Source organism: Ctenopharyngodon idella, chromosome 7 (genome assembly GCF_019924925.1).
Source record: "Ctenopharyngodon idella isolate HZGC_01 chromosome 7, HZGC01, whole genome shotgun sequence".
In the NCBI taxonomy this organism is placed as follows: Eukaryota; Metazoa; Chordata; class Actinopteri; order Cypriniformes; family Xenocyprididae; genus Ctenopharyngodon; species Ctenopharyngodon idella.
Window position 1 is genome coordinate 48,983,810 of NC_067226.1, and position 72,089 is coordinate 49,055,898.

Genomic DNA, 72,089 nt, shown 5'->3' on the forward strand with positions numbered 1-72,089 from the left:
ATGGACAGATTTCATACGTGCTTCACAACGACATCACGCAGAGGCGTTCCCATAGCGATTACGCAGCGCGAGTTCCCTTGAAAGGGAAATAGTATTCCCCTACAGTACATTTTTAAAAATCTAAATCCAGTCTTAAACTACCTGCGAAATTCAACATTTAAGTATTTGTGCAATTATTATTATTATTCTCATATTTTTATTAAACATAAAGCACTCGTATTTCTTTACAGAAAATTTTAAAAATCAAAATCCAGTCTTAACCTGCCTAAAAATCCACCAGATTACTGATGCTACTACTACTAGTACTACTACTACCACTACAACTTATACTTCTTGTATACATACAGTATACTTACTTTTAAATGATAAACCGTGTTAAATACCAGCACTGTGTAAAAATGTTATAAAAACTCACAGTATCAATATGACAATGAGGTGTGTCTGTGTGTGTCTGTGTCTGTGTGTGTGTGTGTCTGTGTGTGTGTGTGTTGCATTACGCAAGTAGTTTAAAAGTTTGTTTTAAAAGCTATTACAGTTATTAAAATATGACATGTTTTTGGTAAGTTCATAAAGTAATACATTTCTCATAACGTAAAAAATATTATTACATTATGAGCTCAAGATTTTATTACGTTTTGAGAAAATTATTACATTATAGACATTGTATTACATGTAACGGTCTGAGTTGTTTTGTTCTGTTTAGTTCATGTTTTGAGTTTGTTTTTCATTAGTCACATGTTCTCTTTGTTCTCAGTTTCCCGCCACTTGTTTGTTACTATGGTTTCTGATTTGATTAGTGTTTAAGTTCAGCTGTGTCTTGTTAATTAGTCTCGTTAGATCTTCAGTTCGCTGTGTATTTAAGACCTGTGTTTCAGTATGTTCTCTGTTGCGTATACTTGGTTGTTCTTTTCTTTGTTTTGGTATTCTGAGTTCTGTTAAAATAAACTTCATACTGCTTGCGCTTAGATCCTGCATCTCATCCTTTGCTGCAACCAACTGTGACATTACAATAATAATGTAAAACTTATTACATTATATGCTGTTTTTACATTATGTGCAGTTATTACATTGAGTTGCTACATACCTCATCTCACCTAAGTCAAGTCACCTTTATTTATATAGCGCTTTTTACAATGCAGATTGTGTCAAAGCAGCTTTAGAGTGATAACTGGTATATAATTTTGGCTGCACAGCAGCTCTTAAAGAAAATGGTGTCATTATCCATCTTAAGTAAATTCAGTAGTGATTCATTCCGATGTAAGAATCAATAGTTATTAATTTAGTTAATTTATCTACACTAACGGTCAAAAGTTTGGAAACATTACTATTTTTAATGTTTTTGAACGAAGTCTCTTATGCTCATTAAGAGCGCATTTGTTTCATAATAAATACAGAAAAAACAATAATATTGTGAAATATTATTACAATTTAAAATTATGGTTTTCTATTTTAATATACTTTAAAATATAATTTATTTCTGTGATGCAAAGCTGAATTTTCAGCATCATTACTCCAGTCTTCAGTGTCACATGATCCTTCAGAAATCATTGTAATATGATGATTGATACTATCAATGTTAAAATTATTATCAATGTTAAAAACAGTCTCCTCCCCGGTCTGCCAAGCCCATGCCTTCGCCTCAGTTGCGTCCACCTGCGGCTCAGCCTTTGCCCTCCGGAACTTCAGCATCACCCTGGCTCTTTGGCTGGTTGGCTCTGCCCTGGTTCCCTTTTTTACCATCTCCACCTCAGTCAGTCTGGTTCTGTCTCTGCACCCCAGGTCTACTACACCATGGCTCCTCCCGCCTTCGGCTCCACCCTGGACTGTTATTTCGTTTTGTTTTTCTCTCAAGCTTCATGTCCTCCAGGAGCCCCTCCCATCCTCCCTCCTAGTACTTGTTTGTGGTGCGAAGACACGCCTTCCAGGAGGGGGAGCTACTGTCAGGGTTATGCACTGTCTAGTTTACTTTTGAGTTTTGATTCAGTCCTCATTGTTTTTCCCTTTGTCAGTTCCTCCTTGCCTTATCGGTTACCATAGTCACTAATTGAGCTATCCAGGTGTTGTCTGTTATGTTAACGATCTCAGCGTGTTCTTAAGCCCTCAGTTTGCTCAGTTCTGTGTTCCGTGTCGTCTATGTAATGTGGTTGTGATTCTCCTGTTGTCATCTGTGGATTAGTCTATTAAAACCAGTTTCCTTTTGAACTATTTGTCTTTGCACTATTTAACTACAGCCATTTGTGACACACTGGTTATAAAATAAAATTAAGCAGCACAACTGTTTCCAACATTGATAATAAATCAGCATATTAATGATTTCTGAAGGATCATGTGACACTGAAGACTGGAGTAATGATGCTGACAATTCAGCTTTGATCACAGGAATAAATTATATTTTAAAAGTATATTCAAATATAAAACCATAATTTTAAATTGTAATAATATTTCACATGATTATTTTTTTCTGTATTTATTATGAAATAAATGCAGCCTTAATGAGCATAAGAGACTTCGTTCAAAAACATTAAAAATAGTAATGTTTCCAAACTTTTGAATGGTAGTGTATATCAGCACTGGAGTAAACAGTAATGTCATCATCCAGCTCAGTTCAGTTTGCATAACCTACCTCTTGCATTATCAATCTTCTACCTGAGGACAGGGCTGGTGTCACCGCTGGTTGCACACGAAGGATGAGATGCAGGATCTAAGCGCAAGCAGTATAAGGTTTATTTACAATAACTTTAAACAAAACACTCTTCATAATGAAACAGAACAACCAGGTATACACAACAGACAACTGACAACTGAACTAAACTAAACACAGGGCTTAAATACCCTGAATAAACAAAGTAACTAATTAACTAGACACACCTGAACATAACTAACTCAATCAGTAACCATAGAGACCAACAGGGGGAGAAGGGAGGAATACAGGACTAATTAACAAAACAAGAAAGCTTAGAATTCAAACGAGCAGAAACACAGATCCAAAACAAACTCTAAACACGAACAACTAAAAAGAAATAAAACACAACTCAAAACATGACAGCTGGGGCTTTCTGACTTTTTTTTAAAGAATGCTAAGAATTTCCTCTCCATCTTGACCCGGAGATAGCAAGAGGAATTTAGTGTTGCTAACTACAACCTGTGATAGTGGTAAAAACTCACTGCTCTCTGATTCACAGAGTTTTCATTTACCAATATTAAATGTGAGCCAGAGGGCTAAACAACTAGACTGATGGATTGCTACGGACTACAGCTGGTACTAGCCAACTTTCTTGCAAAACATTGGATTAACATTTCTATGCATCTATGTTTATGTCACTACTTTTACTGATAACTGTACAGGCTGTTTTAGGCAGTTGGAAAAAAAAAGGAAGTCTATTTTACCTATTATTAACAGAAAGAAGAGAGAGGAGAAGAAGAAAGCTAAGTTAATTAAACATAAGTTTGTTACAAAGTACAGGTACATATTCATAACGAAGCATCCAGTACACATGGTACAGATTTTCTATTGTAAGATTCATTAAACACTTAGTAAAGCTCTTCAGTTATCAAAAGAAGTCTTCATTCAGTCTTCAGTCTACATTACCTTACGCAAAGAAAATATATTTCCCTATATATGAATGATCAATATATTAAATGATTTAATGGTATATTTGAAAATATACAGAATAATATATTGTGTTAATATATTACAATATATTGAATAATACACTATATTGCTATATAGTTTTGGGACACCTGCCTTTACATGCACATGAACTTTAATGACATCCCATTCTTAATCCGTAGGGTTTAATATGGAGTTGGCCCACCCTTTGCAGCTATAACAGCTTCAACTCCTCTGGGAAGTCTTTCCACAAGGTTTAGGACTGTGTTTATGGGAATTTTTGACCACTCTTCTAGAAGTGCATTTGTGAGGTCAGGCAGTGATGTTGGACGAGAAGAACTGGCTCACAGTCTCCACTCTAATTCATCCCAAAGGTGTTCTATCGGGTTGAGGTCAGGACTCTGTGCAGGCCAGCCAAGATGGCTGCCACGCCTGAGCCCTCAGCCAAGATGGCTGCCACGCTTGAGCCCTCAACAAAGATAGCTGTCACGCCTGAGCCTTCAGCCAAGATGACTACCACACCAGAGTCTACAGAGAATATGGCCACGGCCATTTTATGTGTGTGAGCTGCACACTCATTGGCTCCAGCCCCTGACCATGTTCTGAGGGGACTCCAGCCCCTGATATAAAGTGACAATCGTTATAGATTTTGCTATAATTTTGTAAAAACATACATAAATGAGGACTAAAGAGTGGGACATTCATGATGTTAAAATGAGTTAAGCGCAATAGACACAGAAAGGTGGCTTATAGTGATTGAATGGTAAAATACACACAATTATCTCAAAATCCTTATCATGATGTATTCACTTGACTTAAACACACACAGTTATGTCTGAAGTGAAGGTAAACAGTTAGGTGAAACCCAGATACGTGTCAGGATATTGGATCTGTGTTTTCGTTCTTAAAGTGACCAGTCTGCTTTATCTGCTGCAGTCATATGTTTAATAAAACAACAAAAGACTAAGAAAATCACCCAATGATTTTGACTGAATAACTTTTGTATCTTTAAGAATCAATTGATATTAATTAATATAATTTCATACAACAAAGACTAAGCAGTTTTTCTTTATTCTTTCTCAATTCATGTTAAATAAAACTACTGTATCTGAAAAATGTATTTAATTTGTATCTTTGTTCTATTGTATTAGTCCTATTGTTTGTGATTTGCTTCTTTGATCTTATTTTTAATAACAAAGTAAAATAGCAAAAACAACTATATTGTGACATATCGTTAGGAAATAATTTCTCATATTGTGAATAATATGGTCATTTTGCCCACCCCTACTGTGAGCTAGTTGTAAGATCAAACTCATAGAAAGTAAAGGAACTCTGGAATGAGTAATCTGAGAACACTGTCATGTACAGTTGCAAGAAAAAGTATGTGAACCACTTGCAGAATCTGTGAAAATGTTAATAATTTTAACAAAATAAGGGAGATAATACAAAATGCATGTTATTTTTTATTTAGTACTGTCCTGAGTAAGATATTTTACATAAAAGATGTTTACATATAATCTACAAGACAAAAAAAAAAAAATAGCTGAATTTATTAAAATAACCCCATTCATAAGTATGTGAACCATTGGTTCTTAATACTGTGTGTGGTTACCTGGATGATCCACGACTGTTTTTTTGTTTTGTGATGGTTGTTCATGAGTCTCTTGTTTGCCCTAAGCAGTTAAACTGAGCTCTGTTCTTCAGAAAAAATTTCCAGGTCCTGCAGATTCTTCAGTTTTCAAGGATTTTTTGCATATTTGAACCCTTTCCAGCAGTGACTGAATGATTTTGAGATCCGTCTTTTCACACTGAGGACAACTGAGGGACTCAAACACAACTATTAAAAAAGGTTCAAACATTCACTGATGCTTCAAAAAAAAAAACATGATGCATTAATAGATGGGGGGTGAACACATTTGGAATTTGAAGATCAGGGTAAATTGTATTTAATTTGTCTTCTGGGAAACATGCAAGTATCTTCGGTTGCTTCCGAAGGGCAGTACTAAATGAAAAAAAATAATATTCAAGCAAAATAAGAAAAATTTGGACCTCTTCATCCTGTTCAAAAGTTTTCACCCCCTGACTCTTAATGCGTCGTGTTTCCTTCTGGAGCATCAGTGAATGTTTGAACCTTTTTTAATAGTTGTGTTTGAGTCCCTCAGTTGTCCTCCATGTGAAAAGATGGATCTCAAAATCATTCAGTCACTGTTGTAAAGGGTTCAAATATGCAAAAGATGGTGGAAAACTGAAGAATTTTTGGGACCTGGAGATTTTTTCTGAAGAACAGAGCTCAGTTTAACTGCTCAGGACAAACAAAGGACTCATGAACAACCATCACACAACAAAAAAACAGTCGTAGATCATCCAGGTAACCACACACAGTATTAAGAATCAATGGTTCACAAACTTTTGAACTGGGTCATTTTAATAAATACAGCTATATTTTTGTCTTATGGATTATATGTAAACATCTTTTATGTAAAATATCTTACTCAGGACAGTACTAAATAAAAAATAACATGCATTTTGTGTGATCTCTCTTATTTTGTTAAAATTTTCACAGATTCTGCAAGTGGTTCACATGCTTTTTCTTGCAACTGTACACTCACTTGACAGAGAGGACATGAAACCATCATTCTTGGACTCCAAAGAACAACTTTATTTGGATAATTATCGATTTAGAGTGTCCAGAGAACTTTACTGCATTGGTTTTATTCAGCTTGAGAGAAAAACCTATGACTATATTTGCAAAAGTAGTTTTTTTTTTTTTTTTTTTACATAATCATGAATGTTTAATGAACGCTTTGATTGACAGCAGTGGCTCTTGAGGAAAAGTTGTTCAGTATGAGAAGGTTAGGATATGAGAAGGCATATTGTGTGGATCAGTTTTTTTTATTTTTTATTTATTTTTTTTTCCCAGCAAATTTTGATTTAGTTTTAGTCATAGTCTTTTGAATTAAATGCCATTTAGTTTTAGTCATCTGAATTGTTTTAGTTTTAGTCGACTAAATATCATGAGTTTAGTTAAATTGTAATGTATTAATAAGCATTTCTCTAAAATTTCCAAACCCATTACATATAATACTCCGAAAACATCTCTTAACCTAGAAATTCAGTACTCGTCAGGGCTTGATGCATACTTTTTTTCCCAAGGAAAACATGTGCTCCTATAAGTTGAAAAATTTAGTAGCACATTTAGAAGATTTCTGCTTTCATTGTAAATTTAGTCAAAAGTTTTAGTTTTTTTTGTGTTTATATCTTATAGTTTTTAAATGTTTGTATAGTTTTTATTATTTTATTTTTTTATTTCTGTTTTAGTTAGTACATCAGGTTAAGATAAAATAAAAAAAGTTTTAGTTTTTTATATATTTACTTTTTTAATTTTAGTTAACATTTATTTTATTTCAAGTAATGAATATTTTTTCATGGTTTTAGGTAACTATAATAACCCTGATACTAGTAAAATCTATTGAATAATGTGTCAAATAATGTTCTTAGTCTTTCCTTTCTGTGACGGGGAATCCCAGACAGAAACTACAATAGATTACTATGAATTAAATGGAAATTAAAATTACAAACCCAACTGCAGTTTGATTGATATTACTTGGAATGCACAATAATTTAAAAAAAAAAACATAATTTGTGAGAAATAATGAAAATGGAGTTCCCTTTCGAAGGGAACTCAACTCTGCGTTGACCGCATATGGGAAACATCACACATGAACCGATGTCTGAAAGCCAAGGAATCAAACCACTCCAATCCTATTGGCCGGCGACAGCCTATGACATCATCATAGCGCGACCCGGAAGTATAAAAGGAGCGCCTAGAGAATCAGTCAGTATCTTTTCGTCTTTTGGGACTGTTGTGTCTTTGCCGTTGTTTTCAAGTCCGGTAAGGAATTTTTCTAATATGTCTGACAAAAGGTTTAGGATGTGTGCTTACCAGTGTCCGAGGTTTCTGACACTGGAAGATACACACAACCTATGCGTTTTCTGTCTGGGCGAGGAGCACGCATGGACAGTGCTTGAGGGCGCTGTCTGTGTTAATTGTGAGCGTTTTCCCATGAAAACGCTCCGTTCTCATCTGGCCCTCTTCTCGAGGGGAGAGGCGTCAACATCTGTACCCAGTGGTTCTGGAGTTTGAGAGAGGTGTAAATCTTTCTCAGCCCTCAGCGACTGACGAGGATGAGCTTCTGGATGACGATGACGTCCTGTCTTTGACGTAATTGGATCCAGGAGCGAGTGCTCTTCTGGCAGCCAGCCCCAGAGAGCAGGAGATGGCGGTGGAGGAAGAAGCAGGCGAGCCTGCGGCTTCCTCTAGGCCTCCCTGCCCAGCGTATGCTGAGTTACTGGAGGTTATGGAACACGCTTCTGGCAGGCTGCAGCTGCCCTGGGAACATGTTAGGAAAGAAACCGCACGCGGACGACTTGACGAGCGGTTCCTTTCCGGCCATAACCCGGTAACTCCAGTGAGCCTTCCATTCCTTCCTGATCTACACGTTGAGATCGAGAAGGCATGGAAGAACCCATACTCGGCTCACATTCATCTTCATCAGCGGGCGAACTTCGCAGATGTTGAAGGGTTGAGCCAGCATGGGTATGTGTCGATGCCCCCTATTGACGAGACGTTCGCGAACTATCTCGTCACGGGGAGCGCACCAACACTAAAAGCTCCGGTCCTGCCGTCTAAGCCCCTTAAAGTTACATCACGCTTGAACGGCAGGGCATACGCGGCGGCAGGGCATACGCGGCAGCAGGCCAGCGGTGGATGAGCTGCGCCGCACCACAGATCTCGCTCTCCGGGCCACTAAACAAACTGCCGGTAGATCAATGGCGGCAATGGTGGCCACGGAGAGACATCTGTGGCTGAACCTGGTGGACATCGGGGAGAGAAGGGGTTTCTCCTCGATGCCCCGGTTTCGCCCGCTGAACTTTTTGGTACCTCCGTCGAGGCAGTGGTTGGAAAGTTCAGGGTGGCGAAGGCGTGCTCAGCAGCGTTTAGAACCTGCATCCCGCTCAGAATCGAATCTGGGCCCAGACAGCTGGGAGGTCCTGGCCCGTCTCGAGCCGTGGCTCAGAGGCAGGGCCAGAGGTCCAGTGTCGCAGCTCGAGTGCTTCCCCCTCCTAGGAGCAAGTCGCGGAAGCGGCGGGACACGAGGAGGAAGAAGTGGGATCTGAGGGAGGTGATCGAGCACAGGCGCCAGCAGCGCTGGTGATCGATCCCCTCTCTTGTGAGGGCAACTGTACACCTACCCTCGCCCCTTCTTCCTCCGCCTCCCGGGGACTTTGTTTTTGGATACTGTTAACATGCTCAGGCGCTTCTAACAGTTAGGCTGATGGTTGGGCCCATGATGAATCTTTCTGAAGGCCCGCCTTCTGGCTTGATAGTGAAGAAGTTCTTTTAGGCTTTAAGGAACCTTAGATTCCATCCTTCTTTATGGAAAGAGTGAGGAGGAGGAGTCTTCAGTCTTCGAGCCGCAGGAAGGTAAGCTGGGTCTACATTTATGTTCTAAATATGTTGACCTTGTTTTTCTTGTATAGTTTTTCCTGAGCATGTAGCCGTAAAAATTTAGGGTTTTTTTGGGCAGACTGAAGTTGTTAGGCTGGCTAGAATGATTTCTGTGCAGGCCACAAAATGGCCGCCGTTTAGCCACCTGTGTATAGAGTAGCTTCTCAGCTAGTGTCTGATAGAATAGTTTGAGTTAGCACTCGTCACTTCAGTTATTTATGTCCAGGACGGCCCTAATTGGCCACTTGGCATTATTGGCTTGTTGAGCTTCACTTTATTTCCTCTTTTCTGTGAAGATTTAGAGTGAAGCCCAGGCTTTGCTAAGTGTGTGGCTCTGTAGGCCCACAGCTTAGCGGCCCAGGCTAGAGCTAGGTTAGGTGTTTATTGTTATAATTCACACTCTGTAATTACTATCCCTTGTTAAGTTGTATAGTTCCTAGTTCTGGCCTCCTCCTGAGGGAGTTGTTAGGCCGTATGCCCATTTTCCCTTACTTTATGTAGGTGCAATTACTGAGGTTAACAGCTAAGGTAGCAGGCTGTTACTAGCCTCCCTGGTGCTGTTTCTCAGGTGGTAGGCCCTTATCTTTGCGTAGATAAGTTTATGCAGTGTATGCTAGGCCCCACTCTCTAGAACTTATGGTACATTGCCTGTTGGAATGTGTAGACTTAACTTTAACCACTGGCTGGCGCCACGTGTGGCTGGAGTTGTAGGCCCTGTTTAGGCCTCCTTTCAGATTACATGTTGGCACAGTTCTGTTTGGGTTTTGGATGACCCATCACCATTGATGTGGTCATGATTGCCACTAGCTGATGCCACGTGTTTACAAGTTGTAGGCCTTCTAGGCCTCCTGTGTAGCATGTTGGAGTTCGGTTGTGTACTCCTCTCACTCTGAGAGTAAAAAGTGTTTTTACTGAGTACGTTTCTGAGTGGCTGACCTCTCAGGGTGCGTTTTTGTAATTAACCTTACTGTGGTTCGTTTTTCTACATTTAATTCCTTGAGCATGGTTTAAGTTTATCCTTTAGCTCTAGTTGAGCTAAGTAGCTACCTCATAAATACGTTGGTTCTATTTTGCTCCTAGAACTTTAGTGGCCACTAGACTAACGGCGCGTGTTTACAAGTAGTAGGCCCTCGGGGCCTCCTTTTTAGAACATGCTGGTGTATGTTATAGTGTACGCCTCTCGCTGAGAGAGTTAGAGGTGTTTTGCTGAGTATGCTGCTGGTTGGCCAGGGCCCCAGGTGACTTATTAACCTCCTTGTAGTTCGGTTGTTTGTCCTTCCTAGAGCTTGAAACACTGCCACGAGCTGACGCCACGTGTCTGACTGAAGTTGTAGGCCTGGTTTTTGGGCCTCCTTTAGTTCATGATGGCATATGTTGTAATCCTCTTGCTTTAAAGAGTAAAAAGATTCTTTTACCGAGTACACTGCTTGTTGGATTGTGTTAGGTGGACTGTTATGTGGGCACTTTACAGTCTTATCTGCTAATTGTGTAGTTTCTACTTCACATAGAACTTTGTCATGTTGTAGGCCCCTCTTTGGCCTCCATGATTATGTGCCTACAGTACGGTCTATCTGTTAGGTTGAGCTTTGTACTCCCTTGTTAGGGTTGTTTTTAATAGTGCTTAGCTCCCTAAGCTGATCATTGGTAAGGCTTCCATGAGGCCTCCTGTTGAGGATCAGCCCCAGGCTGGTTTGTGCTCCCCTTGTCAGGGTCTCTTAGCGCACAGCCTCCTCAGTGCAATTTTAGGCGCTGAGTAGATCCTAGGATTGAGCGGATTGTACTCCCCTCGATATGAGGGTTCATAGCATTCAGCTGAGCTCTGCTCTCCAGGATGCCCGTCTCTACACGCGGGTTTGAGTTGCTTACTGCCTTTCTCGCAGTCGCTCTTACTTGCTGTCTTCTCTGAAGAATGCATTGTTGAGACTCAGACAGGGTTGGCCAAGACTGAGTTTGTCCTATGTCAGATTAGGTCAGCCTCCCTGGTGGCATTGGGGTGACTATGTCCCCCTTCTAGTGACTGGCCAGGGTTCCCTTCGGTTCCTTGGCCACATTCCCTTAAAGTGACCTGCTTTCTGCGGAAGTTTTGGTCCCAGAAGCCTTTGAGCAGCCTTGGTAGGCTTTCTACGGAAGGCCTCTTTGAGGTTCAGCTTGGGCTGTTGGCCGTAGGGAATGCTGTCACTGACACAATATTAAATAAGTCAAAGCGTTTCTATCTTCTTTTTATTCAGCTACAATAGCTGCGTTTCCATGACAGATTTGCACGAAACTTTTTACGATATGTTCTAAATGTCGATAAAAAACTATTGCGAAATTACGGTGTTTCCAATAACCGATGTTACGCAACTAAAACTATTAGTTTCTATTATGTTAATTAATAATTGTTAATAGATTAATACTATTAGTATTAGATGTCAAACTTTAATAACATAAGATTCCTTTGAGGCTGGAGTGCAGCTGATGATGCTTTAAACTGACGCTTACGAGATCAAGAAAATTAACATCAAGATGGCGCCGCGGATGGCAGCCACTGTGCTGAGCTCCTCAGTTGTTTTAGTGTTTTTGTTAGTTTTTCCTGCTTTTTGTTTCGGAAACACGATTAGTTTTACCAGGGATGAACTGCTGAACATTCGGCAGAGCGCACCTCAAAATCACCTACCGGTTTTCAACGTTTTGCTGAACGTTGTAGTCGGTGGAGCAGCAGCGCTGTTCAAATGCTTCAGGACGCGCAGACAGGGAAAGCGAGCCGGCGCACTTGTGAAGATTCGACAGCGTGGATTTCGGGCGGCGATGCCTCGTACAACAAAAACACCCGGACTCTGTTTTAATCATTCTTGGGGATTTTAACAAAGCAAATCTCTCCAGTGAACTGCCAAAATACAGACAGCATGTTACATGTCCCACCAGAGACAGTAATATACTGGACCATTGTTACACAGCAACAAGGAATGCATATCACTCTCTCCCACGGGCAGCTTTGGGGCTCTCTGATCACTGCCTGGTTCATCTTATACCAACCTACAGACAAAAACTTAAATTTGGTAAACCTGTAGCAAAGACTGTAAAGTGATGGACCACCGAAACAGAGCGGGCTTTACAAGCCTGTTTCGAATGGACTGATTGGAGTGTTTGTGAAGCTGCTGCCACCAATCTGGATGAACTCACAGAGACTGTAACTTCATATATCAGTTTCTGTGAAGATATGTGCATTCCTACTAGGACTCATCTAACTTACAACAATGACAAAACTGAGACAGTTCCGTCAGGCCAAAGAAGATTCTTACAGGAATGGGGACAGAGTCTTGTATAAACAGGCCAAATACATACAATGCCCAGATAGCAAAATTGCTGTGGCCCAGATCTGGCACAAACTTGACACTTTCCTTTGGCCCACTTTTGGCAGGAATGATGGCACTTGGGCGGTCTGCTCCTGTTTTCCAGATTTGGGCCACAAGCAAGCCACAGTAATGCCGCATGTCAGCCATGAACAAAACAAATGAAGCAGAACTGGCCCACATCTGGGCAACAGTTTATTTTAATTCTGGCCCAGATCCAGTACCTTGTTCTGGCCCACCAACCACATGGAATGATGGCACTTGGGCGGTCCGCTCCTGTATTTCAGATTTGGGCCACAAGCAAGCCATACCAATGCCGCATGTCAGCCATAAACAATACGAATAAAGCAGAACTAGCCCTAATCTGGGCAACAGTTCATTTTAATTCTGGCCCAGATCCAACACCTTGCTCTTGTCCACATACCACGTTAAATGATGGCACTTGAGCAGTCCACTCCTGTTTGCAAGATCTGGGCCACAAGCAAGCCTTAGAAATGCCACACGAAAGCAACTAACAAACCAAATAATAAACCAGAACTGACCCTAATGTGGGCCACAGTTGATTTTTTATTCTAACCCTGGTCTTTCCTACATTCCTCATGTGGTCCACATGCTGCCTAGAATGGTGACATTTTGGCAACGCATTACTGTTTACCAGATCTGGTCCACAAGCAGGCTATTTCACAAGGCAAGTCACCTTTATTTTTTTAACGCTTTATAGACTGTTTCAAAGCAGCTTTACAGGTATAAACAGGAGAATGATTCAATTATTCCAAGTTCAATTCTGCTGTAAAGCAGCTCTAAAAAGAAAATAGTGTCATTGTTCTGCTGAAGTCAGTTTAGTGTTAATTCAGTTCTGTTCAATAGCTGTGTAGAGTTAATCAATTATGAAATCAGTTCAATTCATTATAAAGCAGCTCTGCAGAAAACAGTGATGTCATCGTCCAACTCAGTTCAGTTCTCATCTGATAGTGTCAGTGCAATCAAATCAATGTTATTGCTGAATATTAAGTGTACCCAACTTAGCAAGCCAAAGGCAACAGTGCTAAGGAACCCAAAATCCATCAGGTGACAGAAATGGAGAAGAAAAAACCCCTTGGGAAAAACCAGGCACAGTCAGGGACCAATTCTCCTCTGGCCAAAGAACGAACATGGCGTGATATGATTCAGGCTGCATCACAAGTCAGATTGTGGATTGGTATAATTTAGAATATTTCATCTGGTTCCATCAGTTTGAAGATCAAGATACAACACGCCGACATAGAGTTGAAGCTTGCTGTAGGGGTCTGTGCAGAGGAATTGTCTGGTTCTTGTGGTCTTTGCTGAGGATCTGTGCCGATGGCTGTCAACAAAGTACTCACAAGGGATCTGTCTCTAGGGCTTGTCTAGTTGACATGGTCTTCGCTGACATTTAGGCTTGCGTTGTAGTCATGCCAAGATGCAGGTCCACCACCTAAACTGGATTTGGAAGGGATCCAGCTGACTATGGTAACCTCGGGATAAGGAAGAAACAGACAAAATGTTGACTGAGTTCTGAACTCACACCAAAACTCCCATTATAATGCCCAGATGTGGGCCAGTTCTGCTTCATTTGTTTTGTTCATGGCTGACATGCAGCATTACTGTGGCTTTCTTGTGGCCCAAATCTGGCAAACAGGAACAGACCACCCAAGTGCCATCATTCCTGCCAAATGTGGGCCACATGAAAGTGCCAAGTGTGCGCCAGATCCAAACCCTTTGCTCTGGCCCACATACCGCATGGAATGATGGCACTTAAGCGGTCCACTCCTGTTTGCCAGATTTGAGCCACAAGCAAGCCATACCAATGCCGCATGTCAGCCATAAACAAAAACGAATAAAGCAGAACTGGCCCACATCTGGGCAACAGTTTATTTTAATTCTGGCCCAGATCCAATACCTTGTTCTGGCCCACCAACCGCATGGAATGATGGCACATGGGCGGTCCGCTCCTGTTTTTCAGATTTGAGCCACAAGCAAGCCATACCAATGCCGCATGTCAGCCATAAACAATACGAATAAAGCAGAACTGGCCCTAATCTGGGCAACAGTTCATTTTAATTCTGACAATTCTGCATTGTGTTTGCACTGTAAGTTATGATGAACGCATTTGTTAGTGAGCAGAATTCGAGTTTCAATGATGAGATCACTGGAGAGGAGGAGCGCTAAAGTAAAACCCTGCCCTCTATTCAATATTCCGTTTTGCTTGGAAATATGTCACAACACTGGAGAAAAGTCGTTTGCAACTTCCAGTTCACAGGGACTTTAACTCATTCAAGGCTGCTCCAATGGTGATATTCAACAAAACGGACATTTTTGACATTATTGTGTGCGTTATTGTTCGTTCAAACGTGACAGAGAACTCGATACTGGTGTGCCGTCTATGCACACTATACTGGCGCGCGTCTTTCTGTGCGTCATGTGTGTGACAGGACATTCACAGACAGTGCGTTCTCTTTTTCTCTTTTGGCACGCTTAAATGGTTTAAAAGCATTCGCAGGAATAAGAGCGTAATCATATATTGTAATGCTAGCCAAAGGATGACAAAAAAAAAAAAAGGATGCTGCATTAACTGTGTTAAATATTTTTAACGCATTAAACTGGAAAAAATGAATTGCATGCGTTAACGTTGACAGCACTAAGTATTTTAGTTGATTTACTCTTTCCAAGCTCTAATTTCTGACACATGGAGAGGCATCAGCAATACGACCATTTGATTTGCACTCATTTCATTTATACAGTTTACACTCATTCACTTCACACACTCATTATTGCATAGTGATTTTGGAGGTTTATGTATAATATCATGCTTTCCTCTGGCTCACCTGTTATCCAGCAAACACGAGGAGTAACTGTGTCAGCCTCAGCAAAATATTATTTGGCAGAATTATTAGTTATATATTTTGAAGCCATTATCTGTGTCTTTCCGAATCAGGTATTTGGCTTCGGGCACACCCCTAATGGAAAGCCATGGAAACCCAACATGAGTGTGTGTTTTAATGAAGGCAAGCGCATTAATGTAGAATGGTAATTAAACTGACTGAAACTACCTGTGCATTAATAGCAAAACTGTAAGTTTATCTGCTTTAAGAACAGTGGCGTTACCTCACTAGTGAGAAATGTCATTTAGCTTTTAAGTTGCTAGTTCAGTTTTTACTGATAAAATAGAGCAGTGCTGACAGCAGGTTTATGTGCAAGTGTGTGTCCTAGGGGTGGCACAGTTCACAAAACCCACAGTTCAGTTCGTATCACGGTTTTAGGGTCACAGTTTTCGGTTCTGTATGGTTCTTGTCGTTATTTTTTCTTTTAATCTTTAACACTCCAGAAATTTCCTTCAGCATATGATATAGCTTATTGGCTAAATTATCCACAATTTAGGATACAGTATTAACATTTTTGTAATGTAGTCATGCACTAACTGAATTTGACTTGACTTTAAGCACATTATTGGGACCATCTCTGAGTAAAAGCTAGGTGAGATTTTGATACAGCAAGAGAGAAGACATTGATGATGACATGCTTTTCGTTTATTTGGCAAAAAAAAAGGAGAATGTGTATTGTTATCTCTACAGGAACTTGTGCCTTTTTAGCACAAAAAGATTGAAATTAACTTGCATTTATCAAACTGCCAACTTCAGTGTAGCTCTTACAAAAAAAATATTTTAAAAGAAAAAGAGAGGAACTCTTAAAGCTCTGTCTTTTAAACAAGTCAAAATACTTTAAACATAAATATATAATATAATGTAATAACATAATATAATGAGGCTATAACAATAGCAAAGGCCATAATCATAAAGCCAAGCATAAGTTTAACCATCTTAACACAAAAACAGTATAAACAATGCTTCTATTCCCTGAGAGTGAGGATACATTTCTTTCACTTGAAATTAAAGTGCAGTATTTGGAAACTAGTAATTAAAGTGCCACTGTATATATTTAAATATTAAAAACAAAAATGCTGGCTATCAAAATTGCTATAAAATGTTGCATAAAAAAAACACTCCTCTGTTCACTTAATTTTCATATTCTTCTGCAAGAATATCAGTTTGTCCACATTTTCTGCCAAGAGGCGAGACTTACTTGCAGTGACTATGTCCCCAGCCGTTGAGAAAACACGTTTACTTGGCACAGATGTACCTTGGACAGCGAGGTTACGTTGGGCTAACTTAGCAATGTGAGGATACTTATGCTCATTGCTCTTCCACCATGCGAGTGGGTCTTCTTCCACAGAGATACAGCCTGTGGCCTTGTATGAGGTGACCTCTTCATGAATGATGTCTGACAAAGGCTTTGTTCTTCTTTCCTCTGTTTTAAAAAAATCTGCAAATACCATTGTCATGGCAGATTTTTTCTGGGGAGGAGAGGTCTCTGATGGCCCTGGCTCCGCTCCTGAGGATGAACTGGCCGCTTGGGCTTCACTGCTTTGACCCTGATGAGTATATGACAAAATAGACATTTTGGAAATGTTAATAACAACAAATAGCTCTCATGGCAACAAAAAGTTATTCTCTACTGGGCAGTGGGGAATAGAAAAATATTACAAAGGCACAAATAGATTAAATATGCTTGGCTTAGTCAAAAAATAAAAAAAATAAAAAAATAAAACAGCAATTATCATTAGGATAAAAAACTAAAAAATTATAATATATTAAATAAATCAAATTTAAGTTAGATACAAAAAACAAACACAATACCTGCTTTTCAATGTCCACAATGTCCGTGGTTAGATCATCGTAGATTTTCTGAACACAGGCTTCTTCCAGGTAAGGCAGGGACTTGAATCTTGGATCAAGTGCTGTGGCTCTGTGCAGATAATCCTGAACACCAGGGTCATTGTATCTGCCTTTAAGGTCTTTAGTGATGGCTGCCTTAGCTTCTTTGATGGTGGTACTGTCCTCTGCACTTGATGTCATGGATTTCAGTATCATCTTCTGCAGTGGGATAATCATTGAAACTGAGGGGGATGTTTCTGTGCTCATGAGGGTGATTACATTCTTCAGAGGTTTGAGAATATTAATGAGACCCTCTGCCAGTTTTGTCTCACTTTCAGTTAACAATGCAATGTCCTTGACTTTCTTCTTCATATCCTTGTCCATCACGGCAGAGTAGATGGCAGCCTGTTGCTCCACATAACGTTCTAACATGTCATATGTGGAGTTCCAACGAGTTGTTACGTCGTGAATTAGTTTGTGAACAGGCAATTCCAGCATATCCTGCTTGGTTTTCAGGGCATGGGCAGCTGTTGTGCTTCGGTGAAAGAAGCTAACCACCTTCCTAACCTTCCCCAAGAGTCGGGATACTTGGTTTAGTGAGATTGCACTCTTGGCTGCAAGGTTAACTGTGTGTGTGAAGCACCCGATCTGTGGCCCAAGTCCCGCTACTAAATCGATAGCATTCACTATATTTTTAGCATTATCTGTAGTAACAGGAATTATGCTATTTACCCTCTCCAGTTTCCATTCCGCCACCGCGTCTGTCAGCATTTCAGAGAGATGCTCACTGGTATGACTTTCATAAATGGGGCGTGTTTGCACAACGCAGCTTCTCATTTCCCACTCCGAAGTAATATAGTCACCGTGAGGAAACTTTCAGTGGCCCTGGAGGTCCATCCATCTGTAGTGAGAGCTACGTGGGCTGTGTTGGACAATTCTTTTTCAATTTCTCCTCGTGTCTCGTCATACAGTTTTGGAATTACAGTGGTGCCGAAGTGTCGGCGAGAGGGAATATTATACCGCGGCTCGAGTACATTCATCAGCTGACGAAATCCTTCACACTCAATCACGCTGCACGGTTGCATATCTTTTGCTATAAACATCCCCAATGCTTTAGTTATGGCTATTGCCCTGTCCGACTTATCACTGAGAGGTTGCTTAAATGCTGCGGACAGTAGAAGTTGTTTCCTAACCGGCTCTCTCCTGTTTGTGCTTATCAACACATTGGCGTGATGTCTTCTCAAATGAACTGTCATATTAGAAGTGTTGCCATTAGCATATTGAATGCATTTTGCACAATGCTTGCACACAGTCACAGTCTACTGTTTTATTTCCGTTGTCATCGTAAGTAACATGAAATCCAAAATGTTCCCACACACCGGATTTGATGTACCGTGCCAACCCTAATGTGTCTGTTAGGGGTGGGGGAAAAATTTGACTCTTAGATGCATTTTAAAAAACAACCTGTTTAACACGAAATACTATTCTTCTCATTTTTTTTACTATATTTATGGGCCACAAGAGAAATAATAGAATAAATTAAGACAGTTAGGATAACCTACCGTTATCAGCATATTATGCTGAAATTCGTCTCTTGCGAAAAGTTTGCACGTTGCTTTTTGTGTGATATACATTGGCTCGCCTTCGTGGTTTAAAATGGAAAGATTTCCCAATATTGCGATGTAACCATTTTGGCTCGCCGGGGGCCCCGCGGATTTGTGCTACACCACTGTGTGTGAGTGAGTGAGTGAGTGAGTGAGTGAAGAACAACGCACACGGTCTGTGCTTACATCTATTGTATTTACGTGAACACTCACCAGTGCAGGCATTTTGACACTGTGTATTTGACCAATTAGGCACGCAACCAAAAACAGAGGCTTCAATGTTTGTCCGTGTTCCACTCGGAGCATGCGCACAGAAACATCCTGCCAGTATTGAGTTTTATTTTTAATATCAAGCACATCCTGCTCTTTACTTTCTCATTCATTCATGTTTCTTTATTAATAATGCCAACAGTCCCGCCCACTGAAAGCTGCGTGGACTGTCATACAAATACAAATATGACACATTTATAGGACATAAAGGTCTATGCGGCAAAACGAAAGTAACCGGTAAAGTGTTTCGAAATGTAGAGCACCAGTTTTAATAAAAGCATATGTTTAAGTTCAGTCACTATTTTACATACTTTAACATTTCTCGGCAAATTCTTTTCGCCATTACCACAAACAAGCTGCAGCCGCATGAATCTGAATCTGCAGGAGCTCTTGGTTACCATAGAAACGGTGCGGTGATGACGGCCTCAAAATCGCGGTAGGCATCTCATTACTGCGATATTGCGGTTATCGTCACAGCCCTAATTCAAGCATTCAACAGCCTCGTAGTATAATACAAATTATTACACACATATGGCAAAATAGACAGTGTAACTGACTTACAGGTTTCTTAGACAGTCCATCTTCATTCCTCTTTTTCTCTTCTCGCTCTGTCTCACATGCAAGTTGAAGCCATCTTTTGATGCAGGATTCTTCTTAATCTGTTGCTGTGAGCCTGATGTTTCTGACAAGTAAAGTAATAAAACTAGTTAGTGCAGTATACTGTACAATGAATACATAGATGAATTTCCAATTGAATTATAGTCATAATTTTTATTTTACTGTTATGCCATAATAAGACACAAGTAAAAATACTTGTCTACCCTACCGTGCTGAACCGACTGCAGGTTGGTAGACAGTAAGTGAAAGGGAATTCATGCTGGTCAATGCTGGTTTTTCACAGCAGGAGGATCTACATTGAGGAGACAGACAATGTATCAAGTCAAGTCAAGTCCCCTTTATTTATATAGCTCTTTTTACAATGCAGACTGTGTCAAAGCAGCTTTACAGTGATAACTGGTATATAATTTTGGCTACACAGCAGCTCTTAAAGAATGGTGTCAATGCAGGCAGATCAAAGCACTGTTGAATATCAAATGTCAAGTCAAATGCCAAGTGCCCCCAACTAAGCAAGCCAAAGGCGACAGCGGCAAGGAACCCAAACTCCAACAGGTGACATCAGGTGGCAAACAGGTGGCAAATAGGTGTTAAAATGGAGAAAAAAACCTTGGGAGAAACCAGGCTCAGTCGGGGGGCCAGTTCTCCTCTGGCGAACAGTGCTTTGTTACGATTCAGGTAGCTATCATAAGTCCGATAGGATCGCAACATTCAAAGTATTTATTCCAGTTCCATCCAGTTGAGGATCGTACTTATCACGCCGGTATGGACGGTTTGTTGAGGAGCTGTGCCACTGGCTGTCGTGTCGATGAGGCCTCCACAATGGATGATCTAGTTGACTCAATCTCTGCTGATACTTCAGGGCTGCGTTGTGGTCATGTCAAGGCGCAGGTTCTCGATCACACCTGGATACGGCCCGGATCTGGTTGACTACGGTAAACCTCAGGATAAACAGAAAGACTAATATTAGCGTAGATGCCATTCTTCTTCTGATGTAACGAGTACATCAGGTGTTATAGGAAGTGTTCCCGGTTCGGGCTGACCTAATTTATGCAGCCTAATAATCCTTCAATGGATTTGAAAATATAAATTGATAATGTGTTATGTGTATGCCAGGTTAAAGAGATGCGTTTTTAGTCTAGATTTAAACTGACAGTGTCTGTCTGCTTCCCGAACAATGCTAGGAAGATTGTTCCAGAGTTTAGGTGCCAAATAGGAGAAGGATCTACTGCCTGCGGTTGATTTTGATATTCTAGGTATTATCAGCTGGCCTGAATTCTGAGATCGCAATAGACGTGATGGACTATAATGTGTTAAGAGCTCGCTCAGGTACTGGGGAGCTAAACCATTTAGTGCTTTGTAAGTAATTAGCAAGATTTTAAAATCTATACGATGTTTAACAGGAAGCCAATGCAGTGCTGACAGAACTGGGCTAATATGGTCATACTTCCTAGTTCTAGTAAGAACTCTAGCTGCTGCATTTTGTACAAGCTGTAGTTTATTTATCAGGCGAGCAGAACAACCACCCAGTAGAGCGTTACAGTAATCTAGCCTTGAGGTCATGAGCGCATGAACTAACTGTTCTGCATTTGTCATTGAGAGCATATGTCGTAGTTTAGATATATTTTTAAGATGGAAGAATGCGGTTTTACAGATGCTAGAAACGTGGCCTCAAATGAAAGATTGGTATCAAAGAGCACACCCAGGTTCCTAACTGACGACGAAGACTTAACAGAGCAGCCATCAAGTGTTAGACAGTATTCTAGGTTATTACGTGAAGAAGTTTTTGGTCCAAAAATTAGAATCTCTGTTTTTTCTGAATTTAGTAGTAGGAAATTACTGGTCATCCAATTTTTTATATCAGCTATGCATTCTGTTAATTTTGTGAATTGGTAAGTTTCGTCAGGGCGCGAAGAAATATAGAGCTGAGTATCATCAGCGTAACAGTGAAAACTAACGCCATGCTTCCTTATGATATCTCCCAAGGGTAGCATGTACAGAGTGAAAAGCAACGGTCCTAGTACTGAGCCTTGCGGTACTCCATATTGAACTTGTGATCTCTTCGTTTACTACTACAAACTGATAACGGTCAGATAAGTATGATTTGAACCATGACAATGCAATTCCACTAATGCCAACATAATTTTCGAGTCTATTTGAAAGAATATTGTGATCAATAGTGTCAAATGCAGCACTAAGATCCAATAACACTAATAGAGAGATACAACCACGATCTGATGATAAGAGCAAATCATTAGTAACTCTAATGAGAGCAGTCTCAGTACTATGGTACGGTCTAAATCCTGACTGAAAATCCTCACAGATACCATTTCTTTCTAAAAAGGAACATAGTTGTGATGATACTGCCTTTTCTAGTATGTTTGACAGAAAAGTGAGATTTGAGATCAGCCTGTAATTGACTAATTCTCTAGGATCAAGTTGTGGTTTTTTAATAAGAGGTTTAATAATAGCCAGCTTAAAAGTTTTTGGTACGTATCCTAGTGATAAAGACGAATTAATGATATTAAGAAGAGGATTTATGGCCTCTGGAAGCATCTCTTTCAATAGCTTAGTCAGTATAGGGTCTAACATACATGTTATTGATTTTGATGATTTAACAAGTTTAGACAATCCTTCCTCTCCTAAAGCAGTAAATGAATTGAATTTTTCCTCAGGGACACTACAATGCACTGTCTGACGTGATTCTGTAGTAGACGGTTGCATGGTTATAATTTTCTCTCTAATATTGTCAATCTTGAAAGTAAAGAAGTTCATAAAGTCATTACTGCTGTGCTCTTTCGAAACATCAGAAGTTGAAGCTTTATTTCTTGTTAATTTAGCCACTGTATCAAATAAATACCTAGGGTTGTGCTTATTTTCTTCTAAAAGTTTTGAAAAATAGGCAGATCTAGCAGTTTTTAAGGCCTTTCTGTACTCAATCATTCTCTCTCTCCACGAAATGCGAAAAACTTCTAGTTTTGTTTTCTTCCAGCTGCGCTCCATTTTTCTGGCTGCTACCTTTAGGGCCCGAGTGTGCTCATTGTACCACGGCGTTGGATTAATTTCCTTAATCTTTTTTAAGCGCAAAGGAGCAACTGAGTCTAATGTGCTGAAAAAGACAGAGGCAATAGTTTCTGTTGCAACATCGAGGTCTTCTAAGCTGTCCGGTATGCTAAGGCGATGAAACTGATCAGGAAGATTATTTATAAAGCGATCTTTAGTGGTAGAAGTGATGGTTCTACCATATTTATGGCAGGGAGGCAGTTTAGCAGCCTTGACTAAATGTAGTATACACGAGACTAGATAATGATCTGAGATGTCGTCACTCTGCTGCAGAATTTCAACGGCATCAATATCGATTCCATGTGACAATATTAGATCTAAAGTATGATTACGACAATGAGTGGGTCCTGACACATGTTGTCTAACACCAATAGAGTTTAGAATATCTGTAAATGCCAATCCTAATGCGTCTTTTTCATTATCTACATGGATATTAAAATCACCAACAACAAGGACTTTATCTGCAGCTGCAGGATTAATTACAGAAACAGATTTATCTGCAGGATTAATTACAGAAACAAAAGCATTCACAGCAATAGCCCCATATAACAATTTCCACCATTCTCTTGGACAATGGTGACTTATACAATACTCTCCACTCTGGTTTTTCATTATCTTCTAATTGAAGTACCTTATGCCATGGTGTATCAATTCTCTTATCCAAAGCTTTCTTATTAAAAACTTTGACACAAATTTTATAACACTCTTTTCCAGACTTTGACTTCTAAAAAAAAGTGCCTTCACAATCACCCATAAAGGGAGTTAGATACAAGTTGGGAAAAAGGATCACTACAATCTTGGTTAATGGACCCCAAAGAATAATCTGTTAACAATTTCAATTCATCTTCAGAAAGGGCTGACCTCCATTTGTCAAGTACTCTTTCAACCAAACGGGTATATCTCACCCCCAGCTGTTCAGTCATTGATTGCATATCTTTAAAATCAGTTCCTGCTGTACGTTGTACATGTCCAATAGCTGAAATTCCAGAGTTAAGAAGATTCTCTTCTATCACAGATAGAAGATCCCAATTCTTTGGACAGATCCAAACGTGAGCCAAAAATTAATGGCTCTTGCAGCAACCAAAAGAAAGAATTTACAGTCCTTTTCTTTTGTACTTCAAACAAAGCCCAGACTTTGAACAGATTTAGATAAAAAAAACAGGAAACTTGGAGAGTTTTAGCTTTTGAGGATCCATCCAAAACAAGATTTTATCCAGACCTAATCCTTCAAACTCTCTCAATGAAGAGAAAGCTACAATCTTCCAGTTTGCATCCTCTGAGCCTTTTAAAAGTCTTTGTATGAACTGAACTCGGAAAGCTGCTATTCGACTCTGCAAATGTACCAGTCCATGTCCTCCTTCATCTTTAGAAAGGTACAGTACATGTTTTGACACCCAATGCAGCTTATCCCAGTAAAAGTCTATTAAAATTGACTGAATCTTAACCACAAAGTCTGCTGGGGGGTCTACACAAATCACACAATGCGAGAGATTGGAGGCCACTAAATTATTAATAATCAATATTTGCCCCATGTAAGACATCACAAGAGAGAGAGAGAAAGACAGAGAGACAGCAGTGTTTGCTGGTTTCTAGGCAGAGTAAACTGTTGTTTTTGTAATAAACAAACAACACAAATTAATTGTATCATACTGTATTTTGCACTGTAACACAGGCACAAACAACAGAGATGGGACTGTTTTAGTTTTTCACACTAGTGTGTAATATATGACAGAGTTTACAGTAACCATGCGAATAGTTTGAAAAAGAATTATACATTTTTTATGCAATGGATTGTATTGGTTTATGTCACTAGATGGCAGCACTGTTGTAAAAACTTATATCTCAAAACCCACAAGTTTAATGCAAGCAGTGACTTTCACGTTATTTATTTTCCCTGATAGGCTATATCCATGATCTCACTTTGAGTTATTTTAGCTTTGGTCTTTATTTTTATTGACAAAGCTATTAATAGAAAGACAAACATATTAAGAAGGACAACTGTGTAAGGCCCGCCCAATCGGCCCAACGGCGGTTTCCCATAGGACGGGGAAGGTTTCTTGCGCGTTCGGTCTTTTCAATATGGCAAAGTAGTTTAATTCCAATTAAACGTTTATATCTGACTCCATTTTATTGTGACCTCGAATTTAGGTTAGAATGCCAATTGATTATTAACAATTTATATAATAATTTATCTAGACATTTGATTATTCTATTTAACTCTTTACTCTTATTGTACTCGTTCATTCGGTTCTCAGAGTCGCACAGGGTCTTCGCACCAGCTGTTATGCGGGCCCACGATCACAAACTCGCTAGTCTGATCAATAACCAAAGGTTATGGCTAAAGCAATTTAACAATGCTGCACATGCTTGCTATTGTTAAAAGGTACCCATGTAGCCCCATACAATCGCCTATATAACAACTTAGTTAAAGCTCCGACAATAATCAGGGGTTATGACCAGTACTATGAGGTAATGTCGCCCCTCGATAGTAATTTATCTGGCCCCATATAGTTAATAATATAACTATATAACAACTTAATTAAAGCAATGACCAGAGGTTATGACCAGTACACCTTTGTCTCGCCCATATAGTGAATGCGATTGCATAACAACTTAGTTAAAGTCAAGCAGTTAGTCAGAAACCTAGTATCTCGCCAGATGTGCCCCATGCTCCATACAATCCGAGATCTAGTATGTACTTAACCCTGGTCATAGATTTGCGGTAACAATGGATACATCGTAATCTACTGAAGTCAATAATTTCAGAGTAAGTCAGAATAAAGCCAAATGTAACAATTTATTAGTCAGGTAAATGTATCATGCCAATTACATAATCAATTTAAAGATGATCAATACAAAACATCAAATGCTCAGAAAAAGAGTAAAAAGATGTAAACCTGACATTAGAAAAATACACATTGCTGAGTGTCCTGGACACTCAGCAATGAAGGCTGATCTGATTACCGGCTCGTGCCCTGAGCCACCTGCAACATCTCTTTAAATACTTGGACCAAGACAGAAACTTCTTTCAAATGGAAACATGAGTTCACAATGGGAATTTGCATTAATCAGGGTCCTAGACTGAGTAGTTTACACCTTTTGGGGACAGAAGGCCATTTGCATGAAAGACCCTGTGAAGGTAGACACACCCATTACAGAGAGCAAAATATCTCTAAAATCTTAAAACCTTTATTACCTTCTGGTTTACTTCTGTGGGAATGAGACCTTTGTACCAGTCGCACTGAGAAATTTCAAATGATACCAAACACATATAATGTTGTATGATAACTGTTCACATTAAACCATATAGATTTTCGGTGAATTTCAGGTCATCTCTGCATGTAGAGAGAAGAGATGGGGGAAGAGGGGGTGAAGGAAAGGAAATGTAGATTAAGGCAATGCTGAGGTGTGATTGACTCTCAGATGGGGATGCTAATTTTGCAAGAGAGAGTTCAAATGGTAATTTCCTTTGTTTTCTCAAAGAGTAGCCCTCTCTTGGTCTAGACGGTCTAGCAACAGTCTTACAACTGTATCCTTTCAAATGGCTACACTGTTGTCCACATTTTTGGGGTTCAGATAGGTGTAGGGAAGCTCCAACTTTATGTTCCGCTCCTCGATGAGATCTGACAACTCCCTCAGATCCTTTTGAAAATCTTCAATGAGCTTGCAGGGGATGTCTTCATCATACAGATTTTCAGGGAAATGTCCCAGAGGGAACTACGGACAGGGTAACAAGATTGTAATCATAAATCGTAAAATAACATGTTGATAATAAACATGTTTATACGTATAACAGCAGACTAATATTCTTAAAGTACCCACTGCAACACTATGCTTACAGTGTGCTAAATGTCCTTTATAATGTAACAGTCAGGTAATGCAAACCAGAGGAATGGAATCAGCATAAGTAAGCCATTGTCATCCAGAGTAATATAATGGCATACACAAGAATTTTTCACAGCAAAATTGAATTGCAGTCTTTGAACATGTGCCCTGATGATGAACAAACTCACATGGTCTGTAGAAACCTTGCTCAGCAGTCTCAGGACAGCCATCCCGTTCACCGTCGTGCTCACATCAGGAAGGGTCTCCAGGATTGTGTCTTCAGTGGTCTGGCCTTTCACCTTGGGAGGGGGCATTCTGAGGGCAGTGGGGTCGTTAGGCATCCAGCCGCCAAAGTCAAACTGGGGGGAAAGAATCTGTGAAAAATGTGACACATACGCCAAATATTCACAAAGAATAATAAGAGCACATAATTAACATCCCTTAGGCCATGAAAAGTGGATATGGACAGGTTTTTCTTGGCGCTGTGGAATATTTGCTCTAAGGGCTTGAAGTATCTTGAGGAAATGTTAATAGCAGACAACAGTTAAAAGGCAGAGTCCACAAATCTGTTTCGCAAAAGGTTGTTGATATTCAAGCTCAATAGCCAATCAACTGAAACCCCTCCCCTTCATGCTCCCGAAGCTTGATTGACTGGCATTGTTTATGGCTCAGTCCAAACCACTATGTTTGTTTCCCATTCACAGAGCCAGGACAACAGAGGGTTTTTTGAGCTCGGACACTGAACAGACAGCTAGAGGAATGTATGGAGCAATACGCTGGATTTGAGAAAAAGTGTATGGGATTAGGATCATGGACTGCAGCTTTAATGGCTCTGTGTGACTGGAAGTGAATTGACTACTAACTGACCTGTCCATTGTTTACAGCAGCATGTTGAGTTGAGGCAGTGAAGATCACCATGGTGACAAACTTGACAAGCTCTGTCACAGTCTGAAAAGATGATGGTATTCCTGGGAAAAAGAAAGAAAGGCTGTTTCTGTGAGGAACTCAGTTTAGGATCTTTATACGTGTGCGCACACACGCACACACACGCACACACACACACACACACACGCGCACGCACGAGCACACAAACATACATACACACACACACACACACACACACACGCATGAGCACACACACATACATACATACACACACACACACACACACACACACACACACACACACACACACAAATGAAATGGAGCCATAATCTATAAACTACTTTTGTCTGTTGACCTGGTTCAATTCTTTTCCATGAAATGTTTACAAAACAGGTTGTGCCTTAAAGCAAATATGTCTATGCTATGCTGTGCAAATACTGAGCTGAACACAAAAAAAGAAAGGAAACCTTTGTTGGATTAAATGTCCTGATACGGCAACAGTTCCTTTGGAAATGCATACTCATTGGTCTATCCCATTTCATTTCCTTTAATCGCCGCCTATTCTAGCTTATGCCACTCTAAGCAATGTCTGAAACCTGTATTGTGAACACTTCTTGTGTCTATTTGCCTCTTCACGATTAATCACTTGTTGTATTCCTCACTTGTAAGTCACTTTGGATAAAAGCGTCTGCCAAATGAATAAATGTAACGGTAAATGATAACAGACCTGAGCCATCTCTTCCCAGGAAGCCATTGGTGAATATCTCACTGATCCAACGCTGAAGCTCTGTTTCCTTCTGCACATGTGCATCACTTTGATAGTAGTGTGACAAGAAAGCCACAACGAACCTGTAAGCAACCTCACAGTCAGATGTTTTCGGGGTTTCGGGGTTACATATTACAGCTTTACTTTTTTTGGTAGATTTGCTTTGCAATTATTTCTTAAGCTGGAATTTATTCAAAGCGATTAGCAACACAGTACATGTACAGGATGTGCTTACTGACTATTAAACCCATGAACCTGTATAATTGACACTGTATTTGTTGAAATATGAATCAGTGCACCAGGATGTATTAGTTCAGCTCTAAAAATCTGGATGTATTATGTAACACACACATACAGTATAAAGCATAATGCCTATTAAAAAAAAACACTAGACTAAACTCCAATGGTAGTCATACTTCTTGATGATATTCCACAGTTTCATCCCATCATCTCTGTAGTAGTAGTGGGGAACATTCTCCAGGCCTCTCTCAGAGATGTTATCAGGAAGGCAGAGGGCGCTGTAGGTCAGGGAGGCAGTAGCATGCTTCAGCAACTTTACCAATGAGTCTCCACCTACTCCTGCAAACTAAGAGTAGAATCATTAATGGAGAGAAGACACATGACATAAAGTTAGGTTAAAGGCTATAAACCAAGTACTGGCACCACAAATCCCATAATAATTTCCCCCAAAGTTATCAAAAAAACAATAATAAATTTAGGAAAAGAGTAGATTGCTCAAGAAGTCAGTCATCACAGAAAACATTAAATATTTATTATGCATTTTTTACCAATCTTACAAGATATGTCTGCAGATAGATAGGATCATGAGGAGAAATTTGCTGAATTGAACAAAAAAAGTGTATTGGATTATAATTGAAGATTGAACTTTTAGTGCCTATTTAACAATGCAATATGCATACCACGGTAATGATCCCATCTTTGGATATCAGGTCATTCCGGGCCAGGATGTTGATCTGGAGCATGTATCGGATATGGGGAAAGAGGAGCTACAAATGGAAAAGTAAGTAAGAGATTTGCATTCATCGCCTTCACATTCTTTGAAGATAAAAAATATAAGAATGAATAAGGAATTTTAATTTCTTGTGTGTGAGCGTTTGCGCTATTGCACATGTATGTGTGTGTGTGTGTGTGTGTGTGTGTGTGTGTGTGTGTGTGTGTGTGCGTGCGTGCGTGCGTGTACCCGCAAGCCTTCTTTTGTAGGTGACTTAAAAAAAAGTTACAGGAAGATGAATGTTACAACACAGAAAGGTCAGAGACACAGGAATATAGGTAAAGGTGTTTATTGAACAACCAGATGCAGCAACAGTGAAACAGGTGAGTATAAGGTGAATCTTCAGGTGAATGGTGATAGTAAGATGAATGATACTGTCCTTTTTGTTGCAGAGATGGTGAGCAGACGAATGGCTGATGAAGTGAAGCAGAGAGGATCCTATAGCACACACACACGAAGACGAAGCACACAGAGGGAGAACGGGATACACGCTGGAGACAGGTAAGTAATATACTGGAGTCCTTGAGGTAAGCATGAAGGTAAGTCTTGATTGCACTCACAGTCTTATCTGCTGTTACTGAAGTCATGTGGTTTGTTCTTGCTTCCAGCAAGTTAGATGTTCAAGTGTGCGGCCTTGTCAGGCTGCTCTTGGACTTCCCACTATGTGACTAAGTATACTAGTGTGATATGTAGTTCTCCATGCAGAACTTTTGTCATGTTGTAGGCCTTTTTCTGGCCTCCATGATTATGTGCCTACAGTATAGTCTATCTGTTAGGTTGAGCTTTGTACTCCCCTGCTAAGGTTGTGATTGTAATAGTGCTTAGCTCCCTAAGCTGATCATTGGTTGAAGGCTTCTATGAGGCCTCCCATTGGGGATCAGCCCTAGGCTGGTTTGTGCTCCTCTGTATCAGGGTTTTTCTAGCGCACAGCCTCCTCAGTGCAATATCAGACGCTTAGTAGATCCTAGGATTGAGCAGAGTATACTCCCCTCAATAAAAGGGTTCATAGCACTCAGCTGAGTTCTGCTCTCCAGGATGCCTGTTTCTATGTGCGGGTTTGAGTTGCTTACTGCCTTTTGCAGTCGCTCTTATTTGCTGTCTTCTCTGAAGAATGCGTTTGTTGAGACTCTGTATTCAGACAGGGTTGGCCAAGACTGAGTTTGTCCTATGTAAAATTAGGTCGGCCTCCCTGGTGACACTGGGGGTGACTATGTCCTCCTTCTAGTGACTGACCGGGGTTCCCTTAGGTTCCTTGGTCACATTCCCTTTAAGGGACCTTCTTTCTGCGGAAGATTGGTCCCAGAAGCCTTTGAGCGGCCTTGGTAGGCTTTCTACGGAAGGCCTCTTTGAGGTTTAGCTTGCGCTGTTGGCCGTAGGGAATGCTGTTACTGATAGCCTTTGTGTGACCCGAGGGTGAGTTGCTATCTTGCGTTTCTCTCGAAACTGCTGGACGTTTGTTTAGCCATCTTGACATGCACTCTCCTCAAGCATGGCGGCGTGGGTATATCGTTCCCCATATGCGGTCAACGCAGAGTAGAGTTTCCTTTCGAAAGGGAACGTCTCAGGTTACGCATGTAACCATGGTTCCCTGAGAACAGGGAACGAGACTCTGCGTTGCTTTGCCATGCTTCGGGGCTGCCTGTTGAACAGTCCCTCAAGACGATAAGATACTGACTGGTTCTCTAGGCGCTCCTTATATACTTCCGGGTCGTGCTATGATGATATCATAGGCTGTCGCCGGCCAATAGGATTGGAGTGGTTCGATTCTTTGGCCAAGGTTTGGGTTTGATATCTGTGGTAAATCAAGTGGTGAATTAGTTTTCTTTGGGGGGTGTTTGGCCGTCGCCAACCAGTGTATCACTGGAAAGCATGGCAGCCCAAAACATAAGCACTAGTTTGGAGTCTCTCACACGGCGCCACGGAGTGAAAGTGGTGTCCGCGGTGAATGTAGAGGAGTGCCTTCTGGCCGTTGATGTCGTTGGCCATGAATGTATTTTAGCGGCATCTAGAATGAATAACGCTATGGTTTTGTTTTTGAATTCAGTCGAGAAAGCAAACGAAGTTGTGGAGAAAGGTGTGGTAATTAGCGGTTTGTTTACCCCAGTGCTTCCCCTTTCTACCCCTGCAAAGAAGGTCACGTTGTCTAATGTTCCACCTTTCATTACAGACGAAATGTTAAACAAGGAACTGTCACGTTTTGGAAAGATAGTCAGTCCTATGAAAAGAATCGCTCTCGGGAGTAAGTCAGACTTGATTAAACATGTAGTATCTTTTAGGAGATTTGTTTATATGATCCTAGACTAACCCTAACCCTGAATCTTAAATTGAGGATTGATGACTTTGATTACACTGTCTTTGTAAGTACTGATGTGATGAAGTGCTTTGGCTGTGGTAAAACGGGACATCTTGTGCGTGTTTGTCCAGATAAAAATGGCACAAATGCGCAAGATGCCTCAAGTGAAAATGGTGTGCAAGTCAGGGAGAAAGGATTAGCAGATAACGTTTCTGATCCAAGCCAAGTTGAGCCCAGGCCATCCACTAGTAACACAACTGATACGGTGCCTCTTTCAAAGACAGAAGAGGTGAATCAGGCCGCAGAAAAAATTCATGGAGAGAATGAATTAGCTGTCACTGTTGTTGCCAGAAATGAGTCCAAGGATATTTCACATGTTAGCGTAGGGTTGAACAAAATGTCTCCTTCTGAGAGTGTTAATTTAGGTGATAGTTTAATGGTGGATATGGATCAGGCTGTTTTTAAAACGCCTTTTAAAGAGAAAAAAGAAAGACAAGGTTTCTGAATCGAAACAAGCTAGAAAAGGAGTCTGATGTGGATGATGTTGGCAGCGAGAGTGATTTCTCCAATTCTGGTGCTTCTAGTTGTTCCCAGAATGAATGGACATGTAAAGATTATGATACTGAGGAAATTAGGAAGTTTTTAAACCTGACAAAAAATCTGAGGGGGGTACAGGTTGCTGACTATTTTCCAGACATTAAACGCTTTGTGGAAAATACTAGAATGTTTATGAGTGAAGGATGTTTTACAAACAAAGAGGTATACAGATTGAAAAAATTTGTGACAAAGCTACAAAACCAGTTAAAAAGTTAATGGCAGTTAGTTGGCTCAAACTTTTGGCCCTTATTGGCTGCTTTTTTCTTTATGGTTTAAGTTTACTTTTTTATTTTCAAATGGATGACATTCGCATTGCGTCTTTAAATGTAAATGGCGCTAGAGATCGTGTAAAATGCTCAATGATATATGAGATTATGAGTCAAAACAAAATTGATTTTACTTGTACAAGAAACACATAGTGATGTAACCAATGCTGTTGAATGGGAAAAAGAATTTAAAGGTCTCTCTTTCTTTTTTAAGTCATAAATCTTCATTTAGTGGAGGGGTTGCTATTTTATTTGCTAATAATTTTACTCCCTGTTCCATTGAGACGGAAGAGGTTGTGAAAGGTAGACTGCTAAAGATTCGAGCTCAGGTTGAGAATCACACTTTTGTTTTTATTTGTGTATATGCCCCAACTTTACCATCAGAAAGAATGGTGTTTTTACATGTTCTTGCTGAAAATTTGGAAAAATGTAATAGTGAAGAGTATTTAATTTTGGGTGGAGATTTTAATTGTGTGGAAAGTAACATAGACAGGAATCATGTAGAACCACATATGCCTTCTCGTAAGCGACTTACTCAGATGGTTGAAACAAATGATTTATGTGATGTATGGAGGTGTCTAAATGGGAATTTAAAACAGTATACATGGACACATGCTCATGATAATAGGTTGTCTTTAGCGAGATTAGACAGATTATATTGTTTTAAACACCATCTTAGCATTTTCAAGAACTGCTTCATAACCCCAGTTGGGTTTTCTGATCATAGTCTAGTTATAGGTACAGTAACTTTAAACTTTGTCAAGCTGAAAAGTGCTTACTGGCATTTTAATACAAATTTATTAAGTGATGCACATTTTATAGATACATTAAAAATCTTTTGGGAAAATTTTAGGAATGAAAAAGCAAGTTTTCAGTCTTTGCAAACATGGTGGGGGTTTGGTAAAACTTAAATTAAGCAACTATGTCAACAGTACACTCATAATGTCACAAAAGATATAATTAAATCTATTAGAGTGTTAGAGGATGAAATTCTGAAATTTCAAGAAGCTGCACAGTCAAGTGGAAATCAAACACATATTGAAGGCCTTTTTTTAAAGAAATCGGTGTTGTCTGACATGCAAAGAGTGAAAGCACAGGGAGCGCTAGTTCGATCACGATTTCAAGATATAGACCAGATGGATTTGCCGTCAAAATTCTTCTTTAGTCTAGGAAAAAAAGAACGGTCAAAAACGTGTTATACATTCTTTATTTTCTGAGACTGGTTCTCTGATATCAGACCCTATTGAAATTTGTAAAAGAGCAAATGTTTTTTATGAAAAACTCTATAGTTGTGAGCACGAGGAGAATCGGTCTGTTGAGCAGTGTTTCTTTGAGGAACTGCCAAAGGTCTCTGAGGACTCTAATGCAGCACTCAAGAGGGCTATAAGCCTAGGTGAACTGCATGAAGCTCTCCAAAGCATGGAGAATGGTAAGGCTCCTGGGATAGATGGAATCCCAGTTGAGTTCTATAAACTTTTGGCCTGTGATAGGGGAGGATCTGCTGGCAGTTCTCAGTGACAGCCTAGTCGGAGGACTTCTGCCGCTGAGCTGTAGAAGAGCGGTCCTTACCCTTTTGCAGAAAAAAGGTGATTAAAAAAAACTGGTGACCTGTATCCTTGTTGTGCTGTGACTATAAGTTGCTTTCAAAAGTGTTAGCTACTAGACTAGGAAGGGTTTTGGAGGAGGTAATCCACTCTGGTCAGTCCTATTGTATACCTGGACGATCAATTTTTGATAATATCCATTTAATAAGAGATTTATTTGATGTTTCTAAAATTATGGGTATAGATATGGGTTTGATTTCCTTAGATCAAGAGAAAGCGTTTGATCGTGTAGAACATGACTATCTGTGGAAAACTTTACACGCATTTGGTTTTAGTTATGATTTTATTAGATATATAAAAGTTTTATACAATGACATTGAGAGTGTATTGAAAGTTAACGGTTGCTTATGTGCTCCTTTTAAAGTGTGTCGTGGAGTAAGACAGGGATGTTCTCTGTCTGGGATACTTTACACACTAGCAATCGAACCACTTTTAAATAAATTGAGAAGAGTTTTAGAAGGGGTATCTATACAAGCCAGTAAAAGCACTTTAGTTTTATCAGCATATGCTGATGATGTTGTCATAATAGTAAATAAGCAAAATGATGTAGACACATTATTAAAAACATTAAGGGATTTTGAAGTCATCTCTTCAGATAGAATTAACTGGGGTAAAAGTGAAGCAGTGTTAATAGGAAAGGGGGAAAGAGGGGTTCCAACACTCCCAAATGGGTTAACTTGGAAAAAAGATGGTTTAAAATATTTGGGAGTGTTTATAGGAGACAAAATGATTGTTCAAAAAATTGGGAGGGAATAATTGAAAAACTTAAAGGTTGTTTAATGAAATGGAAATGGATTGTAAAGAGTTTATCATATAGAGGACGTACCCTTATTATTAATAATTTGGTGGCCTCTTCTTTATGGCACCGACTGGCTTGTATAGACCCACCTGCATATTTACTTGGGAAAATCCAATCCATATTAATAGATTTTTTTTTTTTTTTTTTTGGGAAAAAATGCATTGGGTACCCCATAATGTATTGTATTTACCAAAAGAAGAAGGAGGGCAAGGGCTTGTACATTTACAAAGTAGGACTGCAGCTTTTCGCTTACAGTTTATACAGCGATTCCTTACTGGCCCAGAGAACTTAAGCTGGAGGCCAGTGGCCAGTATTATTTTAAAGACTGCTGAAGGACTATGCTTGGATAAGCCTTTGTTCTTGTTGGATCCCAAAAAAGTCAAAACATCTAGGATGCCAGAGTTTTACAGGAATCTTTTTAAAGTATGGGATCTCTTTAAGGTGAAAAGAACTGATCCTACGTCATCTTTATTCTGGCTATTGAAGGAACCCCTGATCTATGGATCACGTTTGGACATTTTGGGTGCATGTGGGACAATGACTGCAGCATTCATTAAATCCAAGATTATAACAATTGGATGTTTAATCAAAGTGGCTGGGCCAAGTTTTGGTAAAGCTGAGGATGTAGCTGTTCTTTTAGGAGTGAAATCCATTCGAATTGTTACACAAGTATTACAGAAGTTACAATCTGCTTTTATAATAGAAGAATTTAAGATGCTTCAAGGTTACAGTGAAGGGGAATTTATCCCTAATGAAAAGGACCAGTTTTCAAATCTGCTTCTTTCACAAAATTTAGGTGATTGTACAGGATTTTTTTTGTAATCTGAAAAGGTGACAGATATAGATTTGTATGAAAGTAATGGGGAAAAAAATGTATAAAGTAAAAGTTTAACAAAAGGGGATTACATCAAAGAATTGACACACCGTGGCGTACTGTTTTTAAGATGAGTAATAATGTTAGACCAGAGTGGAGAGCACTGTACAAGCCACCGTTAACTAAAAGAGCTGGAGATCTACAATGGCGAATTCTGCATGGCATTATTGCTGTAAATGCTTTTGTTTCTGTTTTGAATCCAGATATTAGCAATGAATGTCCTTTTTGTTTTCAGAAAGAGACCGTTTTTCATACTTTTGTGTATTGCTCAAGACTTAAACCTTTATTTGATGGTTTGCAAAATCTTTTTAATTGTTTTAATGAGAAGTTTTCTGTGCAGAGTTTTATTTTGGGTTTTAAATATGTTAAAAAAAGAAAGAATGATTGTCAATTGCTTAATTTTGTTTTGGGAAAAGCTAAAATGGCCATTTACATTAGCAGAAGAGAAAAAATTGAGCAAAAAATCAATCATAATGTTGAAAGGGTGTTTGCAGCTATGATGTTTTTACAAAGCTATGGACTCCTTAAATATTTTTGAAAGAATATGGTGTCATAGAGGAGCTTTGTGTTCCGTTATTAAAAATGAACTTCATTTTGCACTCTTTTTATAAAATGTTTTAAATTTTGTGGAGTTTTTGATGTTATGTGACTTGATGTGATTTTTTTTTTTTTTTTTTGTTAAATAAAGATGCTTGAAAAATCAAATCAATCTCTCTCTGTCTCTCTCTCTCTCTCTGTCTCTCTCTCTCTCTCTCTCTGTCTCTCTCTGTCTCTCTCAAGATTCAAGATTCAAGATTCAAATAGCTTTATTGGCATGGTAAAAGAAATCTTTACATTGCCAAAGCATTAATAACACTGTACAATAAAAATAAATAAATATATGTAATAATGATGAAGAAAAGAAAATAAGAGAAAAAAAAAAAAATCTAGCAATAAAATAGAAAAAAAAAATAAATAAATTGCAATAAAAATGTTCAATCTTATAATATGTATAGAAGTGTCTCTAGGCATATAGTCAGTGTGTTGGTAGTTCTGTCCCGCTGGAGGCTCTTTCGTCGTGACAGGACCTCACATACCTGGCGGCCAGGTTTGAGCTTGCTGGGCTTTCTCCTAGCAGGTATGGGAGTTTGTCCATATTTGCTTTCTGTTGGAAGTCTTTGTGGTGAGTTGTGAAATGGGGATAGAAAGTGTCCCTAATTTGTGCATATTTAGGGCAGGATGTCAGAAAGTGTAGTTCTGTTTCCACTTCATTCTCTGTGCAGTGGGGACACAGCCGGTCTTCCTTTGGTAGCCAGGTCTGTCTGTGTCTGCCTGTCTCTATGGTGAGATTGTGTTCACTGAGTCTGTACATGCTCAGGACTTTTTTCAGTTTAGGGTCGCTCACTGTACTCAGGTATCCTGCCAAATAGCATTCCAATTTACTTTGTAGGGCTGTTGCGTCTGTCCAATGTTTTAGGTATTTTTCTTTTTGTGTTTTGATTATTTGGTTTGGTCTGGCTAAGTTTTTATTTTCAGTCAGACATGTTTTGGTTTGTGTAGTCAGCTCTAAGACCAATTGGCCGAGGGCGTTTCTTCCTGGTGTCAGCTCTTGGTAGTTCAGGGCTTTGTGATGGACGGTCTATTTTTAACTATTTTTTAGGTGGGTATGGAATTTAATGGCCCTTTTTTGAATTGTGATTATAAGTGGGTAAAATCCTAATCCTGCACTGCAGGCGTTATTTGGGGTTTTGCGCTGTACTCATAGCAAAACTTTGCATAGTTCGGTCTGCAGAGTCTCTATTGGGTGTTTGTCCCATTTAGTGAACTCTTGGTTTGTGAGTGGGCCCCAGACTTCACACCCATAGAGCGCGATGGGTTCTATTACTGATTTGATTATTTTTATCCAGATTCTGACTGGGATGTCAATTTTGATATTTCTCTTAATAGCGTAAAAAGCTCTCCATGCCTTGTCTCTCAGGTCGTTCACAGCTTTGTTAAAATTCCCTGTGTTGCTAATATTTATGCCAAGGTAAGTGTAGTTCTGCGTGTGCTCAAGGAGCATGTTGTCTAATTTAAAACTATGATGTTGGTCTTGTCGGCTGGGTCTTTTTCGGAAAATCATTATTTTTGTCTTTTTGGGGTTAACTGACAGGGCCCATGACTGACAGAAGCTGTGCAGGAGGTCTAGATGCTGCTGTAGACCCTCTTTAGTGGGAGACAGCAGCACCAGATCATCAGCAAACAGGAGGCATTTGACTTCAGTATCTAGTAGAGTAAGACCAGGTGCTGCAGACTGATCCAGAGCCCTCGCTAACTCGTTTATGTATATATTGAACAGTGCAGGACTTAAGCTACAGCCCTGTCTCACTCCACGACACCGAGGGAGGAATTCTGTGTGTTTGTTACCGATTTTAACAGCAAATTTGTTGTTTGTGTACATTGATTTGATGATGTCATATGTTTTTCCTCTGATGCCACACTGGATTAATTGAAGAAAAAGACCTTCATGCCAAATGGAGTCGAAAGCTTTTTTGAAGTCAACAAAGCATGAGAAAATTTTGCTTTTGTTTTGGTTGATTTGCTTATCGATTAAGGTATGGAGAGTGTATGTATGGTCTGATGTGCGATATTTTGGTTGGAAGCCAATTTGACACTTGCTCAGGACATTTCTGTCTCTGAGAAAATGGGTTAGTCTGCTGTTTAGGATGTTGCAGAAAAGTTTAACTAGGTTGCTGTTTACACATATGCCACGGTAGTTATTAGGGTCAAATCTGTCTCCGTTTTTATGGATTGGGGTAATTAGGCCTTTGTTCCAAATGTTACCTGAACTAAGGATGATATTGAAGAGCTTGAGGATGGCTAATTTGAATTTGTGGTCTGTATATTTTATCATTTCATTTAGGATGCCATCAACACCACAGGCTTTTTGGGTTTTCAGGGTTTGTATTTTGTCTAATAGTTCAGCTAGTGTAATTGGAGAGTCTAAGGGGTTTTGGTAGTCTTTGATGGTTGACTCTAAAACCCTTAGTTTTTCGTACATTGCATTTTGTTCCCGATTGTTGACTATATTACTAAAAAGGTTGGAGAAGTGGTTTATCCAAACATCTCCATTCTGGATGGCTAGTTCTTGATGGTAAGATTTGTTTAGTGTGTTCCAATGTTTCCAAAAGTGGTTGGATTCTAAGGATTCTTCAATTTCTATGAGTTGACTTTGTGTTTTGTTCTTTTTTCTTTCTTAAAGTATTCTGCAGTCATTGTCAAACCATTTCTCAGTGGCATGTGGTCTTTTTGCTTTTCTTTTTGTGGTTTTTAAGTTTGATAATGTTGCTGAGACCTCAAATATTCTGTTCAGCTTGTCTACTGCTAGGTTTGTACCTTCACTGTTATGCAGGAAAGGAGTGGCAAGGAATTGATCTAATAGGACTTGAATTTTTGGTTGACTAATTGTACTTGGATATGTATCTTTACTGTTTTGTTTCCATTTATACGTGTTTCTAAGTGAGTGGAGCTGGGTTTGTTTAGATGCTTCTTGGTTGGGCATTGCTCTGGTTAAGTAGAGGGTTATTTTACTGTGGTCTGATAGTGGGTTTAGTCGGCTGACTGTAAACGCTCTGAGGGAGTTTGGGTTAAGGTCTGTAAGAAAATAGTTGACTGTACTGCTACCAAATGGTGAGCTGTAGGTGTATCTAGGAATCTTACCGTAGGAATCTCCTCTTAGTCTGCCATTGACTATGTACATACCTAGTGTGCGACACAGATGAAGAAGATGTGTTCCGCTTTAGTTTGTTGTTTTATCATAGTTGTGTCTTCGTGTGTGTATAAGTGGGGGGAGGACGTCACCTCCAGGCAGGTGTTTGTCCCCCTGAGAGTTAAGTGTGTCCAGTTCTTCACCTGTTCTGGCATTTAGGTCTCCACAGACCAGTACGCTTCCCTGTGACTGGTAGTAATTAATGTCTACTTCAAGAATGGAGAAACTATCTTCAATAAAATACGGAGACTCTGCTGGAGGGATATAAGTGGCACATAGGAAGATGTTTTTCTCTGTTGCGGTGACTGTCCTATTAATTTCTAACCATGTATAGAATTGTCCTGTTTTAGCTACTTTGATGGCATGGGCAAGATTTGATCTGTACCAAATAAGCATGCCTCCTGAGTCTCTTCCTTGTGTTACTCCAGGCAGTTTAATGGATGGGATGATGAATTCTCTGTAGTCTTTGGGGCAGCCGGTGGGTCCATCTCTGCTCCATGTCTCCTGCAGGATGATGATGTCTGAATTTTTTATTTCTGAGTTGAAATCTGTGTTCCTGCTTTTGAGGCCAAAGGTAGATGATCTCAGGCCTTGAATATTCCAACATGATATTAAAAATGCGTTGCTGTCCATAGGGTCTTAGTTTTGTTGATAAGTTTTGACCTATGACAGTAGGTGTGAGCAGATGAGGTTGAGCATCTGACGGATGTCTCTTAGCTCTGTTGTTGTGGCTTGCACTGGTCCTGTTGTTGGTTTTCTGCTCACTATCTGAGCATAACTGTGGCTGCCAGGGGCCTGCTGTGTATGAAGGGGGTAGGGGGTAGGTAGGAGAGGCTTTGGTCTGGCCTGATTCACTGAATGTGAGGATGTGAGGGCTGGGAGAAGATGCTCAGGTGTTGGCTGTAATGGTCTCAGCATGTGAGAGTGCAGGAAGTCTTCTGTTCTCTCTGGGAGTACACTGTGCTTTCTTACAGGTCTGGGTGGAGGTTGTTGGACTCTGTTGCTCCTGGGGGTGCTGTTGCGGTTCCGATTCAGGGCCACATCTTTTAGGGTCTTGGCGAAGACAGGAACAGCTGTTTTGTACAGATGGACATGGTCGTAGAGGCATGTGAAGTCCAGGGTGGGGTGGTGTGCCAGGTGCACATAGGGTTTAAGTGCACAGGCACGGGAGAGGTTGGCGTTCACCCGCTGGATAGTGTCAGGGTGGAAGTCTTTTCGGGGCAGCAGTGTGGAGATGGTAATTTTAGCATGTGGGAAGGTGGTTGAGGCCTTTTCAATCACTGTTTGTAGTGATGTAGCCACCCTCTCCTGTTGGGCTCTCAGGTCGTTTGTGCCGGTGTGGATTATTATATGGTTTGGGGATCCCAGTTTGTCCACACTTAGCGATTTGAGTGCACTCAGAGTGTTCAGACACCAGAGTTTGGCCACTCTGTGTTTGGGAAAGAGCTTCTTTTCATCAATAAATTTCCTATTTGAATCAATTAAAAGAGCAACCTCTGATTTTAGCGTTACTTCTGTTGGTGTGGAGAGGTCGTCTGAGTGTGATGTGAGGGAAGTGTCTGATGGGAGAGGAGGATTCTGGCTGTGCTGAATCTCTGTTGTTTGGGAGCTGTGATCAGGGTGAGGGGTGTCCTGCTCCACCGGTTCCTCTGATGAGCTGAACTCGCTGTGCTGTGCTCCTCTGTCCTGCTTCAGTTCTCTTATTTCCATCATCATTGCTGTTAGTTGTGCCCTGTGTATCTCAGTCTGTTGTAAGAACAGTGTTTCCAGTGTCTCCAGCTGGGCCCTTAGCCCCTCTCTCTCCCGCTGGAGTTCCTTCACTTCAGTCTGCAGTGTAGACAGCTCTCTCCTGAGGCTGTCCTTTTCTCTGTGCTTGGCTGTGGGGCTGTTGCTGGTTTGGTCTGTTGTCTGAACTTTTTGCAAGGAAAAGATCATCTCCTTGAGCTGTACCATTTCCCCCTCTAGCTCTGTGAACCTCTCCCTCATGTCAGTGCAATAGCAGTGTGAATGGGGGTCTTTGGTCTGGTTTATGCTCGAAGGGTCTCTCTGTTCTGTCTGATCCTCATCTGTGTGGATGGTGTGGGAGACTGACTCCTCAGGAGTGATTAGTTGGTCGCTGGTAATGGTCTCTTTCTGTGCTCTGTCTTTGATGCAGAGGAAGTCTTGTTCGAAGAGCCCATTGATGCTCTTTACCACCACTATACCCGTTGTTTTGTAGATATTAACGTTGGTAGTAGTTGTGTCTTCCTCGTTTCTTATTTTTAGTTGGAAACCCCCAGAGATGCCTTTTCTTTCAGCAGAGGGGTAATGTGTAATGATGGCCTTGTGCCATGCATAGGGCTTGTTGGTGTAGAATATCAGGTTACTTATGCTGCCATCTTTATGTAGGTCTGCAAAAAGTGTTTCTGGGTTGTCAGTCAGTCTTTTGTTTTTGTAGACTTTACGTGCTGTTTCATTTGTGACATCTTTGGGATAGTGCAGTGCGATGACCTCCACATATGGGGGTTGTTTAGGCCTAACGCTCTGGTTGGAGGCTTCAGAACTCTTCTGAGGGCAGAAGGAGCGGGGCCAAGATGATGTACTGGCCATAGTTGATTTAGAATGTAAACAGAATCAACTGAAATAACTGCCAGTTTTTTTGTTTATTTTCTCTCAGTGAAGATAATAATAATAATAATAATAAAATAATAAATAAGCCAAAATATGACTTTTCACTGATTTTGTGAAGATGGAGAGAAAAAAGAGAAAAAAAAGAAAAAAAAGAAATTCCTTTCTCCAAAATTCCTGTTGTGTCCAAAATGTTTTTCTGTGCTGTTCTTTCAAGCAAATATCCAATGAGAGATAAATAGCACTGTCTTTTCAAATGTCTTTACCTCTCTTTTCCTGTAAGTTTTCTTCTTAGTTGTTGTTGTTGTTTATGTTGCTTGATGTTATCCTTTCAAACATGAATATCCTCTTCTGCAGAGGTTTGTCCTGTGATTATCTCCTCTTGAATTTTCCTCAGATTCAGGTGACAGTGTTAAAAAAAAAAAACTGTCCTAATTCAACAAAAGCTTTGTCTAGATGTTGTCTAGATGATGTTTTATGTTGAATCTTCTATTTTCTCTAGGTTATTAGCAAAATTTTCTAATTTTTCTCGCAATTTATCTGGAGCTCAACTCAAGTGTGACCATCTCTCATGGAACTCTCCCTCTCTCTGTCTGTCTCTCTGTCTCTGTCTATATGAGGCATATTTTGACTTTCTGCGTGAGGGGCCCTCTGGCTTCCAGTATGAATTAAGTATACATAACATTTATAATTTACAGTTATAGGTCGCCTGCTTTTTCCCAAAAAATAAAAGTTTTCTGTAAAATAAAATTATTATTATTGTATGCAGCATGTAAATAGGCACAGCAAACCTGGTGTTCTTTGTATTTTGTGTATTTTAACCAGAAATATCACAATTAGATGCAATAGTTGCTTCTGATATTGTTTTGGATATTGATATTGATAGTGCTGTTTAACTGTTTCAATGTAGTTATTTGCTTGCTTTTAAGTTAAGAGCATATACTTGAATGATTATGAAATTAAATAACTGCAATACTTTCTTTGTTTGTTATAAAATAAGATGACTAAACAACAGTTTTGAAAGTTAGGTTTTTGAGTTTTATGTTTGTAACCAACCACAAATGTTATCAAGAAGGCACATGAGGGTGAAGAGAGCATGTTGCAACCTCAAGCGGAGGTGAGCCAGACAAAGAGTTCAGTGAAAAAGAGGAAGAGTGCTAGAAGAAGACAACAGCGTAAGCAAAGAGGAAGGACATCCAGCTTAGTAAGCAAGAGATACAGAGACTGATATGCCTACAACAGGAAGACTGGATCATACAAGGCCTTGATCAATTGACGAGTAATATGAATTTATAAAAGTCAGAAGAGTGAAAGTCCTCCTCAGATGCTGCCTGCATTAAGCGTAGAAGGACATCTGGTAATCTAATAAGGGGCACTTAACAGTATCTCCAATAATGTTGGATAAAGCTAGGTTATAGAGCTTTTTAGCTTAAAGGGAACCCTGGGTATTAAGACTTGTATGGCTTAATATAAATCTCTTACTGAAATATGTAGTAGAAAACTCATGTGTGTAATGCATTCAGGTGACATATCAGACGATTTTACACATCAATCATACAACAGTAGTTTGAATGTCATTCTTTGTCACAACTTCCCATTCTTTACTCCTCTTCTTATCACTGGTAAAGCAGTGAAGACTTGCCTTGCTTCTCTTGTTGCCCTTCAACTGAAAATTACAACCAAAACCTGCACAATGTGGCATCATATACTATATTCCGAGTTGTGTTGTGGTAAAAATAGCAACAGGGCAGCGTCAGTAGCTCATCGAGTGCAACCATTTGGCATCATCGACATGAACGCACTGCACACCTAAACAAAATGTGCATGATTTATAAATTGAGGGAACGAAATAATAAATCATGCGCACGTTTTAGTAAATCGAGGGAACGAATTAATAAATCGTGCACACGATTTAGCCTACTATTTTTTTCCTGCATGTCATGTCCGGGGCTCCGTAGTTTTCTTCAGGGTTGGAGCTAAACTCTGCAGGACAATGGCCCTCCAGGATCAACGTTCCCCACCCCTGCATTGGATGAACGTTGACCTCATTTGGTTTATCAAACAATGGATTTGAAGCAACAAACCCAAAACTTGTAATGAATTGCATGTATATTATATTCAACACCACAATCAATCACAAACATTTACATTGCACAAAACACAACGAAACACCAAATAGAAAATATGAAAAGAAATGAAAAAACAATCAAGAAATATTCAAAAAATGTTCAATGTTTGGGGTGGGATGGACCAGAAATAAGAATGGTAAATGATGATGAAGCCAACAATGTTTGGTAATGGCTGAACTCGTGATGTCCATGCAAAAGTCAACACTTTAGGAAATCAATGTTCAATTAGTGGTAATCCACTGTTGACATAAGCAAATCAAACCTGATGCAACAATGAATCCTCCTCTTTTCCACATATAAAATCCCCCAGATCTTTGTGTTTGTGTAAAATGCCCCAAGTGTTCATGAGTCCAGCGACAAACAAAGTGGGCAGTGGAAACAAACCTTTTGAAATACTTTCCTCATAAGATAGAAAGCATAGAAATAAAAGTCCATTGATTGACCAAAAGGAAACAAATTCCTCAATCATAGGACCTCAGAAAGAAAGCTTGAACAGCACCAGAAAGCCATTGCTTCCTCTATCCAAATGCTTGCCTACTTCTTCTCTTCTTCTTCTTCTTCTTCTTCTTCTTCTTCTTCTTCTTCTTCTTCTTCTTGCCTACTTCTTCAGGTATAGTACCTGGCTAAGTACTCATCTAAGAAGATAGTTAGTGCCCCCTAATGGCGCGGAAAAACACAACCTTTAAAGGTAACAGTGTTAGAGCCGTTACACCACTGTCAAGTTCCAGAAAGGTACTAAAGACACTGTTAAAATAGTAGTGATTTACCGATATTGATTTATTTAAAAGCGATACCGATTATTTGCATGTTTATATGCCCGATAACCAATATACAGAACCGATATTTAGTTATTATTTTATTTCTGTTTTTGACTATAATAACTACAGTACTGAACTAAACAAACTGGTTAAAACTTGTTTACAATACTGTAATTTCTGGAATTTCAATTGCATACAAAAAGAGTTCTGAATAATAATGACAGAATTTTCATTTTTGTGTGAACTAACCCTTTAAGCAAACATCCTTGTTTCAATGTTTACACAATCCTCATGGAACAATATAATAAATTGTAAATGACACTTACCTCCAGTGTTTTATCTCTTTGGCGTAGGTGCTGTAAAACAGATATTGAATAAATTTAATAACAACACTTAACGTTTATAAGAAAAAGCAGGTGGTGAGCTGGAAAAGAAAATCAGCCTTGGAATTTATCTTTATTATGAGATGACTAGCTACTTCACAATAGCTCCATCTCAATCTGCTTTCTAGGTAGTGAATCAGAATATCATGTACATGAATTTGGGCACTGGATAGGACAGTAAGGACCCTGACTCACCACACATTGGGACACCGATGACTCTATTTCTGGTGACTCAACAAACTCAATAACATCACTAATGATATAATGAACAACAGCAGAACTGATAGCATGTCTTAAAAAAGCACATTATGATAAATCCTTTACATATACTTGCAACATTTCAACCATACATAAAATATAAATGTTAGCTACATTGTATGCATTACCTGTATAGCAATAGCCTATATGTTTATGCTGAAATATAATTGAGTAATGATTTGTATTTTAAATTAAATAAATGCTGTTCTTTTTAAGTATCAGAGAAAAAGAAAAAAGTATCAAAGGTTATTAAGAAATATTAAACAGCACAACCGTTTCCAACATTGCTAATAAATCAGCATATTAAAATGATTTCTGAAGGATCACATGACACTGATGACTGGAGTAACACCGGGTCTACACTGGACGTGAGGGGCGCGACGAGACGCGTCAAAAGATAATAGAACCCATTATAATCAGTGATACTGTCTACACTGGATGCGGCGCGATGCAACTCGACACAACAAATTCCTGACAGTAAACGGATTTACTTTTGTATTTCTGATGTAGTCCAAGTGCTTTGCAACTAGGGATAGGGGGAAAATTCGATTCTTTGATGCATCGTGGTGATTCTGAATCGATTCACAAATGTCAAAAATCGATTTCCTAAATGTTAATTGATAATGTAATGCTGACAGAAGATAAAAGGCGGAACTCTGCAAAAATGCAGCGCCTGGACAGTCAGTGGCATGCACATCCACTGGTGCGGAGTGAGTGGAACAGTGAAACGCTCCCCTTAACAAGCCACACTATATGCAAGTTATGTTATTGCTGTATTATTATTATTATTATATAATATTGTTATATTGCTTATTGCACATAACAGGAGGATGTTGTTAGAAGTCTATTATTTATAGTGGTTCAGAATATGCTGAAGTCTGTATTAATTTACTATAAGTATGCTGCTACAGGCACACATTTCTTTTCCTGTTGGTTCTTTGCAATGCTGGGACATATTCTGACAATTGTAACCTACCATGACAGTGTTAAAAAAAAAAAACTGTCCTAATTCAACAAAAGCTTTGTCTAGATGTTGTCTAGATGATGTTTTATGTTGAATCTTCTATTTTCTCTAGGTTATTAGCAAAATTTTCTAATTTTTCTCGCAATTTATCTGGAGCTCAACTCAAGTGTGACCATCTCTCATGGAACTCTCCCTCTCTCTGTCTGTCTCTCTGTCTCTGTCTATATGAGGCATATTTTGACTTTCTGCGTGAGGGGCCCTCTGGCTTCCAGTATGAATTAAGTATACATAACATTTATAATTTACAGTTATAGGTCGCCTGCTTTTTCCCAAAAAATAAAAGTTTTCTGTAAAATAAAATTATTATTATTGTATGCAGCATGTAAATAGGCACAGCAAACCTGGTGTTCTTTGTATTTTGTGTATTTTAACCAGAAATATCACAATTAGATGCAATAGTTGCTTCTGATATTGTTTTGGATATTGATATTGATAGTGCTGTTTAACTGTTTCAATGTAGTTATTTGCTTGCTTTTAAGTTAAGAGCATATACTTGAATGATTATGAAATTAAATAACTGCAATACTTTCTTTGTTTGTTATAAAATAAGATGACTAAACAACAGTTTTGAAAGTTAGGTTTTTGAGTTTTATGTTTGTAACCAACCACAAATGTTATCAAGAAGGCACATGAGGGTGAAGAGAGCATGTTGCAACCTCAAGCGGAGGTGAGCCAGACAAAGAGTTCAGTGAAAAAGAGGAAGAGTGCTAGAAGAAGACAACAGTGTAAGCAAAGAGGAAGGACATCCAGCTTAGTAAGCAAGAGATACAGAGACTGATATGCCTACAACAGGAAGACTGGATCATACAAGGCCTTGATCAATTGACGAGTAATATGAATTTATAAAAGTCAGAAGAGTGAAAGTCCTCCTCAGATGCTGCCTGCATTAAGCGTAGAAGGACATCTGGTAATCTAATAAGGGGCACTTAACAGTATCTCCAATAATGTTGGATAAAGCTAGGTTATAGAGCTTTTTAGCTTAAAGGGAACCCTGGGTATTAAGACTTGTATGGCTTAATATAAATCTCTTACTGAAATATGTAGTAGAAAACTCATGTGTGTAATGCATTCAGGTGACATATCAGACGATTTTACACATCAATCATACAACAGTAGTTTGAATGTCATTCTTTGTCACAACTTCCCATTCTTTACTCCTCTTCTTATCACTGGTAAAGCAGTGAAGACTTGCCTTGCTTCTCTTGTTGCCCTTCAACTGAAAATTACAACCAAAACCTGCACAATGTGGCATCATATACTATATTCCGAGTTGTGTTGTGGTAAAAATAGCAACAGGGCAGCGTCAGTAGCTCATCGAGTGCAACCATTTGGCATCATCGACATGAACGCACTGCACACCTAAACAAAATGTGCATGATTTATAAATTGAGGGAACGAAATAATAAATCATGCGCACGTTTTAGTAAATCGAGGGAACGAATTAATAAATCGTGCACACGATTTAGCCTACTATTTTTTTCCTGCATGTCATGTCCGGGGCTCCGTAGTTTTCTTCAGGGTTGGAGCTAAACTCTGCAGGACAATGGCCCTCCAGGATCAACGTTCCCCACCCCTGCATTGGATGAACGTTGACCTCATTTGGTTTATCAAACAATGGATTTGAAGCAACAAACCCAAAACTTGTAATGAATTGCATGTATATTATACTCAACACCACAATCAATCACAAACATTTACATTGCACAAAACACAACGAAACACCAAATAGAAAATATGAAAAGAAATGAAAAAACAATCAAGAAATATTCAAAAAATGTTCAATGTTTGGGGTGGGATGGACCAGAAATAAGAATGGTAAATGATGATGAAGCCAACAATGTTTGGTAATGGCTGAACTCGTGATGTCCATGCAAAAGTCAACACTTTAGGAAATCAATGTTCAATTAGTGGTAATCCACTGTTGACATAAGCAAATCAAACCTGATGCAACAATGAATCCTCCTCTTTTCCACATATAAAATCCCCCAGATCTTTGTGTTTGTGTAAAATGCCCCAAGTGTTCATGAGTCCAGCGACAAACGAAGTGGGCAGTGGAAACAAACCTTTTGAAATACTTTCCTCATAAGATAGAAAGCATAGAAATAAAAGTCCATTGATTGACCAAAAGGAAACAAATTCCTCAATCATAGGACCTCAGAAAGAAAGCTTGAACAGCACCAGAAAGCCATTGCTTCCTCTATCCAAATGCTTGCCTACTTCTTCTCTTCTTCTTCTTCTTCTTCTTCTTCTTCTTGCCTACTTCTTCAGGTATAGTACCTGGCTAAGTACTCATCTAAGAAGATAGTTAGTGCCCCCTAATGGCGCGGAAAAACACAACCTTTAAAGGTAACAGTGTTAGAGCCGTTACACCACTGTCAAGTTCCAGAAAGGTACTAAAGACACTGTTAAAATAGTAGTGATTTACCGATATTGATTTATTTAAAAGCGATACCGATTATTTGCATGTTTATATGCCCGATAACCAATATACAGAACCGATATTTAGTTATTATTTTATTTCTGTTTTTGACTATAATAACTACAGTACTGAACTAAACAAACTGGTTAAAACTTGTTTACAATACTGTAATTTCTGGAATTTCAATTGCATACAAAAAGAGTTCTGAATAATAATGACAGAATTTTCATTTTTGTGTGAACTAACCCTTTAAGCAAACATCCTTGTTTCAATGTTTACACAATCCTCATGGAACAATATAATAAATTGTAAATGACACTTACCTCCAGTGTTTTATCTCTTTGGCGTAGGTGCTGTAAAACAGATATTGAATAAATTTAATAACAACACTTAACGTTTATAAGAAAAAGCAGGTGGTGAGCTGGAAAAGAAAATCAGCCTTGGAATTTATCTTTATTATGAGATGACTAGCTACTTCACAATAGCTCCATCTCAATCTGCTTTCTAGGTAGTGAATCAGAATATCATGTACATGAATTTGGGCACTGGATAGGACAGTAAGGACCCTGACTCACCACACATTGGGACACCGATGACTCTATTTCTGGTGACTCAACAAACTCAATAACATCACTAATGATATAATGAACAACAGCAGAACTGATAGCATGTCTTAAAAAAGCACATTATGATAAATCCTTTACATATACTTGCAACATTTCAACCATACATAAAATATAAATGTTAGCTACATTGTATGCATTACCTGTATAGCAATAGCCTATATGTTTATGCTGAAATATAATTGAGTAATGATTTGTATTTTAAATTAAATAAATGCTGTTCTTTTTAAGTATCAGAGAAAAAGAAAAAAGTATCAAAGGTTATTAAGAAATATTAAACAGCACAACCGTTTCCAACATTGCTAATAAATCAGCATATTAAAATGATTTCTGAAGGATCACATGACACTGATGACTGGAGTAACACCGGGTCTACACTGGACGTGAGGGGCGCGACGAGACGCGTCAAAAGATAATAGAACCCATTATAATCAGTGATACTGTCTACACTGGATGCGGCGCGATGCAACTCGACACAACAAATTCCTGACAGTAAACGGATTTACTTTTGTATTTCTGATGTAGTCCAAGTGCTTTGCAACTAGGGATAGGGGGAAAATTCGATTCTTTGATGCATCGTGGTGATTCTGAATCGATTCACAAATGTCAAAAATCGATTTCCTAAATGTTAATTGATAATGTAATGCTGACAGAAGATAAAAGGCGGAACTCTGCAAAAATGCAGCGCCTGGACAGTCAGTGGCATGCACATCCACTGGTGCGGAGTGAGTGGAACAGTGAAACGCTCCCCTTAACAAGCCACACTATATGCAAGTTATGTTATTGCTGTATTATTATTATTATTATATAATATTGTTATATTGCTTATTGCACATAACAGGAGGATGTTGTTAGAAGTCTATTATTTTATAGTGGTTCAGAATATGCTGAAGTCTGTATTAATTTACTATAAGTATGCTGCTACAGGCACACATTTCTTTTCCTGTTGGTTCTTTGCAATGCTGGGACATATTCTGACAATTGTAACCTACCATGACAGTGTTAAAAAAAAAAAACTGTCCTAATTCAACAAAAGCTTTGTCTAGATGTTGTCTAGATGATGTTTTATGTTGAATCTTCTATTTTCTCTAGGTTATTAGCAAAATTTTCTAATTTTTCTCGCAATTTATCTGGAGCTCAACTCAAGTGTGACCATCTCTCATGGAACTCTCCCTCTCTCTGTCTGTCTCTCTGTCTCTGTCTGTATGAGGCATATTTTGACTTTCTGCGTGAGGGGCCCTCTGGCTTCCAGTATGAATTAAGTATACATAACATTTATAATTTACAGTTATAGGTCGCCTGCTTTTTCCCAAAAAATAAAAGTTTTCTGTAAAATAAAATTATTATTATTGTATGCAGCATGTAAATAGGCACAGCAAACCTGGTGTTCTTTGTATTTTGTGTATTTTAACCAGAAATATCACAATTAGATGCAATAGTTGCTTCTGATATTGTTTTGGATATTGATATTGATAGTGCTGTTTAACTGTTTCAATGTAGTTATTTGCTTGCTTTTAAGTTAAGAGCATATACTTGAATGATTATGAAATTAAATAACTGCAATACTTTCTTTGTTTGTTATAAAATAAGATGACTAAACAACAGTTTTGAAAGTTAGGTTTTTGAGTTTTATGTTTGTAACCAACCACAAATGTTATCAAGAAGGCACATGAGGGTGAAGAGAGCATGTTGCAACCTCAAGCGGAGGTGAGCCAGACAAAGAGTTCAGTGAAAAAGAGGAAGAGTGCTAGAAGAAGACAACAGTGTAAGCAAAGAGGAAGGACATCCAGCTTAGTAAGCAAGAGATACAGAGACTGATATGCCTACAACAGGAAGACTGGATCATACAAGGCCTTGATCAATTGACAAGTAATATGAATTTATAAAAGTCAGAAGAGTGAAAGTCCTCCTCAGATGCTGCCTGCATTAAGCGTAGAAGGACATCTGGTAATCTAATAAGGGGCACTTAACAGTATCTCCAATAATGTTGGATAAAGCTAGGTTATAGAGCTTTTTAGCTTAAAGGGAACCCTGGGTATTAAGACTTGTATGGCTTAATATAAGTCTCTTACTGAAATATGTAGTAGAAAACTCATGTGTGTAATGCATTCAGGTGACATATCAGACGATTTTACACATCAATCATACAACAGTAGTTTGAATGTCATTCTTTGTCACAACTTCCCATTCTTTACTCCTCTTCTTATCACTGGTAAAGCAGTGAAGACTTGCCTTGCTTCTCTTGTTGCCCTTCAACTGAAAATTACAACCAAAACCTGCACAATGTGGCATCATATACTATATTCCGAGTTGTGTTGTGGTAAAAATAGCAACAGGGCAGCGTCAGTAGCTCATCGAGTGCAACCATTTGGCATCATCGACATGAACGCACTGCACACCTAAACAAAATGTGCATGATTTATAAATTGAGGGAACGAAATAATAAATCATGCGCACGTTTTAGTAAATCGAGGGAACGAATTAATAAATCGTGCACACGATTTAGCCTACTATTTTTTTCCTGCATGTCATGTCCGGGGCTCCGTAGTTTTCTTCAGGGTTGGAGCTAAACTCTGCAGGACAATGGCCCTCCAGGATCAACGTTCCCCACCCCTGCATTGGATGAACGTTGACCTCATTTGGTTTATCAAACAATGGATTTGAAGCAACAAACCCAAAACTTGTAATGAATTGCATGTATATTATACTCAACACCACAATCAATCACAAACATTTACATTGCACAAAACACAACGAAACACCAAATAGAAAATATGAAAAGAAATGAAAAAACAATCAAGAAATATTCAAAAAATGTTCAATGTTTGGGGTGGGATGGACCAGAAATAAGAATGGTAAATGATGATGAAGCCAACAATGTTTGGTAATGGCTGAACTCGTGATGTCCATGCAAAAGTCAACACTTTAGGAAATCAATGTTCAATTAGTGGTAATCCACTGTTGACATAAGCAAATCAAACCTGATGCAACAATGAATCCTCCTCTTTTCCACATATAAAATCCCCCAGATCTTTGTGTTTGTGTAAAATGCCCCAAGTGTTCATGAGTCCAGCGACAAACGAAGTGGGCAGTGGAAACAAACCTTTTGAAATACTTTCCTCATAAGATAGAAAGCATAGAAATAAAAGTCCATTGATTGACCAAAAGGAAACAAATTCCTCAATCATAGGACCTCAGAAAGAAAGCTTGAACAGCACCAGAAAGCCATTGCTTCCTCTATCCAAATGCTTGCCTACTTCTTCTCTTCTTCTTCTTCTTCTTCTTCTTGCCTACTTCTTCAGGTATAGTACCTGGCTAAGTACTCATCTAAGAAGATAGTTAGTGCCCCCTAATGGCGCGGAAAAACACAACCTTTAAAGGTAACAGTGTTAGAGCCGTTACACCACTGTCAAGTTCCAGAAAGGTACTAAAGACACTGTTAAAATAGTAGTGATTTACCGATATTGATTTATTTAAAAGCGATACCGATTATTTGCATGTTTATATGCCCGATAACCAATATACAGAACCGATATTTAGTTATTATTTTATTTCTGTTTTTGACTATAATAACTACAGTACTGAACTAAACAAACTGGTTAAAACTTGTTTACAATACTGTAATTTCTGGAATTTCAATTGCATACAAAAAGAGTTCTGAATAATAATGACAGAATTTTCATTTTTGTGTGAACTAACCCTTTAAGCAAACATCCTTGTTTCAATGTTTACACAATCCTCATGGAACAATATAATAAATTGTAAATGACACTTACCTCCAGTGTTTTATCTCTTTGGCGTAGGTGCTGTAAAACAGATATTGAATAAATTTAATAACAACACTTAACGTTTATAAGAAAAAGCAGGTGGTGAGCTGGAAAAGAAAATCAGCCTTGGAATTTATCTTTATTATGAGATGACTAGCTACTTCACAATAGCTCCATCTCAATCTGCTTTCTAGGTAGTGAATCAGAATATCATGTACATGAATTTGGGCACTGGATAGGACAGTAAGGACCCTGACTCACCACACATTGGGACACCGATGACTCTATTTCTGGTGACTCAACAAACTCAATAACATCACTAATGATATAATGAACAACAGCAGAACTGATAGCATGTCTTAAAAAAGCACATTATGATAAATCCTTTACATATACTTGCAACATTTCAACCATACATAAAATATAAATGTTAGCTACATTGTATGCATTACCTGTATAGCAATAGCCTATATGTTTATGCTGAAATATAATTGAGTAATGATTTGTATTTTAAATTAAATAAATGCTGTTCTTTTTAAGTATCAGAGAAAAAGAAAAAAGTATCAAAGGTTATTAAGAAATATTAAACAGCACAACCGTTTCCAACATTGCTAATAAATCAGCATATTAAAATGATTTCTGAAGGATCACATGACACTGATGACTGGAGTAACACCGGGTCTACACCGGACGTGAGGGGCGCGACGAGACGCGTCAAAAGATAATAGAACCCATTATAATCAGTGATACTGTCTACACTGGATGCGGCGCGATGCAACTCGACACAACAAATTCCTGACAGTAAACGGATTTACTTTTGTATTTCTGATGTAGTCCAAGTGCTTTGCAACTAGGGATAGGGGGAAAATTCGATTCTTTGATGCATCGTGGTGATTCTGAATCGATTCACAAATGTCAAAAATCGATTTCCTAAATGTTAATTGATAATGTAATGCTGACAGAAGATAAAAGGCGGAACTCTGCAAAAATGCAGCGCCTGGACAGTCAGTGGCATGCACATCCACTGGTGCGGAGTGAGTGGAACAGTGAAACGCTCCCCTTAACAAGCCACACTATATGCAAGTTATGTTATTGCTGTATTATTATTATTATTATATAATATTGTTATATTGCTTATTGCACATAACAGGAGGATGTTGTTAGAAGTCTATTATTTTATAGTGGTTCAGAATATGCTGAAGTCTGTATTAATTTACTATAAGTATGCTGCTACAGGCACACATTTCTTTTCCTGTTGGTTCTTTGCAATGCTGGGACATATTCTGACAATTGTAACCTACCATGACAGTGTTAAAAAAAAAAAACTGTCCTAATTCAACAAAAGCTTTGTCTAGATGTTGTCTAGATGATGTTTTATGTTGAATCTTCTATTTTCTCTAGGTTATTAGCAAAATTTTCTAATTTTTCTCGCAATTTATCTGGAGCTCAACTCAAGTGTGACCATCTCTCATGGAACTCTCCCTCTCTCTGTCTGTCTCTCTGTCTCTGTCTGTATGAGGCATATTTTGACTTTCTGCGTGAGGGGCCCTCTGGCTTCCAGTATGAATTAAGTATACATAACATTTATAATTTACAGTTATAGGTCGCCTGCTTTTTCCCAAAAAATAAAAGTTTTCTGTAAAATAAAATTATTATTATTGTATGCAGCATGTAAATAGGCACAGCAAACCTGGTGTTCTTTGTATTTTGTGTATTTTAACCAGAAATATCACAATTAGATGCAATAGTTGCTTCTGATATTGTTTTGGATATTGATATTGATAGTGCTGTTTAACTGTTTCAATGTAGTTATTTGCTTGCTTTTAAGTTAAGAGCATATACTTGAATGATTATGAAATTAAATAACTGCAATACTTTCTTTGTTTGTTATAAAATAAGATGACTAAACAACAGTTTTGAAAGTTAGGTTTTTGAGTTTTATGTTTGTAACCAACCACAAATGTTATCAAGAAGGCACATGAGGGTGAAGAGAGCATGTTGCAACCTCAAGCGGAGGTGAGCCAGACAAAGAGTTCAGTGAAAAAGAGGAAGAGTGCTAGAAGAAGACAACAGTGTAAGCAAAGAGGAAGGACATCCAGCTTAGTAAGCAAGAGATACAGAGACTGATATGCCTACAACAGGAAGACTGGATCATACAAGGCCTTGATCAATTGACAAGTAATATGAATTTATAAAAGTCAGAAGAGTGAAAGTCCTCCTCAGATGCTGCCTGCATTAAGCGTAGAAGGACATCTGGTAATCTAATAAGGGGCACTTAACAGTATCTCCAATAATGTTGGATAAAGCTAGGTTATAGAGCTTTTTAGCTTAAAGGGAACCCTGGGTATTAAGACTTGTATGGCTTAATATAAGTCTCTTACTGAAATATGTAGTAGAAAACTCATGTGTGTAATGCATTCAGGTGACATATCAGACGATTTTACACATCAATCATACAACAGTAGTTTGAATGTCATTCTTTGTCACAACTTCCCATTCTTTACTCCTCTTCTTATCACTGGTAAAGCAGTGAAGACTTGCCTTGCTTCTCTTGTTGCCCTTCAACTGAAAATTACAACCAAAACCTGCACAATGTGGCATCATATACTATATTCCGAGTTGTGTTGTGGTAAAAATAGCAACAGGGCAGCGTCAGTAGCTCATCGAGTGCAACCATTTGGCATCATCGACATGAACGCACTGCACACCTAAACAAAATGTGCATGATTTATAAATTGAGGGAACGAAATAATAAATCATGCGCACGTTTTAGTAAATCGAGGGAACGAATTAATAAATCGTGCACACGATTTAGCCTACTATTTTTTTCCTGCATGTCATGTCCGGGGCTCCGTAGTTTTCTTCAGGGTTGGAGCTAAACTCTGCAGGACAATGGCCCTCCAGGATCAACGTTCCCCACCCCTGCATTGGATGAACGTTGACCTCATTTGGTTTATCAAACAATGGATTTGAAGCAACAAACCCAAAACTTGTAATGAATTGCATGTATATTATACTCAACACCACAATCAATCACAAACATTTACATTGCACAAAACACAACGAAACACCAAATAGAAAATATGAAAAGAAATGAAAAAACAATCAAGAAATATTCAAAAAATGTTCAATGTTTGGGGTGGGATGGACCAGAAATAAGAATGGTAAATGATGATGAAGCCAACAATGTTTGGTAATGGCTGAACTCGTGATGTCCATGCAAAAGTCAACACTTTAGGAAATCAATGTTCAATTAGTGGTAATCCACTGTTGACATAAGCAAATCAAACCTGATGCAACAATGAATCCTCCTCTTTTCCACATATAAAATCCCCCAGATCTTTGTGTTTGTGTAAAATGCCCCAAGTGTTCATGAGTCCAGCGACAAACAAAGTGGGCAGTGGAAACAAACCTTTTGAAATACTTTCCTCATAAGATAGAAAGCATAGAAATAAAAGTCCATTGATTGACCAAAAGGAAACAAATTCCTCAATCATAGGACCTCAGAAAGAAAGCTTGAACAGCACCAGAAAGCCATTGCTTCCTCTATCCAAATGCTTGCCTACTTCTTCTCTTCTTCTTCTTCTTCTTCTTCTTCTTCTTCTTCTTCTTCTTGCCTACTTCTTCAGGTATAGTACCTGGCTAAGTACTCATCTAAGAAGATAGTTAGTGCCCCCTAATGGCGCGGAAAAACACAACCTTTAAAGGTAACAGTGTTAGAGCCGTTACACCACTGTCAAGTTCCAGAAAGGTACTAAAGACACTGTTAAAATAGTAGTGATTTACCGATATTGATTTATTTAAAAGCGATACCGATTATTTGCATGTTTATATGCCCGATAACCAATATACAGAACCGATATTTAGTTATTATTTTATTTCTGTTTTTGACTATAATAACTACAGTACTGAACTAAACAAACTGGTTAAAACTTGTTTACAATACTGTAATTTCTGGAATTTCAATTGCATACAAAAAGAGTTCTGAATAATAATGACAGAATTTTCATTTTTGTGTGAACTAACCCTTTAAGCAAACATCCTTGTTTCAATGTTTACACAATCCTCATGGAACAATATAATAAATTGTAAATGACACTTACCTCCAGTGTTTTATCTCTTTGGCGTAGGTGCTGTAAAACAGATATTGAATAAATTTAATAACAACACTTAACGTTTATAAGAAAAAGCAGGTGGTGAGCTGGAAAAGAAAATCAGCCTTGGAATTTATCTTTATTATGAGATGACTAGCTACTTCACAATAGCTCCATCTCAATCTGCTTTCTAGGTAGTGAATCAGAATATCATGTACATGAATTTGGGCACTGGATAGGACAGTAAGGACCCTGACTCACCACACATTGGGACACCGATGACTCTATTTCTGGTGACTCAACAAACTCAATAACATCACTAATGATATAATGAACAACAGCAGAACTGATAGCATGTCTTAAAAAAGCACATTATGATAAATCCTTTACATATACTTGCAACATTTCAACCATACATAAAATATAAATGTTAGCTACATTGTATGCATTACCTGTATAGCAATAGCCTATATGTTTATGCTGAAATATAATTGAGTAATGATTTGTATTTTAAATTAAATAAATGCTGTTCTTTTTAAGTATCAGAGAAAAAGAAAAAAGTATCAAAGGTTATTAAGAAATATTAAACAGCACAACCGTTTCCAACATTGCTAATAAATCAGCATATTAAAATGATTTCTGAAGGATCACATGACACTGATGACTGGAGTAACACCGGGTCTACACCGGACGTGAGGGGCGCGACGAGACGCGTCAAAAGATAATAGAACCCATTATAATCAGTGATACTGTCTACACTGGATGCGGCGCGATGCAACTCGACACAACAAATTCCTGACAGTAAACGGATTTACTTTTGTATTTCTGATGTAGTCCAAGTGCTTTGCAACTAGGGATAGGGGGAAAATTCGATTCTTTGATGCATCGTGGTGATTCTGAATCGATTCACAAATGTCAAAAATCGATTTCCTAAATGTTAATTGATAATGTAATGCTGACAGAAGATAAAAGGCGGAACTCTGCAAAAATGCAGCGCCTGGACAGTCAGTGGCATGCACATCCACTGGTGCGGAGTGAGTGGAACAGTGAAACGCTCCCCTTAACAAGCCACACTATATGCAAGTTATGTTATTGCTGTATTATTATTATTATTATATAATATTGTTATATTGCTTATTGCACATAACAGGAGGATGTTGTTAGAAGTCTATTATTTTATAGTGGTTCAGAATATGCTAAAGTCTGTATTAATTTACTATAAGTATGCTGCTACAGGCACACATTTCTTTTCCTGTTGGTTCTTTGCAATGCTGGGACATATTCTGACAATTGTAACCTACCATGAGGTGACCAGAGATGCCCACCCCTATTTGCAATGGTCAGTTTGTCACGTTCAGTGTAGACAGCTTTTAGTGGCGTGATGCGAGGTGAGAAGAGAAGAGTCACGTCTGGTGTAGACACGGTGTAACTTATTGGCTAATGAAAATTCAGCTTTGTCATCACAGGAATTAATTATATTTTTAAGTCTATTAACATAGAAAACCATTATGTTAAATAGTAATATTTCACAATCATACTGTTTACAAACTTTTTACCGGTATTGTATGTGATCACAGCACCGGGATGATTTTACGACTAGAATTTTTAAATATCCTGGCTGTATTAACAGTTTGGCATTGAAATAAATACACAGTGATTCAAACATTACTAAAGTTAATCTATTCAAAAAAAGTCACTGGTACTAGCTAACTGTCACAGAACAGAAGGCAACAGACAGGTAGAAATGTAAACAGAGTTTATTTCACAGATGGTATCATACAACAAGATCTGGATGTTGCAATGGTGAGTAAAGCAGTTCGACAAAATCATATGAAGACTTAGCTGAGGAATAACTGGGGTTTCTCTTGCAGGTGATACACTGGTAGGCTGGACAGGAACACAGAGGGCATAATAATAATAATAATAATAAATTTTATTTGTATTGCGCTTTTCTTACACTCAAGGCGCTACAACAATAAAAACAACAAAAGAACAACACTACTCCATAATGACAATCACAATCAAAACACAAAAACAACAATGGCAACAAGTACTGTAAAATTATTACTTAAAAGCTTCACTAAAAAGATATGTTTTGAGTAAATTCTTAAAACAATCAAAAGATGGAGCATTCCTGATAGGAAAAGGCAGAGAATTCCACAACCTGGGAGCAATACAAGAGAAAGACCTCCCACCCATAGTTTTAAGTCTGCAACAAGGCTGGTACAGAGTAAGAGAACCAGCGGAGCGGAGAGACCGAGATGGCGTGGGCACTGTCACCAAATTACAAATATAATCAGGGGCCAGCCCATGGACTACTTTATAAGTTAAGATAAGAACTTTAAAATCAATACGTGACTGAACTGGAAGCCAGTGTAATTGAGAAAGCACAGGAGTGATATGACTGCGGGATGGTGTGTAAGTTAAAACACAAGCAGCTGAATTTTGCACATATTGCAGCCTCTTAATGATACTTGCAGGTAACCCTGCAAAAAGAGAATTACAGTAATCAAGCCTAGATGTTATAAAGGCGTGAATAAGCCTTTCTGCATCAGACATAGAAAGAAATGGTCTTATACGTACAATATTCCGAAGATGATAAAAAGCTACTTTAGTAACATTCTTAAAATGAATGTTAAAAGTCAGCTGCGCATCAAAACTCACACCCAAATTCCACACCTGTACAGAAGGGAGAATCTGGCACTCATCTACTGTAAGTTTAAAGTTATTACATCTATTTACAGCAGTTGAAGTGCCAACCAAAAGAACTTCAGTTTTTGAGCAGTTTAACTGTAAGAAGTTCTGTTTCATCCAGACCTGTATTTCCAGTAAACAATCAGATAAAATTGAAAGTGCTGATGTAACATCAGGTTGAGTGCTAATGTAAATCTGGGTATCAACTGCATAGCAATGATAACCCAGTCCATACTTTTGAATAATCTGACCAAGAGGCAACATAGAGATGCTGAAAAGAGTAGGACCCAGTACCAACCCCTGAGGGACGCCCTGCCCCAACGGAACAGTCTGAGATCTGTTTATACCAGAATAAACAAATTGAGCACGTTCTGAAAGATATGATTCAAACCACTTTAAAGCCATACCAGAGAGACCAATCCACTCATGTAACCTGTCCAGCAGTATAGTGTGACAGATGGTATCAAATGCAGCACTGAGATCTAACAGGACCAAAATGCCACAAGCCCCAGAGTCTGCTGCAACAAGGAGATCATTCATTACCTTCAAGAGGGCAGTCTCCGTACTATGTCCAGACCTAAACCCTGATTGAAAAGGTTCTAGTAGTCTGCTCGCAGAGAAATGATTTTGTAGCTGACCAACTACCACCCGTTCAAGAACCTTAGCAACAAATGGCAAGTTTGAGATAGGCCTATAATTAGATATATCGGCAGTATCACTCCCAGATTTTTTAAGAACTGGATGAAATTTTTAATGAAATGGAGACAGATGAAATAGTATTATAAATGTTCTCGATTTTACAAGAGAAATATTTAAGAAAATCATTGCACTGCTCTGTGGTGAGGTGATTAACCTTAGTGATTGGTTGGGTTAGATTATTAATTGTGTTAAACAATACTCATGGATTAGAAACCCCACTACTAATGATCGTTGAATAAAACTCAATTTTTGCAATTTTTAGAGAATTGTGATACTCAATCTGATGCTGTTCATACATAAGTTTAAGCTAGATTTCCTATATTGTCACTCCAACTGCCTCCCAGCTGCCTTAAGCTTATGTAGCTCAGGCGTATACCATGGAGAAGGCCTCTTAAAAGAAACAACACGTTTCTTCACGGGGGCAAACTCATCCAGAATAGATGAAAAGACAGCATTATATTGGTCAATGCAAGTCACAACTGGTAGTTCATCAATAGTATGTATAAAAGTATCTATGTCAATGTCTAATTTTTCTAAAGCAGATTACATGCTCCTTGGTTGTCTGCGGAGAAGGTGGAAACACATTAAAAGTAATAAGTTTGTGATCACTTATACATGATACATCAGTACACTCAAGCTGGTCAATAGTCACACCTGTAGCACAAACCAAATCTAATATATGACCATACGTATGTGTTGGGAAATAGACATATTGAGTGAGATTAAAACACTCTAATGTTTCCATAAAACAAACAGTATTATTACAATTTTGATTGTCCATATGTATATTAAAATCACCAGTTAAAACAGTAGCTGAACAAATTGCACTGACAAGTGTCAAGGCTCAGTAAATTCAGAGAAAAATACAGGGTTACGTTTTGGAGGACAGTAAATATTTAAGACAAGAATTGGTGAATTCAATTTGAATGCCAAACATTCAAATGAAGAAAAACAAGGCATAGAGTGGATGATAATGATGGGCTGATTGGTGTATGGAAAGGTTGTGTCTCTGTGACACTAACATACATACGGCTGCGTCAATATTTAGAAAATTACACTGTTGTGTAACTTATACATGAACATACCTCGACCTGCTACCTGACACTGCTTCAGGAAGCTTCAGAGCGTTATGAATCAGCATGTCGAAATCATGATTCAGATCGCATCTCAAACCGTCAAACTGCTGACATTGGCACTCCGAACCGCTGAATCGACACGCTGATTTATAACGCACCTAAGCTTCCTTAAGCAGTGTTTTGAAATCGGCCATCACTATATAAGTCGTTATTTTTTTTTTTTTTTTTGGTGCACCAAAAATATTCACGTTGCTTTATAATATTAATATTGAACCACTGTCCTCACATGAACTGATTTAAATATGTTTTTAGTACATTAATGGATCTTGAGAGAGGAAATGTCATTGCTGGCTATGCGGGCCTCACTGATTGATTGATTGATTGATTGATTGATTTAAACTTTATTAATCCCCAAAGGGAAATTAAATTGCCATGGCAGCTTGATACAGTCATAAGCACCCTAACCTAACCCTAACCAAAAAAAAAAAAATCTTAGCTGAGGACCGTCTTTGGAATCTGCGGCAAAATGGTCGACCTTTGGAGAGGTATGTAGAGGATTTTCTCAAGCTTTCCCATCAGGTGAGCTGGCCTGACGCCTCCCTCAGTGCGTGTTTTTTGATGGGACCGGATGAGGATACTATTCGTTATAGCGAGCCAGCTTGTTATTTCTCTTTAGTCGAGTTGATAAATCTTGTTCTTATTTAAACGGTTCAAATTTTGAAGTAGAAGAAGTTAAAGAAAAGGAGTGTCTTCTTCATCCAGCTCCCTCTGAAACACATTTGGCCTGTCCAGCTCACCCCATGCCGGTGCCCTCCACATACCGCTCCAATGGATCCGTCCATTCCTGCCCTCCTGTGTTTCCCCATGTCCAGCACTGAAGTCCGCCTCCCTTCCTCTGTCTACAGCTCCTAAGACCATTCCAGTTCTCAACCCAGTGAAAACGCAGGCCGCATCGCACGTTAACCCGCAGGCCGCACTTCCAGAGTCTTGTCCCATCATGGCCGCTGAATCTGAGCCCTCAGCCAAAATGGCCGCCACATCCGAGTCCTCAGTCAAGATGGCCACCAAATCTGAGCCCTCAGTGCCTATGTATGCCTGTGGCCATAGTGGTTGAGGTTCCGGGCCAAGGCCATGGAGGCTGCACTGCCATGGCTTCCTGCACCGCCATGGCTGCCTGAACCGCCAACACTGCCATGGCTTCCTGCACCGCCATGGCTTCCTGAACTGCCGGCTCCAGCCTGGCCCCTGAACTGTTGGATCTGCCCTGGCTTTCTAAACCAGCGCCACCCTGGTGGCTCCCTGAGGTGCCAGCTCCACCCAGGATCCCTGTACCACCAGTACCACCCTGGAGGCTTCCTGTTCTGCCAAGATGCCCCTTGTCAGCCTCCAGGGCACTCACCCTCCCATCCCTCAGATGTGGACATTCTGGGAGGGGGAGGGTACTGTCAAATGTTTGGTTTATTTGTTTATCTGTTTCTTTTTTCAGATCTTAGAATTTCTTTGTTAATCTTCTAGTTTGTTAATTAGTTTAGTAACCCTCTGTTCCCTGCCTGTTTGTCTCCCTAGTAACAGTTTGATTAGAGTCTTCCGTTTCAGGTGTGTCTTGTTATTTACTACTCTTTGTTTGCCATGTGAATATATACCCTGTGTTCTCCCTCAGTCTCTGTCAGTTCTCATTTATAGTATCTGCGGTTTTCTTTTGTGTTGTTCCTGCATGGTTCCTGAGTGTTTTGTGATTAAAGTCTGCCTTCCAGTATTCTTCCTCATTGTGAGAGTTTCTATACCACATTACCTAACATCTGGATTGTACTGTTCTTTTTTTTTCCATCAAGTGAACGAGGTACAGTATCATCTGCAGATGTTTTATTTTATTCTGTTTGACAGTGTCATTTAAATTGATAATGATTCATGAATGATTTTCTATGTGTCTGTCATTGTCTGATATAATGACACGGTTTCAGATTTTCAATGATATTATGACCGAATCAGTGTAACGCTCATCTTCTGACTGATGCTGTAACACATCTATGTATTTATTTAATCTTCATTAGTGGTGGGAAGTCCGGCTCTTTTGGCTCGGCTCATTTAGACTTACGGCTCCCAAATGGCTCTTCATTTACCATCACTGAGCCTTCTATTTTAGCCCAATTTAGCAATTGTGAATGGTTTGTGTTGGAAGCATTTTTTTATTTAATGTTTTCATAAAAGCCTTATCTTTTTGCATTTCTTCGTTGCAAAAAAAATACAGTTACTATTATGTAACATTTTAATCAAACTTAAATTGATCAATTAAACACAGAACCACAGCAAACATATCAAATAAATAAAGGCATATAAGTGTAGTGATTTTTACTCCATTCACCAGTGATGTAGTGATTTTTGATCACGTGCCACTTTAAGGTGTGGTTATGAGTGTATCAGATGACCCCTCCCCCCTTTTTGTAATACGGGGCACCAGTTAAGAATACTATCCTAACAATTTAAGAACACTCCAAAAGAGCTGTTCAATAATTCAGAATTAATATAAACGGGAGGGAGTTGGTCAGCTGATTTATCTGAAGGATTTGTGAGAGTCTGGTCAACTAGTAGAGTCTTTGATCATCAACACAAGGAAGACACAGTTATAATAAAATCAATGAAATTTATTAACAATAGACATGCAAGAGTAAATACCACAACGATTAATAATGAAATAATGAATATGCACTTCTAAAAGATAGTAAAATAATGATCCAAGGGGAATACTGAATTAAATCAAAGAAACAAATAAATGAAGTGAACACAGAATGGATAAATGCAATGCTGTTGAACTGAATGTAGAATGGAAGAGAACTATATGGGAGTGCTTCTTATGGAAGCCACCTAATGGCTCTGGTAAAATGGTGATAAATAATTGCTTATTTATCATTCAACAAATAATATCCCTATTATTTGTAACAAGCTGACCTCAAGTAACTGTTATCTAAACAGGTTAGAAAAACATATGCTGCATGTATAAACTAATGCCAAGGTCTCTAGAAAGAGGTTTGGTAAGTTTATATTTACGTTCCACACAGTCGGGTGATCAATCCGGTAGCAGAGACGTCTTCCACTGATGAGGCAGGCTGCGTGCAGTGGGAGGGCGCGGAGTTGCGATCCAGTAGTCGTGCCACGCTGGGCTGGAGGATGCTGAACTTCGGTTGCGCCAAGAGGGTCCTTTAGGATGGACTGGGCAGCTGGGTCAGATGACTCTTCACAGGTTCCTTTGCAGGCTGGCTGCGTCGCTGAGGAGCCGTGTGGTACTGGCAATGTCTGCCGATGCAGAGGTCCTTTACGGACTGGGCTGCGCTGCTGTAGGAGCCGTAAGGGTCAGATGAAGTCCCTCAATGCTGGGGCCCTTTTGCAGCTAGAGTGCAGCTGAAAGCAATGTAAAAGGTTTTGCTCGCGAAAGCTTCACCTTAACTGTCTTGTAGTCTCTTTCCTCGTCAGGTCAGAAACTCAGGACGTGGGGTGTCTGTTAATGTCTCCTTCCCCGTCGAGCTGGAAACGCAGAACAAGGGTGTGTCTACCCGGGGGACATATTTATCCCTTTCTAATGAGGAGGAGATTGAAATGTGGCGCCTTGCCGATCCTGGAGTGTGATTGGCCACTGTTATCTGAAGCAACCCCGGTGTTGCCCACCCTAGTGTGGAACTCATTTGCATAGCATAAAGTACAGTGTTAAAATAGTGTCTTTAACATTTTACCCATGCATTATTTCTTTACCAAACCTCTTTCAAATTATTAAAGGCATCGTAGGGAACAGATAGACACCAAACACAATATGAAATGATTAAATCATCGTCCATGCATTTGTTTATCTGTTAACAGGTCTGTCCCATGACCTGTTGTTTTAACAGTCAGTGACCATTAACATAAACTGTGCTTTGCGTGAAGACGGAGTGGATGTGATGCAGTTTCAATCAAATTAAGGCCTCCAAACATAGGTATGAATGGATTTAGATAGATCTCTGTGGCCTCTCTTTATTTCAGTCACTGCTGCTCCATCCAGGGGGTCCTGAAGGAATTTATATGGCAGTCCTTGCCTAAATCTTAGGAATGAGTTTGGTGGTTAGAGTCAATGTGTCGTCCAATGAGAAGTCCTCTCCTTGGTTTTGGTGGGTGCAGAAGGTTCCCCTTCCTGCTCTGGAAGAGGTGTCTGGTAGTTGTCCTAACATCTTATCTGATGTTGCTGAACATTTGTTTATGTTCATTCACCAAAGATCCAATCACAGTGTGGCACATCTTCTTACACACCAGCAGTTAGAGAGGGGCCCTGTCGTAAACTGGTCCCTGGAATGCCATCTTAACTGTTGTTCACAACATAAGGCAAATAAAATCAGGCAGATGCTGCTTCTTTTTCAGTTTTCACTCATTTCTTTACTTTCTCCAAACACGCTTGCATTTAAATCCAGCTCCCCCACCTCTCTCTGTCACTCTGTGTACCTGGCCTGTACTGCTATGCTCGCTATCTTTGGAGCGTGTGTCCCCCTTCCTTCATTCACATAATGGTATGATCATAGTCTGTCCTCCAATGTGATTGGCTGCATGGTGTGCCCATCCAAATAAAGTCCTGCCCTTGCCTGTGGCTTGGAAGATTCGGCTCTAGAGTCTTGTGTTTTTATCACAAATCCTTTTTTTTTCTGGTGCTGATCAAATGACTGCAATTCTGCTGCTGTTTGCTGTCAGTCTCAGTCTGTCTGTGTGGAATGTGACACTAATGTGAGATGATCAGAGAAATGCAGAGCTTTGAGTTGATTTTACTTCATGTCAGTCAGTGATCATCCATGGTTTTATGATGCAGCTTACAATTAGTTTGTATTTTGAATAGATGACTGGAGATTAAAAGAGTAGAAGAGACAGTGTGAGAAAATGAGCGTACACTTGGATAAATACATATACTGATTTTTTAAAATCAGAATTTTGGTGGTGATGTAAAAGGTTTCCGTAGCCTCATTTGTGGCTTACGTTAATAATGCAAGACAAAACTTGCTTCCTAACCACCATCTGCTAGATGGACACCTTCTCTTATCTCACTGTTTTAGTAATTATCACTAATTATCCTCAACAAGCCGACTTTTACAGGGTCACATTTATCACAGGTTATGATTGAATGCCTGGTTATCTAATGTTCTGATTCCTAAAGGTGAGACTGAGTCTGCAATGTTTGAATGGGTTTGAAAGCTCCACTTTGTCAGGGGAAATGGTGTAGGAACACTCATAACAAGAAGATATGCAGGAATGCTGACTTTAATGATGAAATACACAGGAACCAGAGAATAAACAGGAGAATACCACATCCACAATAAATGTAACACAAAGATGTACCATACAGAGACGAGAACCGACAGAGACTGAGGGAGAACACAGGGTTTAAATACAAGAACAGACAGGGGAGCTAAGAAGATTATAAACAAGACACAGCTGGGACAAATGGATTCAAACTCAAATTAATCTGTAACTAAGGGTTACTAACTAAAGGCAGGAAAACTAAACAAAGGAGAACGTGTGACACAGAAGGAAACAAACAGAACCCTGACATTACTCCCCCCTCCCTGAAGGCGCTACCTCGTGCCTCAAAAGAGTCAAACCGGGGAGGGGGGGTGGGCACCCTGGAGGCCATGGGCAGGAGCTCACCAGCTAGGATGCCTCCAGGGTGGTACCGGCAGTGCAGGGGGCCATTGCGGATCGGGCAGTTCCGGGGACCATGGTGGTGCGGGCAGTTCGGGGGGCCATGGCGGCGCGGGTAGTTCCAGGTGCCATGGCGGTGTGGCCTCTGTGGCCTCGGCCCTGACCCCAGGCTCGGCCACTCTGGCTACGGGTATATGGCGCCCCCCAAAAAATTGTTGGGAGGAGCTATGGGTCTCTGGGCTGAAGTGGACTCCTGAGCAGGCTCGTGGGCTGGAGCGGGCTTTGGGACAGGAGCGGGCTCAGGGGCTGGAGCGGGCTCAGGAACTGGAGCGGAGTCTGGAGCTGACTTGGGGACTGGAGCCATCACTGGACACTGGTCAGGGGCTGGAGCCATCACTGGATGCTGGTCAAGGGCTGGAGCCATCACTGGATGCTGGTCAGGGGCTTGATTCATTGTGTGGGTGGCCCAAACACACACACATGTAAGCGCCAAGACAGGCACTATGATGTCCTCTGGGAATACCAAAACTGGAGTGGGCTCATGGGCTAGAGCGGGCTCAGGGGTGATATCCATCTCGGGACTCGGGATGAAGGAGGGAGTTGCCTCTGGACTCGGGACGAAGGAGAGAGTTGCCTCTGGACTCTGAACAATTCTGGGCTTTGACCAGAAGTCAATCAGCCAGAAGTCCTCTAGTAGCTCTGGAGAGGACTTAGGCATCGCGGTGGCCATCTTAACCGAGAGCTCAGACGTGGTGGCGGCCATCTTGACCGAGGGCTCAGACTTGGCGGCGGCCATCTTTGTTTTTTTTTTTAATTTTATTTTGCTTTTTTCAAATATAACAATAACAATGAACAACAAACATCTGACAAAACACAAAGGAGAAAAATGAAACCAAAAACAAACAATAATTATTACACACAAAAAAAGAAAAAAATGTAAAACAGTTAAAAAAAAACAACAACTATCAAATCAAGTCATGTGACACTTTATTTATATAATTCAAAAAGGGTTTCCTGATTTTATAAAATAGATCAGGCTGCCCCTCACTGAATATGTGATCTTCTCTAAAGGTACATAGCTGCAAACCTCCGACAACCACAGTCCAATTGACACATTGGAGTCTGCTTTCCATTTTTAAAGATATACATTTTTTGGCTATTATTAACAACATTTCCGTAAGTTTAAAAGCTTGACTATTTTGGAGGTTAGAGTTGGTAAAATTACCTAATAAACACACCTCAGGATCCACTGGAAAATCAATTCCATGAACCTGTGATATACTTTCACATACTTTCACCCAAAACACACTTTAGGACACAACCAGGTAGAATGCAAAAATGTTTCTTCTTCTGTACCACATCTGAAGCAAAGGGGTGAAATACTGTTGTTAAATTTATGTAATCTAGATGGAGTGTAGTAAAGCTGGTGTAAAAAGTTCAATTGAATTAGTCTATACCTAGAATTCAAGGTTGAGGTGACCCCATCTTTACACAATTGACCCCACAGGTCCCCATCAATTCTTACCCCCAGATCCTGCTCCCATCTACCTCTGGATTTGTCAGGGTCATCTTAAGACTGATTTGAAATCAGGGCTTCGTAAATTCTAGAGATGGTTTTATATAGTGGTTTATCTGAATAGCAGAGTTGTTCAATACATGTCAAATCAGGTATCTTAGGATAAGTTTTAACTTTGACCCTTAAACAATCACGTAGTTGGAGATAACTAAAGAATTCTTTATTACTCAAATTATATTTATTTTTTAACTGTTCAAACGACATTAAAACATCTTTATCGAAACAATGCTCCAAATGTGTAATTCCCTTATCTGCCCATATCTTAAAATTTTTGTTTTGATAACACATTGGTAGCAATCTGTTTCCCCATAAAGGTGTCTTAGGGAAAAGAAAATTATCCTGTCCCAACATCGATCTCAGTTTATACCAAGTCCGAACTGAATGAATAATCATGGAGTTATTTGTTTTTCTTTTGATCAGTTTGTCATCCCACGTATATAAAATATTGGCAGGGATCTCTTCTTTTATCTCAGAATTCTCTATAGAAAGCCAAGAGGGAAAGGGGGTAATGGCAAACATCTGAGCCAGATACCTGGATTGGGCTGCCCAATAATACATTTTAAAATTGGGAAGTCTCAATCCTCCTTGATTATAATCCAAAGCCAGTTTATCAAGACTGACCCTAGGGGTTTTACGATGCCGAATACATGATCTTATTAACCCATTAAGAGAAGTGAAAAAAGAATTAGGGATTAATATAGGAAGAGATTGAAACATGTATAAAAATTTGGGCAAAACATTCATTTTGACTGCATTTATTCTACCAAGCAATGTGAGCGGTAGATTCATCCAATTTGTTAAATCTCTACCCACCTTCTCTAAAGGGCTAGCTAAATTAAGTTTATAAAGATTCTTTAAATTACCATCCACCTGTATACCCAAATATTTAATACCAGTAGGTGAGCACTTGAAAGAAAAACTATCTAGTGCAGTATAGTCAAACCCTGATAATGGCAAAATAACACTTTTGTCAATATTAGATTAAATTAGATTAGATTCAACTTTATTGTCATTGCACATGTAAGGTACAAGGCAACGAAATGCAGTTAGCATCTAACCAGAAGTGCAATAAGCAGTAAGTACAAAATATAAAGTGTCTACAATATGTTACAAATGTACAATAAATATACAAATAAGGCAGTATTATGGACATAATTTACAGGTTTTTAAATACTATCAGCAAGATATATAGATATACAGTGTACTATGAACATACTATAAAGATGGACTATGTATAAGTGTATGTACACTATAAGCAGAAACTATGAGCATAGAACATCATTTACACTAGTGCAATGGACAATAAAGTGCATAGAAAATATTTCAGTGTGCAAATGGATTACTCAGGGTTCTGGATGTACAGACAGTAGTGCAAGAATAACAAATTAACTGTTTTCTTTTGCTTGTTTGTAAATCAGATGTAGTGATGAGGAGGAGTGAGGAGTCTGTGTGTGTGGTGTGGGGGAGTGTTGGGGGGTGTCAGAGGGCAGAGTTCAGTAAGGAGACAGCTGTAGGGAAAAAGCTGTTCCTGAATCTGCTGGTCCTTGTCCGGAGGCTCCTGAATCGCCTCCAAGAGGGCAGGAGGTTAAACAGCCTATGGTCAGGGTGAGAGGAGTCCTTAAGAATACTGCGAGCTCAACGTAGACAGCATTTTCTCTGGATGTCCTCAATAGCAGGAAGTGATGTCGCTGTGATGCGTTGGGCAGTTTTCACCACCCTCCGCAGTGCCTTGCGGTCAGCAACTGAGCAGTTCCCATACAAGACTGTGATACAACTGGTCAGGATGCTCTCGATCTTACACCGGTAAAAGTTCACCAGGATGGCTGAGGACAGCTGGTTCTTCTTCAGTGTCCTGAGGAAGAAGAGGTGCTGGTGAGCCTTCTTGACCAGGCTAGAGGTGTTTGTGGTCCAAGACAGGTCCTCCGAGATGGTGGTTCCCAGGAACTTGAAGCTGGAGACACGTTCAACAACCATCTCGTTAATGTGGATGGGGTCATGTGTGCTTCCTTTCTTCTTCCTGAAGTCCACAATGAGCTCCTTTGTCTTGCTGGTGTTAAGGAGCAGGTTATTGCCAGTGCACCATGCAGCCAGGTGCTGTACCTCCTCCCTGTAGGCAGTCTCATCGTTGTCTCTGATGAGGCAAATCACCGTGGTGTCATCCGCAAACTTAATGATGGAGTTGGATCCATGCACAGGCTTGCAGTCATGGGTGTAGAGTGAGTAGAGGAATGGGCTCAGCACACAACCCTGTGGTTAAGTGTGATGGTGGTGGAGCAGGTGTGGCCTGACCTAACATGCTGAGGTCTGTTGGTCAGAAAGTCCATAATCCAGTTGCAGAGGGAGGTGTTAATGTCCAGGTCTCTAAGTTTTGTAGTCAGCTTGGAGGGAATGACAGTGTTAAATGCTGAGCTAAAGTCAACAAACAACATCCGTACATATGTATTGTTATTGTCCAAGTGTGTGAGTACAGAGTGCAGCACTGTGCATACTGCATCCTCTGTACTCCTATTTTTACGGTAAGCAAATTGATGTGGGTCCAGTGTGGGTGGGAGGCAGTCTTTGAGGTGTGCTAGAACCAGACGCTCGAAGCACTTCATGACAATAGGTGTGAGTGCTACAGGGCGGTAGTCATTCAGGCACATTGGGGAGGAGTGTTTCGGCATTGGCACAATAGATGTGGACTTAAAGCATGTTGGCACAGTTGCTTGGGTGAGGGACAGGTTGAAAATGTTTGTGAAGACCCCTGCAAGCTGCTCTGCACATGCCCTAAGCACACGACCAGGAATGCCATCCGGGCCAGCAGCCTTACGTGCGTTGATCCGGCTCAATGCAGTGTGGACATCTATGGAGGTGAGTTTAAGGGTTTGGTGATCTGCTGAGTGTGTGATTTTGGTGGCCGTCTCCTTGCTGTCACTGTTGAAGCGAGCATAAAAGTCATTTAGCTCATTAAGG

The 72,089-nt window shown here is 39.4% G+C and overlaps 1 protein-coding gene and 1 pseudogene across 12 annotated transcripts; one reads left to right on the forward strand and one right to left on the reverse strand.

Annotated features, from left to right (window-relative positions):
- Positions 1-19,614: 19,614 nt before the first annotated feature.
- Positions 19,615-57,630, reverse strand: LOC127516798 (hydroperoxide isomerase ALOXE3-like). Of its 12 annotated transcripts, XM_051901680.1 has the most exons (10): positions 57,453-57,630; positions 53,359-53,388; positions 49,283-49,312; positions 45,202-45,231; positions 29,130-29,216; positions 28,626-28,795; positions 28,171-28,292; positions 27,426-27,526; positions 26,747-26,932; positions 24,757-26,450 (listed from the first exon to the last, which is right to left on the reverse strand). In XM_051901680.1, exons 5-10 carry the CDS (start codon positions 29,190-29,192, stop codon positions 26,271-26,273), a joined length of 822 nt encoding a protein of 273 aa, XP_051757640.1. In that variant the 5' UTR covers positions 29,193-29,216; positions 45,202-45,231; positions 49,283-49,312; positions 53,359-53,388; positions 57,453-57,630; the 3' UTR covers positions 24,757-26,270. The 12 variants fall into 12 exon arrangements, 11 of the variants coding, with proteins under 11 accessions (XP_051757640.1, XP_051757638.1, XP_051757637.1 ...); XR_007931085.1 differs by lacking the exons at positions 24,757-26,450; positions 49,283-49,312; positions 57,453-57,630 and adding exons at positions 19,615-19,737; positions 19,882-19,965 and having other exon boundaries at positions 53,359-53,536; XM_051901678.1 differs by lacking the exon at positions 53,359-53,388.
- A 5,978-nt stretch (positions 57,631-63,608) lies between these two features.
- LOC127516800 (carbohydrate sulfotransferase 3-like) overlaps positions 63,609-72,089 on the forward strand; it is a 29,366-nt pseudogene continuing 20,885 nt past the window's right edge.

Excerpts from the sequence above, each read along its gene's own strand:
- LOC127516798 (XM_051901682.1), bottom strand. The coding sequence starts at position 29,192 with ATGCTCCAGATCAACATCCTGGCCCGGAATGACCTGATATCCAAAGAT. Across the intron at positions 28,293-28,625 it reads CTGTGGAATATCATCAAGAA|GTTCGTTGTGGCTTTCTTGT; the intron begins GTATGACTACCA and ends GGTTGCTTACAG. Across the intron at positions 26,933-27,425 it reads CTGCTGTAAACAATGGACAG|ATTCTTTCCCCCCAGTTTGA; the intron begins GTCAGTTAGTAG and ends CATTTTTCACAG.